General features: G+C 35.8%; 8 protein-coding genes and 3 long non-coding RNA genes across 15 annotated transcripts; 4 read left to right on the top strand and 7 right to left on the bottom strand.

Moving 5' to 3' along the window:
* The first annotated feature begins 1,910 nt into the window (after positions 1-1,910).
* On the top strand, positions 1,911-8,246 carry LOC108981744 (bZIP transcription factor TGA10). Of its 2 annotated transcripts, none has more exons than XM_018952991.2 (11): positions 1,911-2,371; positions 2,535-2,635; positions 3,224-3,315; positions 3,419-3,541; positions 3,699-3,767; positions 3,869-3,928; positions 4,023-4,100; positions 4,191-4,266; positions 4,422-4,693; positions 5,447-5,686; positions 7,866-8,246. In XM_018952991.2, exons 1-11 carry the CDS (start codon positions 2,199-2,201, stop codon positions 8,013-8,015), a joined length of 1,434 nt encoding a protein of 477 aa, XP_018808536.1. In that variant the 5' UTR covers positions 1,911-2,198; the 3' UTR covers positions 8,016-8,246. The 2 variants fall into 2 exon arrangements, with proteins under 2 accessions (XP_018808536.1, XP_035545268.1); XM_035689375.1 differs by having other exon boundaries at positions 2,538-2,635; positions 7,866-8,244.
* Positions 8,247-9,869: 1,623 nt separating this feature from the next.
* On the top strand, positions 9,870-15,736 carry LOC108981753. The gene is made up of 4 exons (XR_001994607.2): positions 9,870-10,173; positions 10,243-10,423; positions 15,328-15,444; positions 15,552-15,736. It is a non-coding gene; the product is annotated as an uncharacterized LOC108981753 (long non-coding RNA).
* Positions 11,609-14,953, bottom strand: LOC108981748 (FT-interacting protein 1). The gene is made up of 2 exons (XM_018952996.2): positions 14,506-14,953; positions 11,609-14,375 (listed from the first exon to the last, which is right to left on the bottom strand). Exon 2 carries the CDS (start codon positions 14,161-14,163, stop codon positions 11,773-11,775), a length of 2,391 nt encoding a protein of 796 aa, XP_018808541.2. The 5' UTR covers positions 14,164-14,375; positions 14,506-14,953; the 3' UTR covers positions 11,609-11,772.
* Positions 15,737-16,673: 937 nt separating the features above from the next.
* LOC108981754 lies at positions 16,674-18,250 on the top strand. The gene is made up of 2 exons (XR_004801330.1): positions 16,674-16,862; positions 17,912-18,250. It is a non-coding gene; the product is annotated as an uncharacterized LOC108981754 (long non-coding RNA).
* Positions 18,251-18,495: 245 nt separating this feature from the next.
* On the bottom strand, positions 18,496-20,394 carry LOC118348306. Of its 2 annotated transcripts, XR_004801395.1 has the most exons (3): positions 20,071-20,394; positions 19,200-19,337; positions 18,496-18,770 (listed from the first exon to the last, which is right to left on the bottom strand). It is a non-coding gene; the product is annotated as an uncharacterized LOC118348306 (long non-coding RNA). The 2 variants fall into 2 exon arrangements; XR_004801396.1 differs by lacking the exon at positions 19,200-19,337.
* Positions 20,395-25,607: 5,213 nt separating this feature from the next.
* On the top strand, positions 25,608-27,054 carry LOC108981751 (polygalacturonase inhibitor-like). Its single transcript, XM_018952999.2, has one exon. It carries the CDS (start codon positions 25,646-25,648, stop codon positions 26,624-26,626), a length of 981 nt encoding a protein of 326 aa, XP_018808544.2. The 5' UTR covers positions 25,608-25,645; the 3' UTR covers positions 26,627-27,054.
* Positions 27,055-28,715: 1,661 nt separating this feature from the next.
* LOC108981750 (3,9-dihydroxypterocarpan 6A-monooxygenase-like) lies at positions 28,716-30,732 on the bottom strand. The gene is made up of 2 exons (XM_018952998.2): positions 29,707-30,732; positions 28,716-29,548 (listed from the first exon to the last, which is right to left on the bottom strand). Exons 1-2 carry the CDS (start codon positions 30,625-30,627, stop codon positions 28,910-28,912), a joined length of 1,560 nt encoding a protein of 519 aa, XP_018808543.1. The 5' UTR covers positions 30,628-30,732; the 3' UTR covers positions 28,716-28,909.
* Positions 30,733-34,059: 3,327 nt separating this feature from the next.
* On the bottom strand, positions 34,060-36,268 carry LOC108981749 (3,9-dihydroxypterocarpan 6A-monooxygenase-like). The gene is made up of 2 exons (XM_018952997.2): positions 35,271-36,268; positions 34,060-35,037 (listed from the first exon to the last, which is right to left on the bottom strand). Exons 1-2 carry the CDS (start codon positions 36,189-36,191, stop codon positions 34,399-34,401), a joined length of 1,560 nt encoding a protein of 519 aa, XP_018808542.2. The 5' UTR covers positions 36,192-36,268; the 3' UTR covers positions 34,060-34,398.
* A 1,826-nt stretch (positions 36,269-38,094) lies between these two features.
* On the bottom strand, positions 38,095-40,358 carry LOC108981745 (protein POLYCHOME-like). The gene is made up of 3 exons (XM_018952992.2): positions 40,223-40,358; positions 39,654-40,056; positions 38,095-38,733 (listed from the first exon to the last, which is right to left on the bottom strand). The coding sequence occupies exons 2-3, from the start codon at positions 40,041-40,043 to the stop codon at positions 38,347-38,349; spliced, it is 777 nt and encodes a 258-aa protein (XP_018808537.2). The 5' UTR covers positions 40,044-40,056; positions 40,223-40,358; the 3' UTR covers positions 38,095-38,346.
* A 1,943-nt stretch (positions 40,359-42,301) lies between these two features.
* On the bottom strand, positions 42,302-46,484 carry LOC109004592 (transcription factor bHLH130-like). 3 transcript variants are annotated; one of them, XM_035689050.1, is made up of 7 exons: positions 45,341-46,484; positions 43,600-43,725; positions 43,388-43,449; positions 43,133-43,300; positions 42,921-42,986; positions 42,761-42,829; positions 42,302-42,675 (listed from the first exon to the last, which is right to left on the bottom strand). In XM_035689050.1, exons 1-7 carry the CDS (start codon positions 45,840-45,842, stop codon positions 42,604-42,606), a joined length of 1,065 nt encoding a protein of 354 aa, XP_035544943.1. In that variant the 5' UTR covers positions 45,843-46,484; the 3' UTR covers positions 42,302-42,603. The 3 variants fall into 3 exon arrangements, with proteins under 3 accessions (XP_035544943.1, XP_035544942.1, XP_035544944.1); XM_035689049.1 differs by having other exon boundaries at positions 43,388-43,725; XM_035689051.1 differs by lacking the exons at positions 42,302-42,675; positions 42,761-42,829 and having other exon boundaries at positions 42,921-43,023; positions 43,388-43,725.
* A 6,885-nt stretch (positions 46,485-53,369) lies between these two features.
* On the bottom strand, positions 53,370-57,305 carry LOC109004591 (receptor protein kinase-like protein ZAR1). The gene is made up of 2 exons (XM_018983189.2): positions 55,752-57,305; positions 53,370-54,280 (listed from the first exon to the last, which is right to left on the bottom strand). Exons 1-2 carry the CDS (start codon positions 57,082-57,084, stop codon positions 53,640-53,642), a joined length of 1,974 nt encoding a protein of 657 aa, XP_018838734.2. The 5' UTR covers positions 57,085-57,305; the 3' UTR covers positions 53,370-53,639.
* Between the last annotated feature and the right edge of the window lie 3,643 nt (positions 57,306-60,948).

The raw sequence follows: 60,948 nt of genomic DNA, 5'->3' as shown, positions 1-60,948 counted from the left end.
TGCCACGTATACTTTTATGTATAGTCATTGTTTCTATAAAAGAAAAAATAACTTTTATATGTAATTTAAACATCATGTATGATTTTCTTTGCAGTTAGCAAGACGGTCCTTATTATTTTTAGGGGTAGTTAGAAGCCCGGGAGTTAAAAAATGGCGGAAAAGGTTGGGGCCGGTCTCGGTGGGTCCCTTCCTGGACCAGACTTTGAGGTCCGACCTCGCAGCCGTTCGATCCATTTTCACATTTTGCGCGATCGGTGGGTCCCACTCCTCAACCTCCCAAAACCAAAATGGAACTCTAAATTGACACGTGTTCAATAGTCAACGGTCCTACATGCGTCACCTGGTAAACAGCTGCCTCTAATAATCATTATTACGAAATGTGAAGGAGAAAAATGAAAGAAAAAAAAAGGTAATTAATGATAATACTGCCCTCGAAGAATATGAAACGCAAGGCTTGCCCTTCCGTTAGGTAGTGAGCGCTGAATTTTTTTAGACCATAATACCATAATATTCTTCTGTTTCATAATTCCAATGCGGTACCTCTTTTTGGTTTTTATTTTTTATTTATTTTTATTTTTTGTGTGGATAGTTAATAATTATACTATTTTAATATTATTACTAATTATGTTCAAATATTTTTCTTCCATCTGATTTTTGTTGGACAATATAGTTGAATTCAAAACGTGTTGCACCCAAATTTTAGTGGAATAACTCTTAATAATCTTATAAATTGATGTGATTTTATTTAATTTGTTAGATCTATTTTATAATAAAAATAATTTTATAATCTGTCGAATCACATCTAGCCACATTAATTTATATGATTGTTTTTGTATAATTTTTTATGACTGAAATATTTTTCTATATATATCTATTCTCTGGGATAGAAGGTGACGCAAACTTTCATATGCTTGTCAATAGTAAAGATGCAACCTAGTTTACCCAAATTTTAGGATATTTGTTGTAATATTTCATTGTTGAACATGAATTCTCTTGATTGGGCCATCAACTTATTCTCCTAGCTGATATCGATCGAGATATGGGCAAGTATAAGCAGGAAAATTGTTTTCCGCTTATATGTATATTAAAAAAAAAAAAAAAAACCACCTCCAATCCGATATGATTTGACATTTTAATTGGGATATGTGAAGGTACCATATATGCATGGTAGAAATATGAATGGCATCTTACCAAGTTGTTTTGGGAGAGGTTTTTGTATGTTATTTTGTACCAATTCTTTATATATTACGTACAATTTAAAGGTGTAATTCTCACACATTTTTTTTAAAAAAGAGTTTATTTCATTATTTAAAAATTAATTTTTTTTTATATAAATCTCATAATTATCTTTTTTTTTTAAAAAAAAATACACGTAACTTACACCCTGAGTAGTGTAACTATCATTCTTAACTGAGAGCTGGAAAAAGAAAACATTAAATAAAAATATAAAAGAAAGAAAGAAAAGAAAATAGAGAGAAGCGGCTAAGCGATTATGTTCTTGTATCGATCTAGACAGGGGAGCCGCCTGAGCCATCTACGTGTAAGTTTGCATGGAAACGTCAATGGTAAAAACTGAAACCAAGAAAGGGTTTTTTGTCATTTCAAATTCTTAGAATATAACTAAGAGGCCTGGACAAGAAAGCCATTGGCCGTTTCCAAAGTACCACCCGAGATGATTTTTCCTTAATTGAAAAGGGTTGTTCCTCCCAGGTCTTCTGTGGCTTCTCTTAAGAAAGAGAGACAGATAAGAGAGTTGAAAGCCATATCTTATTCTTATGAACCGCTTTATCTAAAGATTTTTGGTTTTCAGAAAGTCGTCTGCTTCTTATGAGAGATATAGAATAGAGAGAGACAGAGAGAGCTGAAATTAAAAAGCTTTCATCTTTTGTTTGTTTGCATTCAATTCATTTTCCTCTTTCCTTCTTCTCTCTTTTTTTCCTTTTTTTTTCTCTCTCTCTCTTCCTGCATCTTCTTACCGAGCTCCCTCCACTAGTTAACCATAACCGACTACTCTCTCCTCCTCTCTTTCGATTTAATTGCTCTTTTCGCTACTCCTTAATTCGGGTTGCTATAGGAGAGAAAATAATGGTATCAGGAGGAAAAAGTAGGTGGCGGTTTGACCTTTAATGGGATTTTCAGGAACGCTTAAATTAGTTGGAGAAGAAGATCAAAAAACCAAGCTTTAAAGGGCTCCTTTCATGGCTTCCAATATTAAGGCCACCAGCCAGTCAACCCAAGTACAACAACAGCAGCTGCAGCAGCAACAATATCAACAGCAGCACCAGCATCAGATACAAGATCATCACCATCATCAGATTCCTTATGGAATGATGCAATCATCTTCATCATCTTCCGTCCCTGGCAACCTCATGTAATTTAATTTACTATGAGAACGAAAGAAAAGACTAGAATATTATCCCTTTTTATCTTCATTCTCTTTCATCGATCACAGCCTATATAGACCGAGTTGTACACGTTTTAGCTCTTCCTATTATAATTTTCCTTCATTTTTCCCCATTAAATTTTGGTGTCAGCAGAAGCAAAGATACTGGAGCTTATGATTTGGGAGAATTAGATCAAGCCCTTTTTCTCTACCTTGATGGACAAGACCCTAATACTCTCCATGACCAAAGACGTGAGCTCTCTCTCCCCTTCCTTTTTTCTCCGTCTCTGTTTGTCCTTTCAAATTATGAGGTTTTTTCCCTCTTGTTTTTGTTTTCTGTTGGGAGATTCTTTTGTGGAATTATGGCTGTTTGGCTCACAGGAAAAGCATGTCCAACAGTACTGTTGAAATCCCTTCCCCAGTACTTTCTTTGACCGAATCCTCTCAGAAAGCAGTAATAATAATAATTTCAGTTTTGAAAATCTCTCTCTCTCTCTCTCTCTGATTTTCTTTGTTTCTTGCTGTATGGAGCTTGGACCATGACCTGCAACAACCCGCTGATCATGCCTTCGTTAATTTATAATCCCGCATGTACTGAATAAGGCTATCAAAAGTTGGTTTCGGTTTTCTGCGCCTTTTTCAATTTCTTTCCTCCTTTTCTTATTTGGATGGCAATGAGCCAAAAATGCATGACGATCCCAAAGACTAATTAATTTCATAACTCTATCCTTCAGTGCCTCGTCGTCTCCCTTTCCCCTCACTTGGGTCCTCCAAATTTAATCATTTTTCCTCTTAGAAAATTGATATCTCTTCTCTCTGACGATAATAAATGGTTGTCAGGTTATTTTTCTGCAGAGAGCCAAGGAATGAGGCCTCCGACTCTGAACATTTTCCCATCTCAGCCTATGCACGTAGAGCCATCATCAACAAAAGTATCTTTAGTCTAACTCTTATTACACTATTAGTTTATTGACGTTCATTATTTACCATATTTTTCAAATCATTTGACATGCTGGATTTGTTTGTATTTGGTAGATTAGTACGGGATTGGTTTCTTCCTCAACAAGTGGTTCTAAGAGACCATCAGAGCCATCGATGGAGTTGGCCAACGCACGCAATGATGCTTCCTCGGGGCCTGAACCTGCCAAATCGATCAAGGTAGTGCAGTTGTTTAATGTAATTAAGAAGGAAGTATAACAATAACTAAACCAGAAATAATATATGTGCAGTAGCCTACTAACAACTGAGATTCTGGAGTACACTTTTGTACTTTAATTGCCCTGATTTTGTTATCTTTTTAATATTGTTGTGGCAGCGTGAAGGTAGCCGCAAAGGTCCCACGTCGAGTTCAGAGCAGGAAGGACCCAAAACGCCAGACCCTAAGGTACTTCTTTGGTTCCTGTCTTCGCTTGAATTAACTAATTCGAACTCTCGTTTGATTGTCGGACAATGTTCAACGTGCGGTTTATGATTATTTCCAAGCAGACACTGAGAAGACTTGCTCAAAATAGAGAGGCAGCTCGGAAAAGCAGGCTTAGAAAAAAGGTAAATTCGCATAAAATTATCATTTTTTTGGTTGTATTATTTGAGACAGAATCTTAATTTTATTGGTTCTAAAGCATTTTTTGTTGCACTACAGGCATATGTTCAACAGTTAGAATCAAGCAGGATAAAGCTTACGCAGCTGGAACAAGAGCTGCAAAGAGCTAGATCTCAAGTAAGGACCCTTTCTTCTTTGAGCCATTGTTGCTGCTAGATTATATATGTACGTAGTACTTACTAATCAAGATCACTGGCTTTCTCCCAGGGCATATTTCTAGGGGGAGGATCTCTTTTAGGAGGAGAACAAGGACTTCCAGTTGCTGTGAGCAACATTAGCTCAGGTATATATATATATTTCCAATCCATCCATTAAAAAAAAAAAAAAATCATGCATGTTTATTAATGCTCTTGGTTGTTACTTTTGTTTTCTCGACTACCTCAAGTTAAGTTTTGTCATTTTCGTTTCATGCTAGAACCATTTTATTTTGTTTTTCAGATGCTGCTGTCTTCGACATGGAGTATGCGAGGTGGCTGGAGGAACATCATAGGATCACGTGTGAGCTCCGAGCAGCAGTACAGGAGCATTTGCCAGAGAACGAGCTTCGGCTCTTTGTTGAAAATTACTTAGTACACTATGACGAGGCGATGAACCTTAAAAGCATGGTGGCCAAAACCGACGTGTTCCATCTTGTTTCCGGCATGTGGAAGACTCCAGCCGAGCGATGCTTTATGTGGATGGGTGGATTCAAGCCTTCTGAACTCATCAAGGTACTCCGGACCATTGCTGTTTTCAGAATAACATAGATAATGATTATAACTTCTTCGTCTAAGCTCTTTCAAGTTTCAAAAACTTCGCAAAAATACGTGGGAAAGGAAATCAAACGCTGATCAAGATCAATATGATAAAATGCTTGAAAAAAGAAATATCCATAAAAATCCTTATGCATGAATTAGGTGATCAATAGCTAACACTAGTAGAATTATTAGATAAAATCCCTTTATATATATATATATATATAGTTAGTGTAATTGGAAAATGATGATGATGAGACATGCAGTAGTACCACTACCACTACTGCGGCACGAGGGTATATAAACGACGATAAATGCAGTGTCGAACTTGTCGGTGCCACTTGCAAGGAAGATATCGTATAATGAATAAAAATCAATGAATGACGAAAGGTATCGTGAGGGTTTCTCATATTGGGTGGATGTAGATGTCATTCCTATAAAGCGATGAATGCGTATTACAATTTCTGGTTTGAGACAGAACTAGCTAGATCGAAGAGAGCTGCCCACCCGCGGGGTCTCTTTATTCATTAATGAAAACAAATATCTCAACACCATGTCCATCCCTCCTTTTTGTTTATAGTAAATAAATCACCACCACGTAAACTAAATTCTGGTGATCGAAGAAAACAATATTCTGCATCTGTGATGAAAAAGATCAATTGCATATGATCTGGTAATACTAGAGATATCTAAAGTCTTGTGTTTTGTTGTATGTGTGTTTTATGCCAGATTATATTGAATCAAATTGAGCCATTAACGGAGCAACAGATATTGGGTATATGTGGGTTACAACAATCTACACAGGAGGCTGAAGAGGCTCTTTCTCAAGGTCTTGATGCTCTAAACCAGTCACTGGTAGATACCATAACCGCAGATTCATTGAGCTGCCCTCCCATCATGGCCAGCTATATGGGGCAGATGGCCATGGCCATGAACAAGCTCTCCACCCTTGAAGGCTTTGTTAGACAGGTACGCCAATAACTCCAACTCCAAGCTGTTATCTATATATATATATATATAACACTCTCTCTCACTCTCTTTCGATGGGATATTTCATCACTGTCTAAATCATGATAATATTGTTCGGCCACAAGGGTGGTTTTGATTACTACATGCATGCATGTGGGCCATGGGGCCGGAACCGAACCATATCATGTTCTTGTTTGGGTTAGGAAACCTACCCCAGGACATAACTTCTCCATGTCTCACTCTGGTGAGGTGGATGGCGTTTACGGCATGCAATCTACTACACCAGTAGATGTACTTATAGATATGTCTGCCTCACGTAAAATGTTTGTAAGTAGGTAATTATTTGCTTGATAGGCGCTACTTTAGGCATTATTTTAATTACCCTACTCCTATTGTATGCGTTAATGCATTGTGTGTTTTAGAAGTAACGCATATAGTAATTTAGAAGTACTAAATTAATATATACAATCACATCTATGTTCCGGTCTAGACTTTCTATTTGACTGAAAACGTATATAAGACAAAAAAACAAAGAAACTAAAGTTTCCATAAAATTGATAAGAAATGTTCAGAATATGCTGTTTAAAATATATAAAAATTACCAAAACCTAATCGTAAATCAAAGTCAAGCCATCTCTAAAACGATTCTAATTCGTGACTCGAATAGTAATTCTCTGCTAAAAATTAAGATCGCCACGTACCTACAAAATCGCTAGCTAGAATGAGTGTCCCCACGTGGATGATGGTTTCCAAGCATCAAGTACACGTGTACCCACTGCTTAAAAGGTTGTTCCTTTTATGCAGATATAGATACCCATACCCGGCAGATCTGGTAATTAGTAACCCCATGTCTGCGTGATGTCATGGTCGTAACCGTTTGACTAACACCACCATACATATGTAGGCCCATATATATATAAACTAATAGATAGAATTCTACTACTTATTTACAATTTTTTTATATTTTATTTTTTAATTTTATTTAATAGTTAAGGAAATGATTATTAATAAAATTATATATATATTTTAATTTTTTTTAATGATTAAAGATGTTAAGAAAATACTTAAAAGAAAATAATAAAAAATTAAAAAATTTCAAATATAATATAAGTAGAAAAGGAGTAATGAATCGGTTGTAAGGGTATAATTACCCATAAAACTAATCTTTTTTTTGAATAACAACTTCATAAATATTAATATTGATAATAATATTATAAATATCTCCCTCGCTCGATCGGTTCAAAACTTACGTTTACACATGAATTGTTGAATATGATATATGTTAGATTATCGAGGAGTGGGTGGGCCTGAGGGTAGAAAGAATGCAGGATTAAACCCTTGAAAATTATCACCCTGAATTTGAAAGCACGACACGAACTTGGATAAATTTGATCCTTAGCTACCCAGAAACATGAATATATGACTATATACGTTGGGATTGTGGTCAAGGTCTTGACCAATCAAACTGTGGAAAGTGAAGATAAATTCGACCCCCCATCATGATTATTAGCAATATTTAGTTGATCAATCTTCTAAACAAGACCTTATAAATATATATATATATATATATATTTAGTCTTGTGTTTGACCATTTAATATAGGCCACAAGTTGACTTGTAGAACTACAATTCCATGTTTTAGTCCAAAAGCTAGCATTGAGGATCTCAATGTCTCATCGTTACTGTTTTCTTTTGAAATGTGAGACATGAATTAGCAGATCATGAGAGAGTCAATAATCCTGCCTTTAAACTTTGGAAAATTAAGAATCCTTCATATAAAACGAAAAACAAAAGCATTCTGATTAATTAATAGTAGTTCTTGAATAATTTTCACAAAATAGTACATGTGTAATATTTCTTCTAGTCAAATCTCTAGAAAAATGCATGCATCTATATTTATGACACCTACACTTAACCAAGACTAAATACCAATTCCACGTGATTTTCCGTTCTCAAAAGTCACAGTGAAGCTATAATTTCTTTAGCCGTCCTGACAAGCAATCAAACCAAATAGATCTAAAGAAATACTTTAGTCATTAAGATATTATATAAAAGTAAATTTACAAAGAAAATCTGTAATCCTTCGTTGTTTTCTTAAAGTCATGTTAAGAAACTTCTTCATTTTCTTGTTTTGACATTTTCTATGGAATATTTATGGAAAATAAATATGATACTTACAGGCAGATAATCTGAGGCACCAGACCATTCATCGGCTGCACCAAATTCTGACGATCCGCCAAGCTGCAAGGTGTTTTCTGGCAATTGCAGAGTACTTCCATCGTCTCCGAGCTCTTAGTTCTCTCTGGCTAGCACGACCTCGACAGGAATGATAAAAAAAAAAACCTAAGACTCACATGATATATTTTCTATGATCTTTTCCTTAATATATATAACTATTGATGATCGATCATGTCTTCAATTCCTTGATGATCTCCACTTTCTCATAATTTCCATAGGATTGTATAGAACCATAGATAGACAATTTGGGAATCTTGAACCAGTAATAGAAACATCTCTTCTTCTTTTTTCCTTATGGGATAAGGAATTTTTAGAGCAGAGTTAATGGTTTCGGCAGCCATTTTTTACTGAGAAATAGATGGGTGAGAAAGGAGGAGGAGAAGAAAAAGGAGGAGGAGGTTTGATTTGGTGTTTGCTAATAATTAAAGAATGTCAGAGTAAAAGAAGACAAGGAATTCTTTGGCTTTAGAAGGAAAACCAAAGCCGGGTGTCGAAAGTTGAAACCGAAACGTCCATCTGGCCTTTCATATTGCTGCATGCATCTTCATAGTCGTCGTTTTAAACTGACAAATATTCATCTACAAATATGCATGGGCCTCTTTCAGTTCTCCCAAAACTGGGCTCAGGCAGTTTGTAGTCTAGAAAATAACCAAAAAAAAAAAAAAAACTAAGGGAGATATATATTCTCCAATTTTCAACTTGAAATGACCGTATTATATATATATATATATATATGATCGAGAAATAAAATTTATATTTTTAAGGAGTGTAAATTCTGTGCATTCTTTTTTAAATAGAAGATAAATTTGATACACATATTAAAAAAATTAATTTTTTAACGATAAATCTTACTTTTTTTTTTAAAGGGAATGTGCGTGATTTGCAGATCCTATAACTATATCTAGTATTATTTTTTTTAACAAGAAAGTCACATTATGGGAGTAATTAAATCAATTAAGAAACAAGGCTGCTCAAATGAAGGAGATAATTGAAGAACATGCAAGGTCCATTACATATGCCAGAAATATTCTTCGTGTCACAATCTAAACCTGGGAGTGAGAATGAAAGATAATTTTGTGTATACGGAGATTTGTCACATTTTTATTGATTTCTCGGTATAATATTTTCAAATTCTTAACTATCAAATTAGACGCCGACAATAGTATTAAAAATAAATCACCTCAAGATTTGTAATTAACAGTTGCGAATTGTGTCGGGGCAAATTAGTATTGAAAAATGTTAAATCCACCGATCGATTTCACCCATGTTTTTTTTTATAATTTTTCTTTTATAATTTTTTTACCTAATGATTAAAATTTTTTTTATTAATATTATAATTTTTTTAAAGATTAAAATATATACAAAAATGTATATAAAAAAAAGTGCATTTGTCCTTGTTTGTAGCATCCATTGGTGGAATCCACCGTGGTTTGTAGCATCACTTATCAGTATTTTCTTTTTAAAATATGATGTGATATATTAAATTATAATTTATTTTTAAATTTATTTTTATAAAAAATAATATTATATAGGATCATAAATTATACATGTATTTTTTAAAAAAAGGATGAAGTTAATAATTAATTTCTTTTTATATATATTTCAGATTTATTCAATTTTTTTTAAAAAATAATATACTCAAATATCATTTCTTTTTACGAGATGTTCCGCTAGCTTTACTATTTATAATGATTTAGGGTGTGTTTAGATGTTGAAGTAAGTTGAGTTGAGATGATAAAATATTATTAGAATATTATTTTTTAATATTATTATTATTTTAATATTTGAAAAAATTAAATTATTTATTATATTTTATATTAAAATTTGAAAAAATTATAATGATGAATTGAGATAAATTGAGTGTAGTTAAAAATCTAAACTTAGCCTTATACTCAAATTAAAAGACTGGCTTGTCATTTCATTTTAAAGCGCAGATATACGAAAGTTTTCGTTGCGCTGCTTGCGCAGTCCAGTGGTGACGAAGGTGAGAGGCGTCGGAAGAAGTCTGAACCCAGGTCCGGTTCGCGGCGCGGGCAAGTACTCGAGATCCAAGACGCACCACAAGCACGGCCTCAGGGCCATCATGGCCAATAACGGCGGCGTCTTCCCCCTCCACGATCCCAAGCTGGCGGCTTCCGTTGTTCATTTTGTTCAGTACGTCTCCTTCGCTATTAAAAGCTTTTCCTCTGACTAACAAACTGGAGAAAATGGAAGACAACTGGAGCTGAGTGTGGGATAGTCTCTAAAAATGTATGTACTCGCACTAGTTTTTATCGTTTTCTACGAATGTTCGGTATTGCTGAATTTATGACATGATAGGGCCATTCAAGATCAGTGGCATTCCCTCAAGACATGTGAACCAATCTTATAAGGTTGCAACTTCCACCAAGGTCGACATTTCTGGGGTCAATTTATAAATGTTTGATGACAATTACTTGGCAAAAGGTGTAGAAAGAAGAAAAATAAAGGAAAAGGAGTGAACTTTGAGGCAGAGAGGAAGGTTTGTTTACCAGTTTTTTTATTTTGTACATTTATCTTCTTCAGAATTAAAAATTGCGGTTGTTTTCGATTATTCACTTCGCATGTTTATAATACAGCATGATCCAGCAAGAATACTTGATATGCACTTGCGCATTTTACGGCAATTAATCTATATTTTTTACTCAAGTTTTGGTACTTTTCTTCCATTTCTTCTGCTTTTCCGCTTCAAGATTTTTCTTTTTCTATATTGAAAACAGCCATTCCCGTATGACCTCATCCATATGCTCTATTCATGTCTATTTTTGCTTCATGCATATGATCTTTAATAATGGGAAACATGATTTTAAGAATTCGGAGTATTGTCATCCCCCATACAATGTCTACTTCTTTGAACAATCATAGTTACTAATTAGGTTTTTCTTGACAAATTGTATGAAAAGAAGGCACTCCCGTTAGAGAAGAAAAATGATCAAAAGCTGGTTGATGCCGCATTGATAAAGTTAATTTAAGTTTGTCCCAGACTTGAGCTATCTGGCCGCGAGGTTTCTAGTCAAGTTAGGAAGGAATCCTCTTGAGATAGTGTCTTAGAGAAAATACTTAAGTTGTTCTCATGATAATTTTCTACTGGAGGTTGTTTGACTAGATCATAGGTGTTCGTTGAAATTTTACTAGCAGAACCGAACTTTTGTGTTGGACAGTTTTTGCCTTAAGATAAAATTTCTTTTTGGGCATTTTGTTATCTAGTAATGCAACTTATCAAACGTGTGTGTGGCAGTGCGTGTGTCCTAATTCAACAGATCCACCCTTCTTCTCCTTCTGGTGCTACATAAGGATATTAGTGCTGCCTGTTATGTATCTTGATTAGCGCTCATTTTATTTTCACTTTCGGGTATTACAGGTCAAAAGGGTTATTAAAAATATAAGAAACGTTAACCTCTTATCTTCTCTGCTGGAGTTACACTTCAACTTGGATATATGTACATACATGCACGAATTTCATTGTGAACATGGGAAATCGAAGGTCATCTTTTGTCAAGTCGCGAGCTTACATGGTTCCAATTAGCTGAAACTCATGTCGAATACTGATAAGCTCATGACTTGATTTGGGGTTTTGGATGTTTTTATTTTTATTTTTTGAGCACCTGAGCTTTTGGATGTATTAAGATAGAGAGAAGATACTCAGCAGAACTTTGTGGAAAAATTTTGGAATAACATATTTTTCCTAGAGATAACCAAGTTCCAAACACCAGAGAAACTTAGAATTAAAAAAATACAAGCATGCTGACTTCAATAATACAAACAGTCAAAAAGAAATGCAATATGATTTGACAGTAAAACGATAAGTTGCTTGTGTCGTCCCCTTTCAGCTCAAAGCATGCTATCAGCACGAGATGGCAGTCTCCTGAAGAAATTGCTGGGTACTGAGGGTAGCTTGCTTCTGAATCTGGGGTGTCGTAGCCAAACTATGCCTGCAACAAAGGCAACTATCCTAAAGGGTGTCACGTAAAGAACAACAGCTGCAATAAGGCAGAAAATAATGAAGAGGCTGGTTGCTCTTGTGTCTCTCCAGCTAAGTAGAGCGTGAAATCTCTCCCCCTGTGTTGCAATATCCCCCATCACCGTCTGAATTCTTCCGGCTACGCTCCTGAGCCTATCATACCTCATACGTGCTACATCTTGAGCCTTAGATGTAGGAAAAGTGTCGAACTCTTCATCCAGTTCATCCGGGTGAACTGCTTCTGCCCATGAAAGTTTAGTATCCATATGAGGAGGATGCCTAGGCCTGAACCGGTAATTCCATATTCCGATAAGAAACATGTACAGGAAGATGGTTGGAAGGATCAATTCTGGGTAGCAGATCAGTATGATAAACAGGACATGAACCAGAACTGAAGTAACTGGGTTCTTCCAATGACAAACCTCTCCAAGCCACCTGCTTATAGAGATTACTCCTGAAAACAGTGATACGATTCTAAAGAAGTTAGCTTTGCTCCGTCTCATGCTCCACATGTGGGAATCGACATCCAGCATATACTCAACAACCTCTTTTCTTAGTGGTGGCTCCGCTCGGCCTAGCCTCACTGCTACAATGTTCATGGCCTGATATCTCAAACTATCCAACTGGTTCACGGTGAAGGGATGTAGATAATGCATTTTTGGGAGTAATGGGTGGCCGTAGAGGTAGATTAAATTTGCTAGAGAGAGACAAGTGAATCGAACTGCTAACTGGAGTTCACCCATCTTTTTCAATCCAGATGGGTGTAAAACCAGGAGTGGGTAAGAATTTGTATAAATTCGATCCATTTCTAGGGTTGATAGCCGGATTCTTACCTTCCCAATTCTTGAGTCAATTCGAGCTCCACTGCCAGCAGCTGGTTTCTCGTTTCCACCCAAATGGCAGTTGTCAAAAACTCCCAACGTGATCACGGTGCTAGGGTCATAGACCTCCCATGTATATTGCTCATTCCATTTGGGGCTGAAGCTTTCCATGATTGTCCTGGTTCGCACCCACTTCTGCCCATATCTGGCTACACAGTAAGCATCTGTAGCTCCCCTGCCATCCTTGGTCTTCATTGGGAGAAGACCCTGGGCACTCAAAATACCCAATTCAAGGATGCCAATTGGCTGCTTCCACAGCTGCCTAGCAGTGGGTCGGACGTCACTTATGTACATTGTAGATTCATCCAGTACATGGTAAGCACCCTCAAGGCAGACTCTGAGATGAACCCTGCCTGCAAACTTCAGCTCGTGCCTCTTGTCTCCCTCCAAAGTACCAAATCCATATTTTTCGAAGTTGAACCAGCGAGAATGGACTGGCCTGTGATCCAAGCGCCTCTCAAACATGGTTAGTGGCAAGCTTATCGTTCCCAAAATTTCATCTTTTGCAGGGGTTACTTTGTTTTCAACTGTAAGCACCAGCTGCTCTTCAAAAGGTTCAGCTGCTACGAAGATTAAATCTTCGTTCCAGAGCGGGTTGGTGGTTCGTGTTGGGCATATCTTTGTTTTGAGTACCTGATTTCCGACTCGAGCCTTCGCAAAAGCTTGTGGTGGTTGGCTTCTGTCTTGTGGCTCAACATCCTGAGCTTCAATTACATTAAGTCTGAGGTACCACAGTTTTGGTGAAACATAAACCTTGGACCGGATATTAAAAACTCCGTCTCCACGAACTGAGGCAGCATCCGAGTGCCAGGCCTCTGGGAAAGCTTCATCTGCTTGTGTTCCCATCCAAACAGCAAGCATAACCTCTCCTTTCACCTTGGTATCCTCCTGCCGTTTCTCTAATCTGTACCATTGAGGTGCCAAAGGGCTGTCAGGTGGAACCCTTGTTGGCACTTCATTCATGTCGAAGACCACCTTGCCGAGAAAATCATCTCTTCCCACAATCTCTCTGTCTCTGACATAAACTTCGAGAATTGAAGACTGAATCTTGTCTTTTGAGAATGCAAAGACCTGGTTCCATTCTGGGTTTATTTTCTTCTCGAAGTGCTGAGTTGTTCCCTTATAATTCCCAAGCTTCACTTCCACGTAGGGATCGCAGCTTCCAGTTATAGGGTTGGTGGGAAGATCTTTAGCTTTCACAACCCGGGCATATAAATAAAACATCTGTTCGACCAGATCATAAGTGCTCGTAGCCCTCTCACTACTAATCCACCCGCCTCCCCCACGGAGTCCTCCATGTGGCCACCGTTCTCCTAGCTGTGGTTTCATGTCTTTCAGTTTGTAATCCTCTTGCTGGTTAGGAGCAGCTTTCGAACTCATTGCTGCAAGCTTGAGTGCTTCTCTTCTGGTAGTCTTCTGTCTTTGTAGATGCAAGTGGTGGTATGAACTGCACTTCTACCAAGGTCTTCGATCTTCTCTTCTCTTTAAGACCAAGTATCACAGCTGGTTAGCTACTGCAGGAGCACTTGAAAATCCAGATACAAGAACTGTGGTAGTTGAGATATCTTTCACTGCTCTTGTATCCGTGATACCTGAAGTAGGAAAATGAACACAAGTCACATAATACCCATGCTAGTCATTGAAACATACATTGCCTAATATAGAGAAGAGAATAGATAGTTGTTCAGACTCTCCTTTGAGAGATTTTAAAGTCCCCTTTACCTTTGACATATTACAAAAACTTCTTTACCAGCTGGAATGCCGTTAATCTTCACCTGCTTTTAATGAGTTGTATTCAAGCCATGAGTTCTGTTAGTGCCTTTTGGAAAGATAAAGATGGTGAGATAACTTTTCTCAAGAGATTCACGATCTCAATGGTAATTTCGAGGCATTTGGAATCCTAGAGGTTAGAATCCAAAGGGGGTGGTGATGGAAATAGGGTTCCTGTTCTGCAGTTTTCAGAGCCAACTTCAATAGCCGGGTTAGATGACTGTTCTCATTTCTTTGTATTATTATGTAGCTTCTGCAACTCCACTACCAGCTTCATGTTGCCTTTTGTGATGGTTTAAAACGATAAAAAGAATACTTATTTTTTATGAAAAGGATTAGAGAACATAATGATCAAGGTGTTGATTGGAAGTCATTGGACTATGCACTACAGGTCTGCTGGAAGGGAGAATGATAGCAAAACCTTTGGCGTTGTTTAAACGCAAATTAATTAAGACCGAGACAAATAATTAAAAAAGCAAGTCGGAAAGTTGTCAAAATTCCATGCTTCTAAAGGATTGTTGATGCTCCACTTGGGAGGACAAAGATAGTCTTTTTAGATTTTATATCTGAGTGGTGCGGTACAAAGAACACTTTATTTGATTCTTTCTACTTTTGTAACTTTGTTAAATTGTCAAACTGCATAAACAATCCCCTCACCTTACCCCTCTCCCTATCTTCCTAGCTTTAATTTGTGAAGATTCCTGCATCCAAGACCATTATGTTTTCCAACTGCACCATTGCTTGGACTATGTGACAACTTTGTTCTTTTTGCAGCGAAGATAATGTAAAGCAAGAGAAACAGAGTTAAAAGAAAGAAATTCATAGGGTACTACTAAAGTAGTGTGCCAGCTTAAACAAAAGCAAAAGCAAAGCAGAAGGCAAGGCTTAAGGGTCAGTGACCTTGCTCATAAAGATGCTTTTGAACATTATTCTCCTTCTTTATTCTCCCTCTTTAGTTTAATTTCCTATTCTCAACGTTACTTTCTTCCCTTTGACAGATATTTTGGACAAACTATTTTCAGGAACTCAGAAGCAGATTTGCTTAATGGGTGAAATTTGAGTCCTGTTATAGATATTTATATCTGTTAAATTGCTATTTATCTCAAAAACTTAGTTGATGGAAGAGCTAGGTTTAAGTATATTTTTTCTGATATCATGAAAAATCATCACTTGATTTAAAAGTTTAAACTAATAGGAAGGGACTCATTTAATTATTTATATTTATCTTAACAAGCCAGCTCTTTTTATTTCTCCAAGTCCATTTTATTTATAGGTAATATTAATCTTGATTTTAAATTTTGTCATTTTCAATCACGTTTATTAATGTGATATATTCTAAATGATTTTATATATCAACCATTTAAACTAAAGTTATAGATGTACTGAAGATGATATATAATATTTTTCTTTACATATTGATATATTAACTAGGGGATTTATTGGTGTATTTAAAAACTAACAAACTCAAAAGATTGATATATATAGTAAATGCTAAATGTATTCACAAAAAATTTACATATTTACTTGGCTTTCTACAAATTTTTTTTCTTATATCTTATTTGTTTTAATGAAAATAATATACAATGAGAAAATCACGTGAATATGTAAATTTTTTATAAATATAATTAGTATTATGTGTTAGAAAAATTATTCTCATCAATTATTATTTATCATTCCACACTCTATGAAAAATATCCTATAAAAAAATCTGGTATCTTATAAAAAGTTATAAATATAGAGTGTGTGATGTGAATAATTGTTGATTTGTAGCAAAATTATATATGTTACTTATTTTTTCTTCAATTGGCAAAGAAGGTAATACAAGCATTTGAAAAAACATATCGCATCGCTTTCCTCAAAAGGAGTTCTAATTTCTAAAGCTTAATCGGGGCTTGGAATTATTTATTACAGAAGAAATTGAGTAATCAATGCACCATCATGTCCAATGATAGGATCCCAACAATGATGACATCGAACTTTAACGCAGGGCAAAATTGGGCAAATAGAAAACTCTAAACCCAGGCATACCTCGGGCCTGTACGCGGACGACATCCTACGTGGAGACATGCGCATCGTTTTAGAATAAATAAAACGATGCGTTTAGTTGGGCTTGAAATTGGGTAAAGCTACTTTCAAAACGTTGCGTTTCACATTTTCATTGAAATTGTTCTCTCCCCATGCTCTCTCCCTCCCCTGCCCTTCTCTGTGCGACTCCTGGTTGGCTGTTCCCAACCCTAACCCTAACCCTAACGCAACAAACCTGCTACATAATACTGGAGGATTTTGCTCAAAGTTCAACGCCGTCCTAGGTAACTCAAAGATCAGTTTCTGATTTTCTTTTCCCCTTTTTAGTTTCGTCTGTTTAAGGTTTATACATGGTGGTATCTTGAAAATATTGAAATCGGGTTTAAAGAAACTGGAAACTGGCTGGGTTGATGAGGTTTTTTTTTTTTTTTTTTTTTAATATTTTGTATGGGTTTCTGATTATTATTTGGAGAAGTTCTGTTTCGCACTTTATGGGTTTTCCTCGTTTGGCTTTTTCTAGATTTTTTTTCTTGGTCTTCTTAAAGTAGAGAAATATGTTATGTTTGTAATTCATTCTGGGTTAGGACCTGGAATTTTATGTACTCAATTTTGCCTTTCCTCATTCCTTTCTATGGTAGAACACAAATTAACCAATCAATTTTATTCTGTTGCTTAGTCATGAGATTTGTTGCAAAACATATCTTGAAGCCCTTCAACAGGGATAGTTCTAGCACATAAATTCATGATGAATTTCATGAATTTATGTAAGTATGGACGTACGGAGTTACTAATCTAGGTAGTTCCTTTGGCGAGTATAAAATAGAAACAAGGGGTGCTGAGTGAGGCCATGGATTCAATCTAGTATGAGTGAATCAGTGAGGTTTATCATTGTGGTAAGATAAATACATGAAATTAGTCCAATCAAATTTATACATGAATGGGTTTCTTTTGGAAATGGTTGAATTTTGATTGAGATTATAAAATTTGTTTCTTCTCGATTTGGTTGTTTATTTCTTGTCTATGACTGCATGACATTCGTGAAACTGACTTTAATATATAGGATTTTTGTTTCTAATTATCCTAATATCCCATCAACCCTGACTAAAAGCACGAGTATGTGTTCCATAGAGTTTCATGGAAAGATGTTCTTATCAAAAAAATGTTTAAGTTGCGGTTGCAGTTGTTTTCCCCTTATTTACTCATTAAAAGAAGGAAACAAAAGGCTATAAATCAGAGAAAATCCATGAGAAGTGAGAACCTCTTTGTTTTTTTTGTTAGGACATGAGTTTAGCTTGGACCTCATGTCATCACTCTACTTAATAATTTTGAACAGTTGCAGATAAAGAGAGTACTTGTAAAGAGAAGCTGAATTGTTAAGGAATGAGGAAGAGTTTCAAAAGAGAGAAAGAAATTTGGAAGAGGGAGTTAGGATTCTACAACAATCAAGTGGAGCTTCAATGGAAGAAGCAGACATGCGGCGTTTTGTGTGTATTGATGTCAAAGTGAAGCCCCAACTGAATCAACTGATTGGGATACATCGACCAACCAGTTGATGACTTTGTTATTAGGGACTTAGTGTTAGTAACAGAGACAAATTATTGGGAAATCTGTTGCTAGTGACTTTATATTGTTGTTGGAAGGAATCTTCGAATACAGTACTTTAGTGACTTTATTTTTTTTTTAAACTTTCATGTTAATTAAATTGGATTCATTTCCACCAAAATCATGTCCAAGTAATTTTCTACAGTCAACCAAACAAGTAGTCAAATACATAACTCAATTCGTTGATTATAATGAATACGGTGGTGCTATCCCGTTTAAAAAATATCTGCAATATTCATGCATTTGATCCCTATCCCCATCAATTATTCTATTGAATCTATATATAATACATATAGTAATAGCACACCACAACACTAGCCATTGTGCAGATATTTTTTCATAAAATATATAAAAATATTTTTCTGAACAAGAGTGACAGAGTTCATGAGTTCAACAAGTTTCTTTAGTCAACCCACTCCCAAATACATAAAAGAAATGCAACTTCACCTTCCTACAATCACTCCCAAATACAAAAAGAAATGCATCTTCAGCTTATACAAAATCACCCCAACAGAACATCGTTTTTAGATTCCCAGCTCTACCTTACGTTGTTGTTGCACCATCTCAACTAGCATTCTTTTTTGCTTTACCTGATACAATCAAACTCAATTAATTAATTGTGTGCATAAAAGTTTGCAATACAATCAAAGTAGTTTCAAATACTCAATATTTCAAAATCCAACACTGGACCAGCAAGTAATCCCACTTCCTAAAGTAAGCAGATACCATATGTCTGATATGCCAAAATGATGTAAAAGGAGAACAATATTCTAATCCTAACAAGTAAACCAATGTCGGGACAACTTTGCAACACAATAATGGTTGAGAAAAATATATTGTTTTTATGCAAGTTGATACTTGAGTTTAGGTATTCAAGATAAGCTCAAACACTTTCTCATCTTATTTGTGTTCTTTTTCCCTTGGTTTCTAAAGGTTTAGGTTTTCGATATTCACTTATTGCCAAATCCATAACTTCAATAACCAACAACTAAAACCACAAGTCATACAACATAACTCACGTTATAATATCTTTAGTTCACAAGTGGATAGTGGAAATGTGAGGTTGGAGAGCTCGTACTTATATCTGTGCACCAGCTTGTCTAGAGGTTTGCATGCATCTTTGGCAAGGTTGCTAATCTCATAATGTAGCTAAAAAACTGAGGCCACTCGGAACAAAAGAGAATAAAAAAATTGAGATGATTAATTAGTCAAGTTCTGAACAAATGTCAAAGTGCAATGCCTATAGCGGATACTAGAGACTGGGTAGTGCATATATACCAACACACATCATCTCAAACCAACACACAAATTAAATATATTATCCCATGCCACCAACACACAACATCCCAAGTTACCATGGCATAACTTCCATATAAGCTACCAACACACTATAATCTTTGTATGTATATGTATGCATCCCTTGCTTTCATCGCAGTTTTACCTCTTGAAAACACTGCTCTAATTTTTCACCCTTTTGTCTCAACCTTCTCAAAGTCATCAGTATCTTGTATTATCAATCTTCTCTAGCTTGTACATTTTGCACGATCCATTTAGATCTAAGTAGTTGACAAACCTCAACCAAATTTTAATCTGGACTTCCCATAATTTTTCAGCAAAATATATATATTTTTTTTGTGTCCCATCCATGATCCTCTTTGTTTTTTTTTTCTTTGATTATAAGTTATAACACCCCCCTCCAGTGCATTTAATATTGTTGGGCAATTATCCATGTAGCAAAAAGTCTTTCTTTTAGTAGAAAAAATTCTAAATGCTTACTAGATAAACAGAGAAAAGCATAAATTGTTTGAAAAACTTCAAAACTCACACTCACACAATCCCAAAGTTAGACAAAATATAAACGGAAAAAAAAGAAGCTTTTAAGCCTCTTACCAAGTTCGATGCTGAAATGTGGGTAGCAGCTGAGGATGGCGTGGGTTGCGGCAACTGATCAACAATGACGGTAAGCGACACAAATCTGAGACTTTGCTACGATATGAGCGGGAGAGAAACAAAACCAAAGCTTTTTCGAAACCAAGATAGACAAAAGTGTAAAAGAAACGAAATCGAGAAACCAATCGAATAGATGATGGATAAAATTGTAAAAGAAATGAAACGAAGAGATGATGGATGAAACTGTAAAAGAAATGAAAGCAAGAGAGAAACCAGTCCAAACCTCAGCTTTTTCGAAATCAAGAGAAACGAAAACGAGAGAGAGGGGGGGGGGAGAGTCTGTTTTCCCTTCTTCTTCCTCCGTTTTGTTTTGTTTTTTTTTTTTCTTTTTTTAAATAAAATAAGAGCTGCCACGTCAGAAGGAGTACGCATGCAGGCACAAATTTTTGCCTGTACCTAGCAGGACTCAATAAAGTATGGGCTTAGCCCAAAACCGAACATTATTTCCCACTTTTATTTTCTTGAAAAAAATAATAATTTTACTGCTTAAAAGTTAATGCGTTTACACGTCACTTATTACAAGATATATTATAATATAATTATATAGAAAAAAACTCAAAAATAATTATTTGTAATCATTATTTTTCCAAATAAATCCTTACAAAAGAAGGGGTGAGGGGTGACTAGGAAGCAACTGCCTAATTGTTTATTGGACAAAGGTTTTTGCGTCGGAGGAAAGGACGCCGTTTGGATTAAATATTTTCATTATAGTTTATTAGATTTTTATTATAATATTAACGATGCTAGTCAATCCATAATTAATTCTGAAAAATGTTTTAATTATAAGGGGATTATACAAAAGTAATCTTATAAAATGAAGTAATTTAATATAATTCGTCAGATTATAAAATTATTTTTATTACAAAATAAATTTAACAGATCATATAAAATCACGTCAATATTTAAAATTATTTTTATGTAGTATCTTTATAGATGTAGACTTCACTAATTCTTATTTTAACATTTAAATATCCTTTTGTCTTTCAATATAATACTATATGGAGGAGTATCACACATTCTATTCCACCACCACCTATTCAAAGTTCAAAATTCAAATTCTTGGGCTTTTATATATTTCTTTTTTATTATTATAATCATCCATGAGTGATCTAACACGAGATGCAAATATCTAATTAATGCAATTAGTAATGAAATAAAATAACATTTTTTTAAAACTAGAAAAGAGAAAATGGTGTAAGATAAATTATTTCAATTACTTCCCACGATAATGAAGTATTGTAAACAAGTACTGTGAAGGAAAAAATTGCCCATAGATCATAAATTGAGCCCAACCCACCAAATCATTACTAGGGACAAAAAAGAGAGACAAGGGAGAGATCAGAAGGGTGAACGGATGAACACGGATCAATAGAAGATCGATACATATATTGAGGAAGACAACGTCTTCAACATGAAGTGCTCAAACCCTCTCTATATAATGAGATATGAGGATTCATGAGTGATTGTAAACAGATATATTATATTGAAGACTTCCCTCCCAAACCCCCGTGGACGTAGGTATATTGCCGAACCACGTAAATCTTGGTATCCATATCTCTTTATTTTTCCTGTACTTATTTTCCACTCATTGCCACGAACATACGAATCGTCACTATACAGCCGCACCAGAATACTGTAAGGGGCTCCAAATAATTCACATTGTGGCACTATCGGTGTAGAGTTGCCTAGGCCCGCAAAACACGACGTCAACAATGGCACCGTCTGTGGGATCTCTGTTGTCCCATAACTAGTGTGTCCTTCGTAGGCCGGCAACAACAAACTCTTAAAGTTCGCAATGTGAAGAAGAACAAACTGAAGCGATGGAAGGAATAGCTGACGAACAGTCTGTGATAACACAGAAGAAGAACGCAATAAAGGTGGAAGAATGATGATTTTTCGATGCACCGAATAAATTCTAAATAATAAAGGCTATTTCCTCTATATAAGTATTCATAGCTTTTTTGAATTTTTACATTCAAAAAAAAAAAAAATGCAAGTAAATCTTTACACGCCCAGGTGGAGAACCGAGCTCCAGTGCACTCAGTTCATTCTAATGAACTATGCAAAGATTAAGGCACCCAGTAAAGATCGAATGCATAAAAGTCACGCTGCTCGGACATTACAAGATGAATATTGTGCATTTAAGTGCACAGTAGCACACAAACACTCCTCAAACCTGCACAGTACTCGGATAAAATACTATGCACTTAAGTACATAGTGTATGAGCATGCACGTTCAACGTGCATGGATGCATACCTACTTGTATGCATGCGAAGCCACTATGCACTGTGCAAGTGCACGGGCCCAGCCCCCTGTGCGCCTAGAGCTCACGGCGTCGTGCCGTGAGCCCAGTCACTTGCCGGCGGTCACAACCTAGACTGCCGGCTGATCAATTTTTCTATGCGGATCGATTGTTTTGCTTGGTTCGGTTTTTCTGCGCGGATCGATTTTTCCTCACTATTCAGTTTTCTGCTTGGATCGATTTTCTACACGGCTCGAATTTTCTGCTCGGCTCAGCTAATCTGCTCTCCTCTGCTCTATCGCGCTATTTTGCTGTGCGCTGCTAATCTGACAAGCATGGACTCTCCCTGACTAATCAACAATTCCAGGTTTGTTACTCACAAAATTCATGTGAATTATGTTTCTACTAACAAAGTTATTTCTATCATTGGAACGAACTGTCGGGAGAGAAAGATCAAGAACCGCCCGACCTACTAGAAACGAGCCCGGTCTCTAAAACGGCCATGAAGTATAAAACACAGGAACAGAGTCATAAGTTCTGACCTGCTAACAGCTATTCACAACACAAGTCCCAATGAATTGCCGAGCTTCATGCAAAGTTGCTGTCTAAGATGTGTTGGTGAGGGAGCGGGACCATCGAGCTTTGCCAACCTAAATGCCAATCCACGAAGTATAAAACACAGGAACAGAGCCATGAACTATGACTTGCTAACAACTATTTATAACGCAAGTCCCAATAACTTGCCGAGCTTCGTGTAAGGTTGCTGTCTGTGATGCGTTGGTGAGGGAACAGAGCCTTTGGGCTCTGCCAATCTATAAGTCCCAATCCACGAAGTATAAAATACAGGAATAGAGTCATGAGCTCTGACCTGCTAACATCTATTCACAACGCAAGTCCCAAATAACTTGCCGAGCTTCGTGCAAAGTTAATGCCTGTGATGCATTGGCAGTGATAGAATCTCCATCAAATGAAATCTCCATTAGAGATAGAATCTCCATCAATAAAACCGAGTCACTAGACTCTTGTGAGCTCCACTCTCGCGCTTTACGCAGTCGAGTCCATCTCTCGCCTCATTCGAGCTCCGCGCTCGCGCTTTACGCAGTCAAGTCAATTTTTCGCACCATTCAAGCTCCGCGCTCGCACTTTATGCGATCGAGTCCATCTCTAGCCCCATTCGAACTCCGCGCTAGTGCCTTACTCGGTCGGATCCATCTCACGCACCATTCGAGTTTCGCGCTCGCGCTTTACGCGGTCAAGTCCATCTCCCGCTCCATTCGAGCTCTGCACTCGCGCTTTACACGGTCGAATCCATCTCCCGCCACATTTGAGCTCTATACTCACAACATATGCTAACTCATTAAAAGCTGGATATCAGTTCGCAAATTCGTTCACCTTCAACGTACCCCGCCTAGGTCAAAGATTCTCATGAAGAAAAAATTTTATAATTTTCAGCTCACAAGTGTGCTAAAAATTAGCAGGGTTCTGTGAATGAGAAAAATGCTCATAGTACATAAATTGAGCCCAGCCCACCAAGTCATCACTAGGGACAAAAATGAAGACAATTGAGAGATAAGAAGGGTGAACGGATGAATACGGATCAATAGACCTAATTCACATCGTGGCACTGTCAACTTAAAGTTACCCAGGCTCGCGAAACACGAGGTAAACAAGTACATCAATTACATGATATAAGTGAAGAGTGACTATGAACTTCTAGGATATTATAGAAGTTGATTTGCAAGAAAATTTTAATATTTTTAATGTTATCGTCTTCGGCAATGGCTCGCAACTATAACTTAAAACTTTCCTGACCCATAGCAGAAGCTATTGTATGTTGGAAACAACATTAATGAACTTGTATAAACAATAATTGTGGAGTGTTGATCAAGATGCAATTTGCCGGTATACATTGAGGCCTGTTGGCGATATGCCACATGTTGAATTGACCCGCAATTCAAGTGTTTTACGTAACAAAAAGGCATATATTCAAAGCATATGCCATATAATGGCAGCAAAACGGGAAAACAGCCACCGGATTGAAGTGATATTTGGTACAAGGCGGCTTGTTCAAAATTGTTTCTGAGATTGGTTTAAAATTGGTTAAATAGACATCGTTCCAACTGATACAAAGATATTTGAAGCTTGAACTCAACCAAAGTACCAAGATCTCACTGTAATTATAGGGGATTTTGATAATAAAGAAGAACCAAGTTACTATGGTAAATTTATTTATGTCCACAAGGCAGCTCAAGGGTTCTCCATCCCTTCATTGGTAGAAGAAACGTGCAATCATGTTGCTTTCCTGGCACACCTCAACATGATCTGCTGGAACGCGCGAACTTGGTGGAGGTCTACGTGGTGGAGGATTATATATCTGGCAGATGAGATAGAATCTGGCAAATCTTATTTATAGAATGCATCTCATCAAATGTTTTCTGCAGATAAAGGACAAAGAAGCCCCAACTTTTGACTTGCCTTAAATTCTAAGTATTGAGTCGATCTGTATTTGTGGCTTCTTAATCCCCTAATCATCCCAATATTAATTACTTGGCGTCTTAATGGCTCCATATTTGCCGTAGATTATGTTTCGATCTAAAACAAATGGCTGTGTGGGGAAATGGTATTTCAGTAGCCATCCACCCAACAACATTGCGTGAGATTTGACCTGTTAAGTGAGTTTGACAAGCCTCAACAGTGTTTGACTTTTCTTAATGGATTGCCTAAAATTGCCATTGCGCTTCCACTCGACTTCTGGACTGTTAGGTGAGATAGAATTTAACGAATGGTAATAACATAATTTATAAACAGTAATGAAATAATTTGATTGGAGTATTTTTTAAATTTAAATAAAAAATATGTTATATAGATAAACATATTACATAAAAGTAAAATTGTCATTGCGCTTCCACTCGACTTCTGGTCTATTAGGCAGAGTTGTCTACAGAGCTAAATGAAATAAAAATTTTATAAATTATAATAAAATAATTTGTAAATAGTAATCAGATAATTTGATTTAAATATATTTTTTAATTTTGAAAAAGAATAAAGAAATAATTAAATAAAAATATTATTTTTATTTAAAAATTTAAAAAAATTAAAATTATTTAAAATTTAAAATTTAAAAAAATTATAATAATTAGTTAAAAAAATTTATATTTAAATAATGATAAGGACACACTCAATAAATATCCCTGACAGATAAAAGAAAGGGAGAGCCTATAAATATCACTCTAATCTGCATCAGAATTTCACACCAACAATCTCTTCCCAATATGGCAACCCCTCTCCTATCCTTCCTCTTCTTCACCACCCTCCTCTTCTCCGCCCACTCCGAGCTCTGTAACCCTAAAGACAAGAAAGTCTTGCTCAAAATCAAGGCCGCCTTCCATAACCCCTATGTCCTTACCTCTTGGGATCCAGACACAGACTGCTGCGTCGACTGGTATATAGTCACATGCGACCCCACCTCCAACCGTATCAACTCCCTCTCCGTCGTCACCGGTTCACTCTCCGGCCAAATCCCTGCCGCGGTGGGTGACCTCCCTTTCCTCGAAACTCTCGATCTCCACAAACAGCCCAACCTCACTGGCCCCATCCCGCCCGCCATTGCCAAGCTCCAACGCCTCACCTTTCTCAGGCTCAACTGGAACAACCTCTCCGGCCCAGTTCCTGACTTCCTCAGCAAGCTCAAGAACCTCAACTTCCTCGACCTCTCCTTCAACAACCTCTCCGGTTCTATCCCACCCTCACTTTCCCTGCTTCCAAACCTCAATGCGCTTCACTTGGACCGTAACAAACTCACCGGAAGGATTCCCTACTCTTTCGGTACGTTTAGCAAGGTACCAGACTTGTACCTCTCTCACAACAAACTCTCTGGTCCAGTCCCAACCTCGTTCGCTAACATGGACTTCAACGTCATAGACCTGTCGCGTAACATGCTCGAAGGAGACGCGTCCGTGGTTTTCGGCTCGAACAAGACCACGCAGATCGTGGACCTGTCGAGGAACTTGTTCAAGTTCAAATTGTCCAAGGTGAAGTTCCCCAAGAGCTTGACTTCGTTGGATCTTAACCACAACAACATCAACGGGGGCATTCCCGTGGAGATGACGGCACTGAATCTGCAGTTCTTGAATGTGAGTTATAACAGGCTGTGTGGTCAGATTCCAGTGGGTGGTAAGTTGCAGAGCTTCGACTACTCCTCGTATTTTCACAACAGGTGCTTGTGCGGGGCGCCGCTTCCCAGCTGCAAGTGATCGATCATGGACGTGGCCGAAGGACTCCCCAGGAAACTGAAGCGGATTCCAGTACAATTATGGATTCATTGGATTAGTAATCCTAAAACGTTCCCCGGGCGTTTGATCCTGTTTAGATATAAAATAAAACCTCTTCCCATCTGCTTAATTTTGAGAAAGTATTGTTTAGTAAAATAAAACGTTCCCCGGCGTTTGATCCTGTTTAGATATAAAATAAAAAGTAATAATTTTTAGGACGACGTTCCTTTGTTACAAGCAGGCTAATTAAAGACACGGCGTTCTTGACAGTAGAAGAAAATGACGGTGTGGCCAGCGTGAAATCAGCCGCCATGCGATTATAGGCTTCCTCTGTAGCAACATAACATAGCCTTATTACTATTTCTATCCCGAGTTGCACTAATAAATACAATTTCTCAATGAAGATGCAATGATGACTCCAAATGACACTTGAATTTGCTTAATGTCTCTGCAACAACCACCTTAGCATCCTCACAAGTAGGCTGTACGAATTCTGGATTATAACTAGCACCCCCTTTTTTCCTGGATCCACCTCATATCAATAACTCATAAATGCACAATGCATTCACAACTTGCCAGGAAACATTAAAGAGAAGGAAAATATTACTCTCGCTGCTAATTTTTACTGTTATGAGTTTTTTTTTTTTTTACTTACTAATTAAGTAAATATTTTTTAATAATATTATAATATTATGAATTTTTTTATTTTTTTTAAATATATTTAAACGTGTTAAAAAAATATATGTAAAAAAATACAAAAACAAAAAAAACAAATCCCCAATGCACTAGCGGGAGCTCCCAACGGTAGGAGTAGCACTGCTCTAAAGGGAAAAGCTTCGTTGCCCACTACTTTGACCACTGGTTCTTTTTTTTATTATTATTAAAGAAATAATTTTAAGTGTATTGATCTATTTTTTTATTTTTTAAAAATATTTAAATATATTAAAAAAATGTGAAAAGAAAGCCCGACTCAAAGTTAAACTGGATAGACAGATTAGCTTACTACGAAACATCAGATGGCATACTCCCTGATAAGGGTCAGTATTAATATGTAGAGGCCCAACCCAATCAGAATCAAAGAAAGAAATCCACGACCCAATTGGGGGTAATTTGGAATCTGAGTTTCTAGAAAAGCAGTAAGCATACACGCGGGTTCTTCCTCCGTAATTCAATGGGCTTTTTTGATCGGCCACCAAATGTTCGATAGAAAACCCCATACGGAGAAATGCCTATTTGGAAGTTGCAATATCCCTAAACCAGATAAATGACATAGTTTAGCTTGAGACTGAAGTGCCAAAGGGCTGAATTTAAAGCTTGGTGTCATAACTCTGTCAACTCGACCAAGACAACATGGTAACTATGAAGTTAGCCAACTCTGTAATACGTTTTTTTTTTTTATAGCCCAAGTTTATCAAAAAAAGGGCGGTATCTCAAATTTATTGATAGTCTTCATTTGTGGTGAAGGAAAATTGTAGTTACATGCATACACTTGGGGTTACAAATAAATCATAAAGAACTAAAATTCAAACATCCAAAAAATTTAAAATAACGCAACAACATACCAATATACAAGGGGCACAAATAAATCAACAACAAAGCAAGCCTTAAAAAACTAAAAAAGATGAGACAATTCTGCAGGTAAAAAGTTAGCTCACGCCGATAAGAATAATAACGAAGAGAAAACAGGAGCAACATAACAAAGTGCCTCACTCACAAGAATCCATAATATTTACAAGAGTTCCTTGATCCGCTACTTATAACTTACAAGTTTGCGAATAGTCTTTTTGTTATCAACTATAGCATTACTTTGCCTAACAAAAAAAAAAAAACTATAGCATTACTTCAGTGTATAGAGGTCATGTGCATATTTAAAGGTTGTATTTCTACTTTCATTGATTTTTACAATTCTATGTGGTAGCAATACAATTTATGGTTTGATTATCCAGCCCAAATCCATTTTATTCAGTTTTGCTTCAGTTTGTAAAGCGGAAGACCAAGAAGACAAGACCATGCTACTGTACATCGTAACACTTCAAAATAAAAATAAAACCCAGAAATAAAGAAGAAAAAAATGACCATTTGTAGAAACCAACTTACTGATGGCAACCAGGAATATTCACTTACAATCTCCATAACTTTTGAGACTCGAAAGAAAAAGCAAAGAAGTGTTTCATAAATATCAATAAATGAGGCACACAGACATGAGCCCTCGCCACCAAAGAGAGTTGAGCATAGTAGAATTTAGAAGCTGCCCACAAGTAAGAGTCAAATTAATGGAAATGGACTGAGCCTAGCCACAGGGACACTAACGAGAGGATGATCCCGTGGAAGGGAAACCCCCGGCCCCTCTTCCATGTCCACACTACCATATCCTCCATCGCCAACCTTCCATTCAAAGCACTGAATCATAACAGCTAAGGTTGTTTGGACAACATGCATTGCTAATGTTGCTCCGGGGCAGCTTCTTCTTCCAGTCCCAAACGGCAGCAGATGGAAGTGTTGCCCCCTCACATCCAATTGGCTCTTTCCCATCTCCTCTTTGTTAAGAAATCTCTCCGGCCAGAACTCAAGCGGATTCTCCCAGTGGTTTATGTCTCTTCCGATAGCCCACACATTAACAAAGAGTCGGGCTTTTGCCGGAATTTCATAACCAGCTATAATACAGTCTTCAGTGCACTCCCTCACAACCAATGGACCGGGTGGGTGAAGCCTCAGAGTTTCCTTCACTATAGCTTGGATGTAGGGAAGGTTAGCTATAACAGACTCCTCAACTAATTTGATCTTTCCGATTACCATATCGATCTCTTGCCTTGCTTTAGCCATCACATCTGGGTGATTAATTAGCTCCGACATTGCCCATTCAGTTGTCACGGCCGACGTGTCTGTCCCGGCTCCAAACATATTCTGCATGATACAAAATTCAATTCTCAGTTTTAGCCAGATGCAAGGGAGCAACTAGTAAGGACAAATCTTTTTTAGTTTTACGATCAAAATAAAGTAACAAAAAACATGCGTATGTATATGTGTTTTGTTTCTCCGTTCCTGTCAAGGGGAACGTTTACCATTATGAATCCCTTGATGTTTTTTCTGGTCATTCTAATATCGGAGCTTTCATCCTCGTATACATCAAGCAAACTGTCCAGAATATCTTTTATGCCATCACCTCCATCAACTGACGTCTCCTTCTTCTTCCTTGCCTCTTCGTGCTCCTTCATTATCCTCTCTATCATAGCGTCATACCTGTCGCGCACATCCTTGAGCCTTTTCCCAAATCCTTGCAAATCTAAATTCTTACAAAACCAAATCATCTCTGACACATTAGCTTTACCAGCGAGCTCACACATCTCTTCCACCAACTTCCTCACCTCGTCAGATTCATCTTCATTCTCCGAACACCTTTTTCTCAGTGCCATTCTCGATATTATGTTGTTTGTCAACCGTATGAGTTGTGCTCCAACATCAACTGCCTCATTGGCCTTAGCCTTTTTAAGCAATAGCTGTAAGAACCGCTTTATTTCTTGGTCCCTGATAGGAAGGTGCTGCTCAAGTGTTCGGCCGCTAAGAAGTTCGGTCATGCAAAGCTTTTTCATGAACTTCCAGTAGGATCCGTAGGGTGCCATGGTGAAGTCAGCAGAGCCATACGTGAGATAGTCAATGTTAGCCATTTTGGGGCTGTTCAGGAAACAAAATTCGTTTGTTTTGAGGCACTCTCTGGCCATTTCCGGAGAGGAAACAATGACACAAGGTTTGGAGCCAAAGAGTAAGTATATCAAAGTTCCATGTCGGTTTGAGAGTTTGTGAAGAGCTTGGTGAGGGATTCTGCTGAGGAGGTGGAGGTGTCCGATGATCGGTAGGGCTTGTGGGCTCGGAGGAAGGCGTGGTTTGGTTCGGGGTCTGATGAAAAAGAATCCTATCAACCAAATGGAGGCTAGACAGATGAGAAGTATTGCACAATTTTGGAAATCAGGCATCGTTGAATTCATGTTTGTAACAAAGCAATTGCCAGAAGGCTGTTTCAAGAAAGGTATAGGAGACCCTACTTTTTATTTAACCGCGGTGCATTGTTTCTGATCTTATGGATTCAACATATTTGTATACGCACATTTAATTTGGTATATATCAGTAGACGTCGCCTGTGATCAATGGATGTGATATCTTAACATCTTAATTAATTAAGGGCGGAACACGAGTGTTCTCAATTCAAATAATTTTTACCTAAAGAACGTATTTTGTTTCGTCGCATTTGGGGTATGAGTGGATATTTACATCACATTGTCGTCGACAAAAGCAGGAAATTACGGAAAGGATGACTGACAGCATGGGAATATTGTAACAAGGTTGGACAACTCGTACTTAATTGTTGTTGTTTTATTAATGATTAAGGTTAGAAACAGTCATGCGTTGGAAAAAAAAAATAAAGTTTATTATTAAAAAATAAGAAATAATATTTACATGACTTATGTAACTTGCAAGTCTCAAATAATTTTTTTTAAAAAATAATAAATATGACATTCACATAAAAAAAATTAATTTTTTAATAATAAATTTTATTTTTTTTTTAAAACGATTGCGTGGCGCTTATGCACTCTACGAATATTGTATGTAGTATTATTATTAAAAAATTAATTTTTTCATATAGGTCTTATATTTACTCACTTTTTTAAAAATAAACTTATACATTCTATGACTTCAAATATCATTTTTCTTTATTAATACCTCTCTCTTCATATTCGTATTGAAAAATAAAATAAGTTTCCTATAATAGAAAATTTCAGCATGTTTCTCGAGTGTATAATTTATATTCATGATATAATTTTTTTATATACGCAGCAATGATCGATCGACTGATAACATTGACGACGATTACCATTGTTATTATTGTTGTGGTCTAGTAGCATTGATATGGTAACGATCGGTAAGAGAGGACGCCAATAGCCGGGGCCCATGAGGTTGAAAGAAAGTCGATGATATATAGCAAATCGAATCTCAATCCTCTTCTTTGTTTTAATCCCTTTTTATATGCTAGTTGACTCTTCAATCTCACGTTTGATTTTAGCACTATTATTTTATCTGCACTATTAAGAAAGAACAAGGCATGCACGTGACACGTGTTGTACCAAAACTATCCAAAATCACACCCAAACACGAAATAAAGATAATATGTAAGTGGTTCGACAACTTACCTACGTTCACTGGAGTGAAAACAATAGATTTCAAATATTTGTACAAAACATACAAACTTCAACCAAATTATCTCTATCTCTACAAATAGCCCGTGTTCTAAATATTTCTTACACTACCATTTCGTTTACAACTGATCTCCTTTTATAGGAAAAGGCTCAGGGTACAAACCGACTAACAGCCACTTTCATTGACGATAGAGGCATTGTTGGTAGACAAGTCTGATATTTTGGAGACAGACTTAAATGCCTAGAGACAAGCTTGTTTATGGAGCAGCTTTACAAGATATTTTCACATTCATATTCACACTTGGGTTGATATTCAACAACACAATCCGCGAATCCAACATAAATACAATACAAAATTAATGGATTTGACTTTGATATAAATAAGTTTGGATCAAAACGGATTAACTCATATATTAAGACAAAATTAATAAATGGGTCAACCCACTTAACATGTCTAAATTTTATTTCAAAAGTACAATTTTATTATTGTTAGGCTGTAATATTGAGATTTTTCAATATGTTTATATTTTTATTATTAGAATTATAATTTTAGACTTATGCTCATATTTGTTATTGTTGAGTTTATAATATTGGTTTTATTGATATTTGAAAAATATTAATATTTTTTTTAGTAGATAGTCTTATTATTATTATTTTTATATGTTGTGGATACTAATAAATAAAGGTGTTTACTTTTATGTAAAATTATGTTAATCAATTTAAATGAGTTATGCATATTAGTTCAACTCATTTACATTTGAAATAAGTCGTGTTATATATATTGACAAATTTTTAATTAATTATTAAATGGGTCAAAATAGATTAGAAACACAATCCGTTATTTAAGAGTTTTACTACACATAAGTTAGTATATTAACACAACTTATAATAAGATCTATTATAATTTTAAAAAAATCAAATCACCAATCATTTTTTAGCATAGCTAATGTGGAAAAACTTAAGTTAATGGAAGAGTTAGATTTAAGGATCTTTACTCTGATTTAAGGATATTTACTATGATATAATATAAAATCACCACTTATTTCAAAATCTTAAGTTAATAGAAAGTGACTCATTTAATTATTTATATTTATCTTAACAGACCACCTCTTTTTATTTCTCAGATTTCATTTTATTTGTAGGTAATTCTTATATTTATTTTAAAATTTGTCATTTTTAATCATGTTTATTAATATGATACATTCTAAATGATTTTATATTTCAACTATTTAAATTAAATTTATAAATGTAAATTATATATGGAGTATCACAGATTCTATTCCACCACCCCCAATTCAAAGTCTTGGGCTTGAAAAAAAATATATATATATATATAATATTTCCTAGACAGAAATTAAATTATGTACCAGACAATCATAGTACATCACTTACCCATATTATATTTTATATAAATGGATCTCCAACGGTACTGCAGATAATCAGTGTGCCAAATAGAAAGAAAAAACCCACATGACAAATCGGATAATTTGGAATCTGAGTTTCTAGAAAAGGCCGTCCAGTAAGCACGTATCAGGGGTTCTTGCTCCTTAATTCACAGTGCCTTTTTGATCGACCATCAACTGTTCGATAAAAATACCCCACTCCGACAAATGCCTATTTTGGAAGTTGTAAAATATATAATCATGATAAATAAATAATTCGGGTGTATAAAAATATGGGGAAGGAACCATTTTGTTTTTGCCAAATTACACTGAATAATAGGCAGATTCTTGTTTTCCTGGAGTTCTTTCTAGGTTTTGAGGCATATCCTTTTGAAAAAAAGGCATCTGCAGAGTCCACCCGAATAGGTTGAGCTTGGAGAATTCCAAAACCAGATAAATGACCCGAAGGGACCAAAGGGTTGAGTTTTAAAGCATGGATTCAATTGTTTGACTAATGTTTGTCATGATTCTGTCAACTCGACCAAGACAACATGGTAACTATGAAGTTAGCCAACTCTGTCAACTCCTTCCTATTCCCAACAACTCTGTCATCCGTCGATTGAAAGAATCCCTGGACAATGATAATATTTACTAGAGTTCCGGTGCTTATAACTTACAAGTTGTGTAAACACACCGCTTGGGTGTATTTTGTGTAAGCAAGTTTGCAAATAGAGTCTTTTTGTTATCAACTATAGCATTACTTCAGTGTATAGAGGTCGTGGATATTTAAAGATTGTATTTCCACTTTCATTGATTTATACAATTCTATGTGGTAGCAATTGAATTTATGGTTTGATTATCCTGCCCGAATCCATTTTATTCAGTTTTACTTCGAGTTTGTACAGTGGAAATCCGAGAAGACAAGACCATGCTACTGTACATCGTCAACACATCAAAATAAAAAATAAAACCAAGAAATAACGAAGAAAAAAGGACCATTTGTAGACACGGAATTACTGACGGCACCCAGGAATATTCAGAGTCTCCGTAACTTTTGAGACTCGAAAGAGGAAACAAAGGTGTTTCATATATATATATGAATAAATGCAGGCACGCAGACTTGAGCCCTCGCCACCAAAGAGAATTGAGCATAGTAGGATTTAGAAGCTCCCACAAGTACGAGTCAAATTAATGGAAATGGACTCAGCCTAGCCACAGGGACACAAACGAGAGGATGAGCCCGTGGAAGGGAAATCCCCGGCCCCTCTTCCATGTCCACACTACCACGTCCTCCATCGCCAACCTTCCATTCAAAGCACTGAATCATAACAGCTAAGGTTGTTTGGACAACCTGCAATGCTAACGTTGCTCCGGGGCAGCTTCTTCTTCCAGTCCCAAATGGCAGCAGATGGAAGTGTTGCCCCCTCACATCCAATTGGCTCTTTCCCATCTCCTCTTTGTTAAGAAATCTCTCCGGCCAGAACTCAAGAGGATTCTCCCAGTGGTTTGGGTCCCTTCCAATAGCCCACACATTAACAAAGAGCCGGGTTTTTGCCGGAATTTCATAACCAGCTATAATACAGTCTTCAGTGCACTCCCTCACAACCAATGGACCAGTTGGGTGAAGCCTCAGAGTTTCCTTGACTATAGCTTGGATGTAGGGAAGGTTAGCTATATCAGACTCCTCAACTAATTTGCTCTTTCCGATTACCATATCGATCTCTTGCCTTGCTTTAGCCATCACATCTGGGTGATTAATTAGCTCCGACATTGCCCATTCAGTTGTCACGGCCGACGTGTCTGTCCCGGCTCCAAACATATTCTGCATGATACAAAATTCAATGTAAAAAATGGAGTTTGGGGAAAGAAGAGAGAACTGCCGAGAGAAGAGAAGATGGAGTGAAAATGAAAGATATTATTTCGATTCCTACACATGAGAGGTATTTATATACAACACGAGTTTAAATCCTCTGTTAACAAACTAACCACTTCTAACTAATTTGTAACTAATAGCTAACAGTAGTTACAATTCTAATAGTCAAGGGAAACGTTTACCATAATGAAGCCCTTGATATTTTCTCTGGTCATTCTAATCTCGGAGCTTTCGTCCTCGTATACATCAAGCAAAATGTCCAGAACATCTTTTATGCCATCACCTCCATCAACTGCCATCTCCTTCTTCTTCCTAGCCTCTTCGTGTTCCTTCATTATCCTCTCCATCATAGCGTCATACCTGTCGCGCACATCCTTGAGCCTTTTACCAAATCCTTGCAAATCTAAATTCTTACAAAACCAAATCATCTCTGACACATTAGCTTTACCAGCGAGCTCACACATCTCTTCCACCAACTTCCTCACCTCGTTAGCTTCGTCTTCATTCTCTGAACATCTTTTTCTCAGTGCCATCCTCGATATTATGTTGTTTGTCAACCTTATGAGTTCTGCTCCAACGTCAACTGCCTCATGGGCCTTAGCCTTTTTAAGCAATAGCTGTAAGAACTGCTTTATTTCTTGGTCCCTGATAGGAAGGTGCTGCTCAAGTGTTCGGCCGCTAAGAAGTTCGGTCATGCATAGCTTTTTCATGAACTTCCAGTAGGGTCCGTAGGGTGCCATGGTGAAGTCAGCGGAGCCATACGTGAGATAGTCTATGTTAGCCATTTTGGGGCGGTTCAGGAAACAAAATTCGTTTGTTTTGAGGCACTCTCTGGCCATTTCCGGAGAGGAAACAATGACACAAGGTTTGGAGCCAAAGAGTAAGTATATCAAAGGTCCATGTCGGTTTGAGAGTTTGTGAAGAGCTTGGTGAGGGATTTTGCTGAGGAGGTGGAGGTGTCCGATGATCGGTAGGGCTCGTGGGCTCGGAGGAAGGCGTGGTTTGGTTCGAGGTCTGATAAAAAAGAATCCTATCAACCAAATGGAGGCTAGACAGATGAGAAGTATTGCACAGTTTTGGAAATCAGGCATCGTTGAATTCATGTTTGTAACACAGCAATTGCCAGAAGGCGGTTTCCAAGAAATTAAGGTACTGTTGAAGAAAGAAAGGTATAGGAGACTTTTTATTTAACCCGGGTGCATTGTTTCTCTTATGGATCAACATATTTGTACGGACATTTTGCTAGATGTCAGCAGTTGCCTATGCATGGATGTGATATCTTACCATCTTAAATCGCCATTGGTTGATAATATCAAGATTATATTAGAAACGTACACTTTCTCTGCATAAACAATCTTTTTTTCTTCTTCCTATTAAATTATTACTGCATGCATGATGCTGATGATGATTTTTTAATGCTATTTTGTCATAGCTCAACTAGCAGCCATCTGCAGTGTGGTCCAATCTTTATCTCAATCTTTATCTCATTGAAAGAACCTGATCAATGAGATAATAACCGGAGCATCATCTTTATCTCAATCTTTCATATCAAAGCGAACGATCTTGCCCAATCTTTCTTGCAATCTCCCCGGAATAAGGTTCGTGGAGGGTCATTTACTATTGGGATGGTTGACCGTGATGGCCCTCTATACATTATATCAATCACAGCCATAATAAGCGTTGTAACTAGTAATATAAATCAGATAATTATTTAAATTTCTTGGACTAATTCTGTCGATTTAACGTGATATGATAACCAAAAGTGGGATCGTCGGTTTAAGCTGAAGAAAGGGGATAAAAAGACCTGCCACCAAATCATTTGTGTAGTTAATTAATTTTACGATCGATGAGTTGAGAATCATATAACATAATTCAATTTTTAATATCTGAAGAAGGGATTTTGTTTCGTCTTATTTGGGGGAATGGGTGGACATTCAAATCACATTTGACGTCGACAAACGCAGGAAAACGAGAGGATGACTGGGACTATATAACAAGGACGTTGGACATTTACAAAATTTATTCTCCCTCTATCTTTTAATTAACTATTAGAGTACTTCTACTCATCTGCCCATATACTCCATATACACCACACACCTGATGATGATCTGGCATTTAATTTATATTTTTTTTAAACGCATGCGTTTTGGTTTACCTAAATACCCAAAAGAGGTTTCATGGGATTTCGAATTTTTTACTTCCCCACCCTGCACGTTCTTCCTCCCCGCTTCACCCCTCCGTCTGGCAGCTTCACTGTCTGGGCCGCTGCCAGCTTCGATGAGTAAATTCTGGATGTCCATCAAAACCATCTTGGGATCTTCTAGGAGATGGCCATGGGACTAAAGAACGAGACCTGGATCTTATTGGAGATTTTGAATGAAGTCGACCCCTTCTCTTAATAGAAGAAAAGTTCCTAGCACCTCGGGCAAAATGTCCACCTACTCCCTCATGTTGCAGGTTGAGATCGTGTGAACATGGGTTCCATAGCAACATCATGAAAAACCTGCGTGAGCTTCTCACTATGCCTCAGTCCAACCACTTCAGAAATTCTTGAGTCCCAATCACCATGTATAGCTTCTAACCGACTAGGGATCCTCTCTCTGCCACGCCCCAAAATTTAATCTAGAATTTTTGGGCTATAGATCTTGGTGTCGACGGGGTGGAGGGATTCGGCAAAGGGAACATGGATGGAGAGGGATCACGGGGGGAGAGGGATTCGACTACTGGACCGGACTTAGAATGGACCGGGTTTTCCACATCATAAGCGTGTGGTGTGTGATCCCTAAACCGGCTTAGGAATAGAATTTTCCAATTTTATAGTTATAATAGATTCGTAAGGCTGTTGATCATATAGCAATAACACTGTATCTAATTACTCATAATTTTTACGATTTGTCTAATAATTATTGGGAGAGCCTTGTATGAACGCCCTGCAGAGTATGATACGCTTCTTTTGTCATACTCCTCAAGTAAGGGTGCAAGATATAGCCCTTTTTTAGTAAAAAATGTAGCTGAAATTGAGAGATATAGCCATTATATACATCAGCTCAAAACAATTGTTACAACCACTCATAACCATCAAAGAATGATGGTGAAAAGAAACAAAATACCAATCTGGTTCTACACCAACCAAGTAGGAAAAATATGAGATATATCTACTTCATGAGTACCTGATATCATCAGATGATGATCAATCTTTCAATTCTAGGTGCTTACGCTGACTCGTTTCTCCTCTAATTGCTGTAAAGTTGAAAAGAATCAACGCATAGTCATCAAAGTACGAACTCTTTTTTCTCTCTCCGCCTTCTTAGCACTTGGTGTCCTCTTCAGTTTCTGCAGTTCCTCCATTACCACTTTCTCAACTTTGTCAATTGAGTTTAATAGCTTCTTCTGGGGTGTCACGAACTCTGATTCTCCGGCATTCTCATTAGCGATTCCAAGCAGAATCTTTGGCACTTTACCGACAGCAGGTGTGCGAGGTTTGACACCAATATCTGGATTTGGAGAGGTCAAAGAGAGATCGTGCTCGAGCTGAGCACCTGTCACTGGTAAAGAAGGATCAACAACGCTCTGCCCCTCAGTAGCAGGATTCTCAATTTGTTGGCCTTCGACATCTCTCAAGCGAGCTCTTCTTCTTTCTATTGCCTAGGATAAGTTTTCCAGGTTAAGTCACGTGGAATACTCTAGTTAAAAACTTAACACCAATCTGATGGCTTAAAAACCTTCAAAAATTAGTGCATTTCCCTTGGTACTTGAACAACAGGCAGTAGCAAAGCCTTCATAGACGCCAATGGATTTTTGTGCTCGAGTGAAGCAACCAAAAGATATATTCAACACCCAAATCAAATTATCAAATAACTGGAGCTTCAACTCATAGATAATGGATGATATAAATAATAAATAGCTTTGCCAATTTTGTTAAAGCACTGGCAAAGGATTTAAGAACCGTGGCGGGGTATTGAGTTCGATAAACAAAGGATGTAAGAACACTACCAATCAAGAGAAAACGCATTTAAACTAGATTTGTCGAAAGTATATCAATATCAAATGGAACCAAGAGAAACATACCAGAATAAGAAACATACAAACACCCGATTACCCATAATTGAAAACTCTTTCTGTACCGAATAGGGAAACTAACATAACTGCTAATTCAAGAACCAAATCCAACTGAACTTGATCCAACTCCTAGTTCTTCCTTTATCCAGTCAGCTACGGAGTCACTGGAAAGGCCTACTAGGAAAAGAAAGTTGGGAACCGTGCTAAGAATATTGTTAAGTTAAATAGGTGAATGCAATTAAACTGAACTCCTATTCAATCAAGCACATTAAATGCTCTTCATGCCCTAAAAAAGATTCATCATAACGAACCCAACTAATATCCCTACTTAATCTAGCAAAAGCAAGAAGATTCATAACTTGAAAGGAAAGCCATTAACCAGTGATTCTGTGAAAATTAATGAAAGGCTCTAATTTAACTAAATAATTCAATCAAGATTGAATCAACTAAAAACAAACCAGAAGAAACCGGGAGAATCAAAAGGCTGAACAAGGTAGCATCATTACCCTCACAACCGAAGTAATATCACGAAGAGGGGTTCTCGGGTAGTACGACGGTAAAACACTGCTCCCGCGTCTACCACGAGCCGAACCTCGGCGAGTACTCTGAGAGTTTTCCCTACCCGATGCCGGAGTCCCGTACATAATCCGGCCGCGGACACTTCTTGGAGTTCCAAATCCACCTCTTCTGAGCCCACCACCTCTTGTCGCACCTAAAGCTGTTCGCCCACGCGTTGCTGGCGTTGTAGCAATTGTTACTCTTTCGATTGGGGATCCGAACAAGTTTGAACCCGTTTCCTGCTCTTCGAGAGCAACTCCAACACTGGCAGATCTCCTGCGAGCAAATAGCGACGCGAGGTCTACGGGCCTCGACATTCTGTCTCTTGATTCCGGCATTGTCACGCTTCAACTGAAACATACTAAAAATTAGATCAAGAAATGCGGTGATATTTTCCAGGAAAACAAGAGGATTAATCCGGACCCATATTTCATTTCCACAAAGAAAGTGAAGATGAGATTAAAAAGGCGACCAAAAATCAGAAGACAGATATGAGATCTGTGAAGAGAGATTATACCTTGAGTACAGTAGGGATTAAAAGGGTTTGGGTTTTTGTTCTTGATCGCATGAGAGGGAGGCGGCTCTCTGCTTGCGCCTAAACAGGCTGAGGAAGAAGAGCAAGAAGTTCTTCGTTTGAGATAGCCGGAATGGGCAAAAAATTTCGAAATGGTAAATGGGCGGTATTATAGATCACACACCAGTGAAGGAAAATTTTGACACGTGTTAGATAACTGTTGGATGTTTCGAATTTCTGAAATGTCCTGAGAGCGGCGGGAGTACAATTTAGAATCCGTTTAACTCGAAATTGCAATATCACCCACTTAAAGTAATGGGCTGAATAAACCCCCCATTTTGAGATTGAGGTCCATTCATATTTGGGCCTTCTTTTTTGGGGGAAAACTCCAATTGACCTACTAAATTTTGTATTTTTTACTTCAATTGACCTATTCCAATTGAAAATCATTTTATAATTATTGAGTCATAGTTATGAATATATTAATAAAAATAATATTTATAATTAATTAAAAAATATATACCATAAACATATTTATATCTCAAAATATATTTTTTTTAATCAAAATTTCTCTATATTTCCACAAAAAATTAAATTGGTGGATTTCAGCAGAGGGGTAGAGGCGTGAACATGGAGGAAGAATGATCTCAAAATGAGATGGGAAAAAAAAATTCACTGTTTACATAACTTTTACTATTTATGGCAGTTTTGTACTGTTCGTTTTACTGTTTATGTCAATTTTTTAATGTTCACTATACTATTTATGTCAATTTTGTACTGTTCATTTTACTGTTTATATTAGTTTTGTATTGTTTATGTCAAATTTTATATTGTTCACTTAACTTTTTACTATTTATATCAATTATTAATTTCAAAATATAATTGCAGACTAAAAATACAGAGATGAAATAAAAATATCACACTGACAGTTTGGATACCTACATGAGACTAATCGTACAGTCCAAATGAAATAGTTTGAATATCCAAACCGGGCTCACTTTATCTTCTTGATGTAACACCACATTTTGGCTTATTGAAAAAAGTTTTAATAATATACGTTCAAAATAAAATGGCTCTCAAAAATATAAAAAAAAATAAAAACTAAAATCTTAAAAGATTCACTTTTTTACTTACCTTTTTTTTTTTTTAAATATCCGACGCTTATCTCTATGATTATAAATAGAGAAATTCTATTTGCAGTCTCCACTCATGCATGCCCTTCATTAAATGAGAAAAAACATCATTTTAAGGGGGATAGATTTGTAATTTTTAAAAAAATTAAAGATAAAATTACCTAGGCTTGTATTGCAGTCTCCATTTGGAGACTGTATCTAGCTCTTATAAATATCATTTATTCACTAAAGAGACACCTAACGGTCACCGCTCCCGCTGGGCGAGGTAGTAGCACCGTTTAATTTTTTATAAAAAATTTTACTTCTCATGTCTTATACTATGTATGAATACTTGTGTTTAAATAGAAATATAAAAATAATGAATCATATTTCGGTCAGATCCACTTGTGTCGTAGTAGACCGAAGTACAATTTTAGCAACGTACCTTTATGGCTGGGCTCGCGACCTGTCCCCACGCGTCCGTCCTCCCAAGTCCCCAACCTTTGCTAATTTTGGTGACTGAGAGATAATTCCTGTGTCTTAAAAAAGCATTGGAAAAAATCATCACCCATTTTCCCTTTCCTTTACCAAAAAAAGGGCACGAAACGCGTGGGGCCGAATCATTTTCTACCAAAAAAAGGTCAGGAAACGCGTGGGGCCGAAGCATTAAATCTGTTGCCTTAAATCATTTAGTGTCATATTCTGCAAAAATGGATCGAAAGAGACAGATCATAAAGGCCATCCGAGCAGCAGTTCAGGCCATGGATATTTTTCTTCCTAGGAGCAGTTGGCACGGACTCGATAATTGGCTCCTCAATAAATAATGGTTCGATATAGTCGATACCAACATGCATGCATAATTCGTTGACATGAACAGCACAATAAACTAACCTAACCTAAATGAAGAGTTTGTCTTGCTTCAACCAGCAAAGAATTATGTAGCAGAACGAGATATAAGTACCCGTACGTGTTGCTTGCATGCATATTTAGTTAATATGAACTGTATACAATTCCCCTCTATTTCATATGTCGTGTGATCGATTGGAAGTGTTGTTAGCTTTACAGACCTTAACCTGTTATTAATAAAGCAGAAAAAAAAAAAAAAAACACTACCGACTTCCTATGTCACGGCAACTGAAAAGGAAATATCTAAAGCTAGTTAGTTCCAGTACTTTATATTACTGATCAGCAAATATATGAAAAAAGATCTGGTTTCTATAGAATTCTTCTCCATTACTCTCTTATTTTCTGTACAGCAGCATCACGAAGTACTCAAGCAATATGATTTGAAACTGGATTCTGCATGCTTAAACACTTGCAGTTGGCTCGATTCTCACTAAGAGTCTGCGAAGTACATCAATTCGTGAGCAGAAAACGAATACAATATGGCAAGATGTAATGAGTACAAGTTTAAACTTTCCTTTGATACCTTGAACTGGTCCTGGAGGTCTTTAATGTAGTCGACAGCCAAATCCAACATGTCTGCCGTGTTCGTTTGCTGCCAAGAAGTAACATAAATATATTGAATTTTCAAAGACAAAAGAAGACGATAACTACAGGCTAAGTTATATACGGAAAAGTCAATATACCTTCTCCATGTTAGGGACAAGCTCTTGTAGTTTCCTCATTCGTTCACTAATCCGGGTTCTTCTTACCTGAAAGTGTCTTACCCTTATAATATTATCATGCTCACTACAGTAGAAGTATGCATTCCGCCAATTAAAACAGAAATTTATATTGCTTAGAGAGAGCATCAATTAAAAAGAGACTTAATTTATAGGTCAACAGAGATAAATTTTACCCGTTCTGCAATGCTTCGAGGATGGGTGGCACAACCACGCTTGGCTCTAATTTTACAAGGAACGGAATCTTGGAACAGGAACTTTTCCATGGCGACAATCTCTGAAGAAGTCTTTGGTAAATTCAAGTGGTGGGATAATGTTTGAGCCTGAGTTCCGATTCCTCCATTCTAGTTGTTGGAAAAAGAAAATCACATTATATTAAACTAGCAACAAGACATGATGCAGAAAACCAAATCCAAAGGTAAATTTGATACCTGAGTACCAGAAAACAGTTTTCCATCATCATCTTGTTCTCTTTTCATGGCAGTAAACTTCTCTGCAAGATGCGATGGATCATTCCAATAATCATACGGTAACCCAAGGCCATAAAACCGTGAATCATCATTTCCATTTCCGAGCTTTCCATCAAGGAGACTATTTGCCCCAACAGTTTCAGTCCCTATTTCAGAGATCTGTGATAACATACCTAGGGAAGAAGGAAGTCTTGATGGGAAACTGATCTGGCTCTTCAATCTGTTAGCAGATGGACTTACATCTCCACCAGCATCATTTACCCCATCAAAGTTTCCAACACCTTTCCTGGAGGTATAGCCTGCAATTTGCTGATAAATCATTTAATAGCTCGATCTAGTGTGTGATCATGAAAAAATCTAATTTGTCACAGCTCAATTCTTCGAATGGATTCTTCCCCAACATGATGAGTATCTTAGAATAGGACGATGAATTTGTTAGATGGCATGGAATGTACGGAAAATAAATAAGACAATGAATTTTCCATACTATTTTACTCCTTAGATTAATCCCATGGAAATAAAATCTCAACTAGAACTGTGCCAAAACCACCGTTATGCTCAGTAGTCTGATTCACAGCTCGTAGGAAAACTATTTTTATGCTTCCTTGACAACTCAGAGACGTAAAAAAGATAGCTCACTTGGCTTCACCTACTTCATGGGTAATGAAACTTCCGCGGTGACTTTAGTCATCATGATATTTTCCTCGCATCACATTGCAGGTAACTAGCATCTTACCGTCGATAAATCTCTAGTATATTCGCAACCCCAGCTACTAATCATGATAGAAGTATTTCAGAGATGATTTTGTTTTTGTTACCCTAGCGCTAATAGCTTAACGCAATTGCTTGGCTATGGACAAGGGTGTATATCGGTCTGGTTGGTCCAGTGATTTTCGGTCCATCATGCCAAACAGGATCGGACTGAACATCCATAGGGATTGGACCGGTAGCTATCGGTCCATTTGATCCGGCCTAATTATTTTATTAATTTTTTCATTTTTTTTCTAATAAATTAATAAAAAAAATTATTTAAATTATTAATGTAGATTATGCAATTAACTAATTAAAAAAAATTACTATAATTATATTTATGATATTGATAGTTATTACTTACTAACTTAGATTTTACTCTTTAGTATGCATAATTATAAATTGTTGGGATGGAGATTGATTTTAGAGCTAAAAAATCGAAAAACAGTAAATTCGCTCGATTGTTGCTCAATCTAGCGCTCGAGCGAAACTCAACCTGTGAGTTCACTCGAGGTACGCTCGACAGTGGACTCGAGCAAAGCTACCAGTGAGTTCGCTCGAATCTCACGCGACAGTGGACCCGAGCGAGACACAAACCTTAGTGTTCGCTCAAGCCACACTTGACACCCCACTAGAACCAATGTTAATGGATATCAAATAATTTAATTGTACATAAATTATTCAGACTTACTTGCAACTTAGGTATTTAAAAAAAATTACCTAATTATTTTAATTAAGTGTAAATAATTGAGTATGTATGATTCTATGAATGTATGATGTATTAACTATTTACATATAATGACATAAATTATTACGTGATTTATTATTAATTTATAGTATATATTATTTTATATTTTATATAGTCAATGAAAATAAATTTGACAAAAACTACATCATTAAATTATATAATTACTATATAAAAATAATATATTAAATTATTACAAATATTTTAAATATATATTTATATATATATATATATTGAAGTTCGGTCCAGTGACTCCAGTCGTTCAAAATTTGTACACCCAAGACCGGACCAAATTTCATCGGTCCGGACCGAATTCTTTGCGACCCTAGCTATGGTCAATTCTATATACAAAATCCAACACGAATAAAGGGGGAAAATGTTCAAAGCATTCTAATGGTTAATGAGAACAAGAACAATACCATTTGGGATAGATGTCAGGGAGAACAGACCAGCAGGCGAGCTGCTTTGCCGAACAATGTTGGAATTATCTGCTTTCGTTTGCACGTCGCGATCCACTGCTATCGAACCCACCAACCCATATGCGCCATCCATCGCAGAAGAAGTCGTGGCAGTCGTATATCTCGGATAATGGGGCGGGAGACCCCTAGAATAGCTCTGCTGGGAGCTCACACCGTTCGTAGCCGCCTCAGTCGCCCCCATCACTGGTGGCTTATCCTCAAACTCTTGGAAACTCAGCGAAGCTGAATTTCCATTGCCACCGTAGTTCATGAATCCTGAAATTAATCTCTCTGAGTCAGAGCTCTTTGTGAAATCGCCCCTGTTGGCACCGGGTTCAACACAGCCCTCGGTGAAATTGGACAGAAGCGAGCTCGGCGCAGAACGAAACTGCAATAACCCAGACGTGGTATGGTGATTCGGGTGCTGTTGGTGCTGATAATAGAGCTGGAAATTTGATTCCATGGAATACTCCTCTGTTTTCCTCTCTCTCTGTGTTTCAAAGCCCTAGGAGAGTGGACTAAAACTCAAGGTTCATGGCACTGTTTGATGCTGGGGAGCTTTTGCTTTTTATACAAATCATTCACTGCTTTCCCCAGAAAATACTGGGAAATATTTATTTTCTTGGAAAATTCTCAGCTTGATTTATAAGCAGACTCGGATAAGATCTTGAGGAGGAAGCAACCAAGGGGAAAAGCGGAACCAAAGCATAAGCTACTGGGACTGGTAAACCAAAAATAGAAAATAAAAAATTAACCCTAACTCGAAGAAAACGATAACCCGTAATTAAACGGGAACTTTGAGGTCTATGTTGAACGGAGAGAATAGAGATCCAAGTGCAAAGACGAACTGAGAAGGAGAGAAAGGGGGGCATATATAAGAGCAAAGGAAGAGGGGGGAGATGAACTGCAGGCTTTAGGTTTGCTTTTCAAAGCACCGAAAGCAAGGAAGATCTTGAGCTACAGAGAGAGATGTAGAGAGAACGTAGGCGGAGTTGACGGCAGATAGAGAAATAAAAAGAGGCAGTAATTTTATCTTCTTTCTTTCTTCTCCTATGTTCTGGTGTAATTGCAACGACCGAGAGCAGGAAGTACAGAGAGAGGCCAAATAAAGAAGCTAGAAATACCAATATGGTAATCTACAGTTCAAACGCCGAAACTTGTCCCAAAGAAAACGAAAAATAAAATAATAATAATAATTACACATTACAGAGGATTTATATAATCATAATAAGAATTTTTATATAAAATGATGTTATTTTTATTAATTATTTTATAAAAATACTTATTATTTAAAATATAATTATATAAACTAATTATATATCTATCATTTAAAAAAAATAGTTTCATGCTATAAAGTCATAAATGGACTACACCTCCTTTGTAAAATGATATGAGATGAGAAATCTGTAAAATAATAATAAAATAATTTGAATTAATATGTTTTATTATATTTTTAGAGATAGGAGAGAAAAAGTTAAATAAAAGCATTATAGAGTTAAAATATTATTCGAATATGATTTTTGTTTACAAATTTGAGAATGTTGAATTATTTTTTATGTTTTGTTTATAAGTTTGGAAAAGTTGTAATGATTAAATGAAAATATTAAAAATTTGAAACTGAAAAGTATTTGTATTTAAGTGATATTTTAGGATGAAATGAGATAAGATATGTTGAGATAAGTTCCCCAACGAAGCCTAATTTGTTTTAGTAGTACCTAAAATCTCATAACCGGTCGTGGTTCAAACGTATTCAAACTTCAATCACTTAGAGCACTTGTATTGGTTTCTCTATATGCATATTCAAAATCAGTTATTTTGAAAATGAATTTTGCATATCAAAAAAAATTCTCATATTAGATTATGCATCTTTGAATCAAATAATAAAAAAAAAAGTTTTTATTTTTTATTTTTTATTTTTTTCTTAAATTGTTGTTTTTATATATTTTACAATTAGTATCATATGCTCAAAAATATCAATTTCATATATCTAAATATTACCAATTTCATATATTAAAATGATCAATTTTATCAATAAATTAATATGTACTAAAAAACACTTTATATTATCAACTTAATACAAGTTTCATATATCAAAATTATCTTAATACAAATTCCACAAAGTTGATTTTAATAGGTAGGAGAGAGAGAAAACAGTAAAATAATATATAGAGAGTGAATAATATTATTCATAGATATGTAAAATTTTGAAGATACATAATCTAACAGATGCTAATTTAGAGAGATATTATGTAAATATGAAGATGCATAAGCCATTATCAATGCTATAATGATAATAATAAAATATTATTATTTTAGTATTATTTATTTTTTTTATAAAATTATTATTTTTTTCTTTCAAATTTCTTTTTGTTGGTAGAGAGAGAGCAAAGAGAAATGAATGTTTCGAGAGCTAATTTGTTTTTGTTGGTGTCGAGAGATAGGGGGAGGAAAGAGAAAAAAATAGAAAAATAAGTTTGACAGTAGAACAATATATCTTTAAATTTATAAAAATATTATTCATAATTATGCATTAGATATGAATAAGTTAATATAGTCTAATTTAAATTCATATTAGCAGCTATAATGAAAAAAAATGGGCTTAAATAAAAGAAATCCACAAAACTTTATTTTTTCTTCACGGAAATCTAGATATTGTTTTTACAAGAAGACGAGTTAGAGCACTCTCATTGGATTAGTTAAATTAAAGTACATTTTTTATGAATGCAAGATGAATTTAACATTTAGCTATTACATTCACATAAGTTTCTACATTGGAATAGTCATTTTTTCATTATATGACAATAAAATAATATAAGATGAATTTAACTTTGACTATTCACATCAAATCTCCAAATTAGACTATCCATTTATTCATTATATAGTAATGAGTAATTAATAATTTTGAAAATTTTTTAATTTTTTTAATTATGAATTTATTTTATTTTATCATATTTTACTATTCATAATATTATATATATTAATTAGTAATTGTATTCTAATTATATTTTTTCAATTGTCATTTAAAATGGAGAGAAAAATAATTGATATTAAAAGAAGAGAGGAAGAAATAATATAAAAGGGATTTGATGAATGAATAGTGTGTTCCAAATTTAAAAATTAGTTTAGACTTTACTGTAGTTATATTCCAAATATTTAGAATATAGCTAATTCAATGTGAGGGATTTTATGATCTAATAGCTAAATTCTCATTGGATTAGCTTTAGCTAATCCAATGAGAATGCTCTCAGAAGATGGGGATTAGATTCTCGATGCAATAGTAATAAAAATATATAATAATTGTCTTATGAATAAATTTTTTAATATGGATTCAACGTCAAATTAAGTGAACCATGGACCACCAATAGCGATACTGAGCTACAATATTAAATAGTCTTTTTTTATATAAGTCCAAACTCAAAACATAACTCATAATTTTTGTTTTAAATAGTCACAACAATGGTGATTAAATTGATGAGATTTCTATGCGCTCCTTGCTCCATTGGCTGGTTGGGAATATGATGTTTACATGCATTAGAAAATGCAAAGACAGACTACTACCGATCAAAATTCTTGTTATGTGCTAAAAGGCAATATCCAAATTTACTCTAATGAAGACAAATATCATCCATATATGCATATATATATATATATATATAATTTTGCTAATATTTAACTCTGGCTATCACAAAATTATTAACAAATGAATGATTTAAGGAGAAATTTCATTTTACTCCCTCGAATTTTCATGCAATTCTAAATATGCCCCCTAACTAATAACTTCGTCATAGTGGACCGTCTAACTTTTAAAACTTATCAATCTCTTCATTCCGTCTACCATCAGCGTTAAATGGAACAGAAAGTTGAGTCCATGCTGCTCACCTGCAACTTGTTCACCTACAAAGACAAAAGCATCCCTCAAGGGAAAATTTCATTTTGTCCCATTGAACTTTCAAGCGATTCTCAATTTGCCCCCTTAATGAGAATGTCACCATACATATCAAAAGGCTCTACCGGATATAAAAATGTCACCATACAAATATGTTTATACCAAAATGAAAGGCTGGTAGTAAATAAAGGCATCATATGTTGTTCCTTAATAGAATAAGAAGTCTATTACATGCTAAACAACCAAAAGTAGCCTACAACCAAAAGTTTTCTAATACCAGTAAAACCATAAAACCATAACTACACCATTACAACAAGAGTAGTATATTTCTCTTTCTTAATACCTACTAACATTAGTCTATTTCCATTTCTAATAACAACAGTAGCCAATATTGCTAGTTTGATCTCTCACTTTTCCCCTTTGATTTTGGTTCATCCTCTGTGGTGCTTGCCTAATTGTGGGCACCATCACACGTGAAGATGACTATACACCATTCCCTTTATGCATTGATGCATTAGCCTTGGCACAAGGCATTTGGGGGTTGAGTGGCACTTGACCAACTCTGAATTACATCCCTCCCCTTCCCGAATTGTCCTAAGAGCACAGTTTTTCTTGTGCTGGAGTGCTTGTATCGACGTCTAAGTCCACCAACACAGGTGGCCGTGTACTAGTCTGCGAGTAATGGCCCTCAAGTCTTGCAGACTGCCTCCTTCTAGTCCTTGATGCTACACCATGCTGTTGTGGATTCCTCATAGTATGAATGGTGATTTTTTTGGCTCTAGATGTGGTAGTTGACTTGGGTGCTTGTTTGGGGATCAACTTGGGCACACAACCCTTCCCTTGTAGTTGACTAGTGACTGATGAATTTTGTACAACACATAACAATTATCAATTAAAATGACTCCTAAAATATTACTAACATTCCAGGACTACAAAAAAAAGTATATGCAAAGTGAACGAACCACAGTTTGGTTATTCAGCACGTAATAGACTACTTATTCCATTAGGAAACAACATATGCTACCTTTATTTACTACCAACATTTAATCTTGGTATAAACAGATATGTATGGTGACATTCTTATATCCAATGGAGCCTTTTGATATGTATGGTGACATTCCCATTGGGGGGCAAATTGAGAATTGCTTGAAAGTTCGAGGAGATAAAAGTAAAATTTTTCCTTGAAGGATGCTTTTGTCTTTGTAGGTGAAGAAGTTGCAGGTGAGCAGCACGGACTCAACTTTTTGTTCCATTTAACTCTAATGGTAGACTGAATGAAGAGATTGATAAGTTTTGAAAGTTAGACGGTCCACTATGACGAAGTTATTAGTAGGGGGCACATTTAGAATTGCGTGAAAGTTTGAGTGAATAAAATGAAAATTTTCCATGATTTAAAGATACAAAATTGGTTTTCTTTTTTTGTATTGAAATGAAACTAGTTAATTATTTACGTTCGAGGCCACGTGAAATGATCAGTTTAGTGTCATCAGACATAGTCTTGTTTATTTTTGCATATGAGATAAAGTTGAAAATTGAATAAAATATTATTATAATATATTTTTTAATATTATTTTTATTTTAAAATTTGAAAAAGTTAAATTGTATACTTTATTTTGTGTAAAAATTAAAAAAATTTATAATAATAAGATGGAATGACAAATTTTGTAAAAATAAACTAGAGCTAAAAAAAAAAGCCATTCACGTGAATAAAATTAACTTTAGTGTCAAAAAAATAAAAATAAAAAATATATAAAATGATTATATATTCATTGTGTTTATAGCAATTATTACATTCGTTCACTATATTTTGAAATTATAGAAATTACTTTTTCTTGTCAAAATTTCAATAATTTAAATCAAAATTTTATAAGGAAAATACTTTAATCACAAAAAGATTATATAAAAAAAATCTCATAAAGTGACGTAACTTAATATGATTCGTCAAATTATAAAATTATTTTTATTATAAAAAAATATAATAAATCAAATAAAATTATATTAATTTATAAAATTATTTTTATACGATTATTTTGTAGATATAATAATAATCTACTATTTATGTCAACAGTCCCTAGAAAATTGCGGTCAACTCATAGCATAGGAAAAGGAGGCATATATAAATGCCCGGAAATCATAGGGAGTGGGAGGTGATATGCTTTTCGCGTAGCCGAGAGTCGCGTGAGCACCGGATTCACGGCGAATCCGATTCTTCTCGTCGTTATCGGCTTTTCACGAGCGCCGCCTTTTAAAGAGGTGGGAAGTGGGAACTCATCGACGTAGCAAACTATTATACACTACTACATCTTCGATCGATTCAAATGTAAAAGATTCATATTACATCAGCTTAATAGAATATGAGTGTGCTCTGTAAATGTATATAGTATTTGGTCACAATTAAAAATAAAAAATAAAAAAAAAAAACGATAAAGACGAGTGGTAAATCAGTCAATTTTTATAATATAAAGTTGTAAGAATATTATTATTTAAAAAATAAATATAAAATAATAATCAAGACTGCTCACCAGGATCAGGTTCGAATATTGCCGAAAATATATTGCTAAAAAGAGAATATTTTATATCCCTTGGTGAGACGAGATCGACAAAAACACACTGATAATTTGATTATTCTTTGAAAAAGATGGAAGTCAATTATATCCCAAAAAGAGACAAAATGCTGTACAATCTCATCACTGAATTTCCAAATTTTATTTATGTATAAGGGGTAATTTCGAGAAAGATAAGTTATGACACTTCAAAATATCAAATTTGGTTAAGTCATGTCAAATTAAAGGCATTCATGGACTTTGTAAGGTATTGTTGTGGTCCCTTCGTTTCTGCCCGTGATAAGAAAGTAAACCATAAGGATTGACAAATAAAAATGGAGGGTGAAAGATACAAGACGATGCTTGCACATTCAAAGCACTTCATTTATTAAAAAATTATATTTATCATTTTTATATTATACATTATATATAATTTTTTATTCAATATGTGGTATATAAAAGATGAGTAAAAGAAATCAATTAATTTATAAAAAATAAAATAATAATAAATTAAAAATAAATGTGATTTATGAGAATGATGAATAAAGAAATTAAAGAAAAAAAAAGTCGCTGTTTGTTGTTTGGGTGGAAGAGAACATGGCCACGTGAGCTTTCATTTGCTTCCATGAATTTGTCTTGATTCTCTTTCAATCCTTGTGTCAGAGTTTATCTATTTATTAGGACTTGTAATCTGTCTTGTTTCTAATTTTCTATGGTTTATTTACATAAAAGTTAAATTATTTTAATCTAGTCATATCTCATCTAAACTGCATAATCAATAGATTAAAATTAAATAATGACAATAATAATATAAATAACTGGTTTGTGCACGTGTGTTTTGACTTTTATACATGTTATTCATTACTAGGTTGAACTTATTATTTGGATTGAGATCTTTTCAATTATCGTTTTAAACATAGATACTGAAAAAAAAAATAGTAGAAGATGTTGTTCCTCTTTCATGACATCTTTAATTAACAAACTAACAATTAAAATTTATTTTAAACCACGATTAAATAAAAATCTAAATAAATGGAGGATCTAATTAAAAAAAGGGATTCTTTATTGAAGCAATGATGCTAGAAAGATCTCTTCTTTCTTTTTTCTGCATAGAGAATCGGTCGTCTTTGAGCTTTATATCTCAAAAGAACAAAAAAGGGCTTCTTTATTGAGAAGCAATGGTGCCTGAAAAAATGTCTTTTGTGGTTGGTTAGAGAGAGAGTAGGAGGCAGGCATGACTATGAACGTTTAAAAAACATGCCCTAGCTTTTTGAATCCAACGTTCTTCCATTTCCAAGGATCTTTCGTACAAATTCCATATCAATTTGGTGGGTTTTCTGGAGATTAGAGGAAGATGCTATTCTTTTTCCATGTTGCTGAGCGGTTAATTTTGACCTAAATTGGGATTTATTCGCTCTTTTTCTCCGGATCAAAAGCTCATCTGATCTACACCGATCTCGTTTTTGGTATGGGCCTATGGTCGGCCCAAGCATTTTTTTTTTCGAGTCTGATTGAGACTTGAGAACCTCTTTTGTTAGGTTCGAGATGAACACGTTACTTCGACAACTCAGAGATCAAGTGTCACATGTCCTTGAACATCAATTACACCGGTTGGAATGATATCGTTTCATTGCAGGGAATCCACAGGGCTTACAATTCACAGACTTTCACACCCTCCACCAGACAAAATTCAACACAATGTCACGGCTAACAATAACATATCTAAGAAAACATACATACATACATACGGATAGGCAGATAGCCCTCCAACCAAGATTTTTAACCATCCAGCAGCAAGAACCGGAACTCTTTGGGGGTTCTTTAATTGTTTTCATTGCGGTTTGATGCGATCCAGACTCTCTGACACCATTCCCATCCTAGGTCGCACCTCTGGATCGAGTTCAGTGCAGTTGAGTGCAATATGAAATGCAGCAACAACTTGCTTCTTTGCATGAACCTCGGGCAGAAGTGCTGGATCTATAATCTCGGACAGGGGGCGTTCCTCACGAAATGCTTTCCTTACAAAACACTCCAGGGACTTACCATTGTTTTCTGGTCCTGCATCTGGCAGCCGACCAGTCAACATCTCCAAGAGCACAACACCGAACGAGTAAACATCACATTTCTGAGAGAACTTGCTCCCAGAAACTCGAACCTCGGGCGCCACGTATATGTTGGGAGGAGTTGAAATGTTTGAATCTATTGCAGGGGTAAATACGATTTGGTTCCCGTTCTGCTTTTTTGATGCCGAATTGGTAAACTTAGCAGTATTTGAAACAAGGCGAGCGAGCCCAAAACCAGAAATGTAAGGCTGGAGGTCATCATCAAGAAGGATTTTCGTTGATTTTATGTTGCCATGAACATATTTCCTGGGGCTGAACTCGTGTATGTATGTTAAACCCCTGGCCGTTCCTTGAGCAATTTTCAACCTTGCTGTCCACGACAGTGCTGGCAAAGAATTAGATGGACCCCCTGCAAAAATTTAAAACGAGGATACCAACACTGGTTAGACGACAAAGTCAATAAAATGCTTAAAAAAACTGATGGTAACTACTTATAGAACAGCCATCGACCGAGTTTTAATTTTTAAAGGAAAAGTGACAACAATTGTCAAATAAGCACAAGAGGACAAACATTTAAGAAAGACACAAATTGCCTTTCATATGTGCAATGCAAGTTTAAGTTCCTTGCATCATTTGACATCTTAAGACTAAACAGAAGAAGACAACTGTTGCTCGTGGTCCATATTTTTTCTGTACGATTGAAATGAATTTAGGACTTTGTATTTACAAGAGTGAGAAGTGTGGTGGATTGCAAGGACCACGCCACTCAGTACAAGTTGTGAAATAAATTGACATGTGTATTCAGGAGATGTAATGAAGGGCACGAGCACTAAGAACACCCTGAAAGATATGCGTTCATCTGGTGCACGAGCACTAAGAACAAAAAAGACCCAAAACGTGTGCCGCACTAAGTTTTTCATCCCCAGAATAGAAAAGGAGAAAGGAAACTACCAACTAGTAAAGCTAAAAATGAAAGAAGAAGCGAAATTGTCTACTTCAGACACCTCGGTATAGTTATAAAGTTAGAATGTACATTTGTCACGAACGGAACATGCAGTCATATTAAACATGAACAGAGCTCCAGATATGGTGGCAGCAAGTTCAGATTTTTATGGACTGCCTTCTCCATTTCTTTTACCAACTGTAGCCTAAAAGATCACCAAGCAGCTAATCATACCTTATATATATATATATATATATATATATAAGTTATGATATATAAATATATATGTGTGTGGAAAATGCGAGTCCCTTGAATTTACTGTTGATGCGTTTTAATTTTTTTTTTTAATGGTTAAGGAAATGATTATTAGTAAAATTATATATATTTTTTATTTTTTTCTTAATAATTAAGAATATTAAAGAAATACTAAAAAAAGAAAATCAGAAGAAAAATTTTATAACTAACGGTTCGTACAGCGGTAAACGCGGGCTAGCATGATCCATACAGATATATTTTTTTTGATAAATAAAGCATGATCCATACAGATATCTGCATGATCCATACAGATATATAAGGTTCGTACAGCGGTAAACGCGGGCTAGCATGATCCATACAGATATATTTTTTTTGATAAATAAAGCATGATCCATACAGATATCTGCATGATCCATACAGATATATAACTAGCATCGATATCAGAGACATACGGAAGAAAAGTTAGAACTTTGAAACGTTCATGATTAAGAAAGTATGGCCAGCTCGTGAAACGTTGGACAAATATATGAGTAAAGTCACTATCTACTGAGAATGTGAAAGACAGTTTTAAGCTGTTTGGACTAACCAACACGGAGTTCCCATCTTCAAAAACATCCAAAAGAGTGAAAAGCTGTCAAAATCACCATCGTTATCAACAAATGGAGGAGGAGAGATACCATACCATGCAGTGCGGTGTACAAGCTTCCGTTGCGGATGTAATCGGTAACCAGCAGTTTCTCATCGTCTGCATAGTAATAAGCTCTCAACTGCACGATGTTGGGGTGGTGGACCCTCCCGATTGCCCCCACCTCGGATTCAAACTCCTTGAATCGCCACGTGGCATCGCCTTCGCTCAGCCGCCTTACGGCCACAACCGTGGGTGCCGCCGCACCTGGTCCCCCTCTTCCAGCCACCACCTTGTACACTATCCCACTCCTGCTCTTTCCAACCACGTACGCCGATGCCCTCAACAAATCCTCCAATTCCAGGCTAAACCCCTCGTCCCCCTCGTCCACCACCACGTATTTACCCTTTTGCCCTTCTTCCTCCACGGCCTCACCCTCCTCCACTTTCTGTTTCCCCTTTTCGCCCTCGCCAGACCTACCCCACTTCCTCCGAGACAGCCACACCGAGACCGACACTGCCCCCACAACCACTGAAACGCCGGAGATAATCCGTATGGCTGATGAGCCTGCTTTTTGGTTCCCCCCCTCTCCACCGCCATTTGAGAAACTAGGGCTGTGGTTGGTGTTCTCTGGGTTCTGAGGATCCACGGCGCTCCTGAAAACATTTGGGTTTTGAGCTTCGGGGCATGGAGTCTGCAACGGAAACCCACATAAGCTAGGATTCCCAGCGAAAGCCGTGGGCCCCTGGTTCAACAGCGATCCCACCTGAGGAATCTTCCCGGTGAGATTGTTGTGTTGGAGATCCAAGCTCACTATCACCGGGAACTGTCCGTAAGACTCGGGGACTCCGCTCGAAAATCTATTATAGGACAAGTTTAGGGTTCCGGAGAGATTCTCGAGCTCGCTGAGACTTTCAGGGAGAGACCCATTGAGTAAATTCGATGACAAATCCAAGTGACGCAGAGTTTTAAGGGCACGAATTTGGGCCGGTATAGGGCCCGAGAGAGAGTTGTGAGAGAGGTCGAGAAAGAGAAGTCCGGTGGCATTGAAGAGATGGGAAGGAATGGGCATGGAGAAGTTGTTGTGGGCGAGACAGAGTCGCTTGAGCGAGTCGAGTAAACCGAGCTCTGAGGGGATGTAGCCGGAGAATCCCTTGTTGGGGAGGGAGAGCCCCGTGACGCGGTTACGGGTGCAGACAATGCCGTGCCAATGGCAGGGAGTTGGGTCGAATTCGGACCAGGAGTCGAGGGCACGCTTCGGATCGGAGTCGATGGCGGCTTTGAGAGCGAGGAGGGAAAGGCCATCGGGAGTGAGAGAAGAAGATAGTGGAGAACCGGAAAGAAAAAGGAAGGTGAGAAATGAGGCTATTTGAAGGGGAAGAAGAGACATTTTATTTCATAAAATGGCACTCTCTAATCATTCATTTCATCAAGTTGTGTCATGTGTGTGTTTAGCAACGAGGAGTTGCAGAGAGCGAGCGAGTTTGTCTGATGAGGAAAAGGAAGAAGAAGAAGAGAAGAAGAGAGAGTTTCTTTTCAAAGTTTGAACTTTATTGTAGGGGTGTTCTCGAGGTAGTTAGCAACGTGGCTATATGATTTGAATTTTTACGACCATCTATCTGTTTATTTGAACCCAGCCAACCGAGATATAAATAAAATACTCCTTAAAAAATGTTTATAGTTTAAGAATTGAACAAATGGGTAATTTGTAGTTGGATTGGACGGTGAAATTTTGTTGTTTTATTTTATTATTATTATTTTTTAAATAATAATAATATTAAAAAATAATATTTTATTTAATTGATTTAAAATTATTTCATTTTATCTTATCTCTTTTTATTATTTGTTAAATCAGTATAAAAATTAGAAATTGATCGTCAGCTTTTAGTTCCATGTTCCATTGGCCATCCAATTAGTTTGACAAGTGAGTTGAAATATAAAATTTTATCTCATTTTTTTATTATTATAATTTTTTAAATTTTTATATAAAATATAATAAATAATTTAATTTTTTAAAATTTCTATTCAATTTTTTTAAATCTTAAAATAATAATATTTAAAACTTTTATTTAAAATTAAAAATTCTCATCTTACTGTACAAACCTATCTAGAAAATCAGCAAAATCCAATCCTTCGTCTAAATTAAAGGAAAACCATACTTTTATTTGTAAGGATAATATTTTTTCAATTAAAAGTATAAATATACATCTGTTGTAATTTTCCAACAAAAAAAATAATAATTATGTTTTATTATTTTTGTGGTCGGAACTCGGAATGGAGGAGAAACATAAAAAGTTGTCCGCAAAGTGCTACGATTGATCAGTTGTTTGCATATATCTTTTGTCAGAAAATCAGTGAACAAGGACAGTCACGTTGGGAGTGACTTTTCAGTTTCCACTAACGAGGCTAGTTTAGTAAATCTGAAGTAACTGAGATTAAAGATTCAAAATCGAACGAGAAAAAGACAGCTAAGAAAAAGCGCATTTTTGTAGAATCCAAGCTACTCTATGTTAACACAGGAATTCGGTTGGCTTCCATGTATTGAAGCCTAATAAAAGAAAAAGTCTACATAATTTTTATATATCACACTTTTTTTATTAAATATTTAATATATAAATAATGAATAAAAAAATTAAATTAGTTTTAAAATAAACATAAAAAAAATAAAAATAAAAATTTTAAAAAATATAATATACGAAAATTTGAGAAGTTGTGTATCATTTCTTGTCTAATAAAACAGCATAGAGCAAACAACGGAGATGCACTCGCTCCGGATTTATATTTTTTGTAATCTTTTAATATAAATATTTGTTATAATTGAAAGTGTTGGAGCTTAGGGCAGGTTTTGGCTACTCTCAAAATATCTCATTATTATTTTTATTTAATAATTATTTTTTATCTGCTTTTTATTATTAATTATTATTTTTTACTATTATGTAATATTATATTATTACTTTTTTATTATTATTTACAAATATTCTCAAACACTTTTACTATCCAAACGTACTAATATGATTGGATGAAAGATGGATGACTTTCTAGATGATTTCGAGCAAGGATCTTCTTCAATCTCTTGATTTGACAATTGAGGAAGGTACAACCCAACTATGAAGTACATCAACAGGTGTTACTATGTTGATGTAACTGTTTTGTATTTTTAAAAATCAATTACGTACCAGTTAGATTGAGGATCGAATTGGTATATACTAGTTTTACATTTTCAAAAACCGATTACTTACCAATTACTCTCCTAAACTGATACATTCAGTTTCATCGATTCGATCTGATTTTCCGGTTTTAATAAAATGCAAATTTGTTAAAAAAAAAGTTTATAAATTTTGAATTTAAAAAAAACGCATCTATATCATTATTTTATATGTAATTATTTAGTATAGTGATTTATATACTAATTTATATATAGATTTAAAGTATATGACTATTAGTATTAGGCTATAAAATATAAATTATAATTAATATACATTATATACTAATGTATATTAGTATTACTAATTTACTAATGTACTATGTACTTATAAAAAAGAATATATTGAGAATTTATTAGATCATAAAAATTTGATAATAATATTTGAGTGATTTTCTTTCTTTTTTGGTAAATAATATTTTAGTAATCTTGTTCACAACTTTTGATATATAAATTCAAATCTTTTGATATTAAGGATTTTTTTTTCAATTGATCTGATTATCAATTTTAGTTTAAGTTTTACAATTTCAGTTTATTTTCAAATTAACTTATATTATTATATATAATATACAAAATATTATATATAATATTTAAAAAATAATTTAAAATATATATATATATATATAGAACATGTCTGGTCCAATACAACCACTCTATTGTCCACTTCTAATGAACGTGATTGACCAAATTTTAGGTCATCTTCTGAAATCGTATAGCTATCAAAAGTGAATGATTGTTCATCGGAATTGTTATAGGAGTAATTCATCGAATTGCTTAGATCTAAAATAATCAGATCCACTTCGTATGATTCCCTATAAATATCTACATATGGAACTGACTTGGGTTACAAGTGTTGTTTTGGCTATACTGACCAAATCTTTTGGTGTGACTAGTTATTCCTTACATCAGGATCAAATTGGTTATTGGACAGTAAAAATTATAACAGGTGTACCGGAAGCTATTCCTATAATAGGATCGTATTTGGTAAAGTTATTATGTGGAAGTGTTAGTGTAGAATCAGTAAAAAATTCGATTCTATTTAAACTATTAATTTTCAAATGATGTCCATAGTGTTCGCAAATATTCATTTTTTATCTAAAAAATTTCTCATAATTTAATCCATAATAATTTTCACATTGAACCCACAAATGCTTGTATTTTGGGGTTTTAGCGATAAGCCATTATTTTCACCTTTCTTTGGACTAAAGGTATTATAGACTCTCATTATATTGTGAAATATAAAAGATCATGAGAGACTATAAAATACTCACATGATAGTGAATTTGCTCTCCAAATGACGTAGGTCATGTGCCAAACCACGTAAAGGTGTGCGTCTCATTCTCTTTTTATATTTATAGTATTCATTTTCCATTTGATGCTATGGATGTACATACAGGTACCATACCGACGCCTCAAATTGCCATCATGGGTTTCAGACTCCATCCACAAGAGTTGAGTTACCTCAAGTGGGTCAGGAATAATTATTTTTCTTATTCTAGTTTGTTGTGCGATTTTATGCATCACATAAAGAGATGGACAAGAAAATATGTTTGACTAAAAGATTATGATATCCTTACTACTTCCAACTACCGGTTTACTAACGAACATTTTATTTTTTCTTTTTTTTCTCTAGCTTTTATCCCAAATTTGACTTTGCTTCTAACATAAGCTCTTTGTCCCTCTAGGGTTTTGAATTTTAGAAGCTCTCGAAAATGAAAGGAAACTCTAAAAAGTTCTTTCATTTTCATTTTAAATTTCAAAACCACAAATCTCAAACTCTCATATTTTCCTTTCATTTTCTCGTAACCCCGTTTTCCTTTCATTTTCTCATAACCTCGTTTTCCTTTCATTTTCGCACCTTTCCAATCTCAGACTCTGACATTTTCGTCTCATCCTCTCCATCACGAACCAGGCCGAACTCCTTCTCTACCAAGCAAATTGTTTGGCACCCTTATCTTAATCCTCGTCAACATGAGATTACTAGAGTTTGATGAGATTTTGAGTTGATAAATCATGGAAAATGATGTTTTGGGGGATACAAAATTATCTTTA

This window comes from Juglans regia, chromosome 4, assembly GCF_001411555.2.
Source record: "Juglans regia cultivar Chandler chromosome 4, Walnut 2.0, whole genome shotgun sequence".
NCBI lineage: Eukaryota > Viridiplantae > Streptophyta > Magnoliopsida > Fagales > Juglandaceae > Juglans > Juglans regia.
This window is presented reverse-complemented; position numbering and strand designations above follow the sequence as displayed.

Coding starts and splice junctions, on each gene's coding strand:
- LOC108981744 (XM_018952991.2), top strand. CDS start 2,199: ATGGCTTCCAATATTAAGGCCACCAGCCAGTCAACCCAAGTACAACAA. Junction 3,768..3,868: donor CCAAAACGCCAGACCCTAAG/GTACTTCTTTGG, acceptor ATTTCCAAGCAG/ACACTGAGAAGACTTGCTCA. Junction 3,929..4,022: donor AAAGCAGGCTTAGAAAAAAG/GTAAATTCGCAT, acceptor GTTGCACTACAG/GCATATGTTCAACAGTTAGA.
- LOC108981748 (XM_018952996.2), bottom strand. CDS start 14,163: ATGAGTTCGAAAGCTGCTCCTAACCAGCAAGAGGATTACAAACTGAAA.
- LOC108981751 (XM_018952999.2), top strand. CDS start 25,646: ATGGCAACCCCTCTCCTATCCTTCCTCTTCTTCACCACCCTCCTCTTC.
- LOC108981750 (XM_018952998.2), bottom strand. CDS start 30,627: ATGAATTCAACGATGCCTGATTTCCAAAATTGTGCAATACTTCTCATC. Junction 29,549..29,706: donor ACATCAAGGGATTCATAATG/GTAAACGTTCCC, acceptor TGTATCATGCAG/AATATGTTTGGAGCCGGGAC.
- LOC108981749 (XM_018952997.2), bottom strand. CDS start 36,191: ATGAATTCAACGATGCCTGATTTCCAAAACTGTGCAATACTTCTCATC. Junction 35,038..35,270: donor ATATCAAGGGCTTCATTATG/GTAAACGTTTCC, acceptor TGTATCATGCAG/AATATGTTTGGAGCCGGGAC.
- LOC108981745 (XM_018952992.2), bottom strand. CDS start 40,043: ATGCCGGAATCAAGAGACAGAATGTCGAGGCCCGTAGACCTCGCGTCG. Junction 38,734..39,653: donor ATATTACTTCGGTTGTGAGG/GTAATGATGCTA, acceptor AACTTATCCTAG/GCAATAGAAAGAAGAAGAGC.
- LOC109004592 (XM_035689049.1), bottom strand. CDS start 45,842: ATGGAATCAAATTTCCAGCTCTATTATCAGCACCAACAGCACCCGAAT. Junction 43,301..43,387: donor AACTGTTTTCTGGTACTCAG/GTATCAAATTTA, acceptor TCCAACAACTAG/AATGGAGGAATCGGAACTCA. Junction 42,987..43,132: donor CTCGAAGCATTGCAGAACGG/GTAAAATTTATC, acceptor AGACACTTTCAG/GTAAGAAGAACCCGGATTAG.
- LOC109004591 (XM_018983189.2), bottom strand. CDS start 57,084: ATGTCTCTTCTTCCCCTTCAAATAGCCTCATTTCTCACCTTCCTTTTT. Junction 54,281..55,751: donor CTTGTACACCGCACTGCATG/GTATGGTATCTC, acceptor AAATTTTTGCAG/GGGGTCCATCTAATTCTTTG.